Source organism: Rattus norvegicus, chromosome 9, assembly GCF_036323735.1.
Source record: "Rattus norvegicus strain BN/NHsdMcwi chromosome 9, GRCr8, whole genome shotgun sequence".
Lineage (NCBI taxonomy): Eukaryota > Metazoa > Chordata > Mammalia > Rodentia > Muridae > Rattus > Rattus norvegicus.
The window spans coordinates 88,936,934-89,009,022 of NC_086027.1; the positions used below are offsets into that span (position 1 = coordinate 88,936,934).

The following is a 72,089-nucleotide window of genomic DNA, read 5'->3' on the forward strand; positions in this document are numbered from 1 at the left end:
TTGGGACAAGTATTAATTTTTGCATAAATATACATTCAGATAAGGATAAAGAAAGCCACAAAACTTTTACAATAGTCCCTACTCCTCAATGTGAAAGAAGCCTCAGTATTTAATTTTGGTTCATTTTAGGATTATAAGGGGCAAAATTTTTATTTTACTTTTTACATTTAGGCGTGTGTGTGTGTGTGTGTGTGTGTGTGTGTGTGTGTGTGTTAGGATTCTCTAGAGGAAGGAGTTGATAGGGTGACTATAAGTACAAGACTTGTTAAAGTGGTTTTCAGGCTGTGATTCAGCTAGTCTAACAATGGCTGTCTCCTAACGGAAAGTCCAAGAACCCCGAGTTGTTCAGTCTATGAGGTCAGACTCTCAGCTATTCTTCAGTACATGTTCAATCCCGAAGAAGTAGGCTTCTGTGTCACAGAATAGAGATGGAAGGAAAGCAGGCAAAGGCAAGAGCTTCTCTTCCACGTCCTTTGGATAGGCTGCCACAAGAGGGTGTGACCCAGATTAATGCTTGTCTTCCCACCTCAAATGTCCCAGATTTAACTTGTTGCTTCCAGCCTCAAGTTGTCTGATGTAAGGTGGGTCTTCTGAGGTCAAATGACCCAGTTAACTAAGAATCCCTCCCAGCTGTGCCCAGGGACTTGAACACCTAGTTAAGGACAGATGCGGTCAAGTTGACAATCAAAAACAGCCGTCAGAGTCTAGGATTGCATACAAAGTGATATCAAAGCACAGCTTACAGGATCTGATAGTCTCTCTCCACCATGTAGATCCTGGAAAACAGGCAATCAACCTGTTTGTCAGCTTAACAGGAAATGCCTCCATCCTCTGAGCCGTCTTGCCAGCTGGGCTTTTATTTTTTTAAGCATCATACAGGAGACATGGAATGTATAGTTTTGATCCATACACCTAAGGCTGAGATTTTTCTGGCCTAAGGAAAAAAGTATAGCCTTTGGAAAAGGGAAATCAACCACCATCAGAAGTATAGGGATCGAGTTTCTAACGCCGGGCATCAAAAAGAAATGTTTTTATGTCTTTTTTGGTCACTTTTCCTAAAACTTTAACAAGAATGGCTATATAAAACTAATAATAATAGTAGTAACCCAATGTTTGCTGAAAGACAGACACAGGCTGACTGGTCAAACTCAAAGAGTGAGTGTTAGCAAGAGTGACTCCTACTACTGGTGACCCCAGCGGCTCCAGGAAGGCCTGGTTCGGCACCAGGTCTGTGGTGGTTAACTGTGTGGCTATAGATGGTTTGCCCCTGCACATCTGTGTTCTTACCCAGAGCCACAGGGATAAAAATGGTCCTGCCAGAGCAGTGGTTCTCAACTTGTGGATCAAGACCCCTTTGAGGGTTGGATGACCCTTTCACAGGGGTCACCTAAGACCATCAGAGAATGGTATTTACATAACAATTCATAATCATCAAAATTATAGTTATGAAGTAGCAACAAAAATAATTTTATGGTTGGGGGTCACCACACCATGATGAACTGTCTTAAAGGGTCCCCCCATTAGAAAGGTTGTGAACGACTGGCCCAGAGCTATCATTTCAGGTAGTCAACATAATACATATGAGAACTATCCAGCAGTATGTCTAAGCATGCAGTCCATACTTAGGAAGTTGATGCTACCCTCACGATAGTGCAAACATTTAATTTAGTAAGAAAACAGAGGGATGAAGTCATCACATGGACGTGAAGTCCTGACTCTAATCGGATGACTCCCGCGCTGGCCAACAAGCCGTAAGAACAATTGTACCAACTTGGGAAAATGACCTCAGAAAAATTTTCCCAATCCTATTAGTGTCCCAGGGACAAAGCAAGCCATCACCTTCCCTTATCAGAAGGTTGAACGAGTGACTCAGGGCGGAAAGAAGCCAAGAAGCCCCTTCCTGCATGAATTACACAGAAGTCACGGTTGGCAAGAAATGGGTCTCTCATATCCATAAAATACATAATTAGTCAACTCAGTTACTTAAAGCCATAAGAAGGCTGTACCAGGCATGCAAACCGAGTGAAGAATATGCAAATCATGCAGCACTTGCCAAACCTTTCTCTGAATGACGGGGGCAGGGCGGGTGGTGGATACCAAGGTGCTTCAACAAGAAGGGAAGGGAGCTGTAACCTTTATCCGTTACACAAATTATTCGGGTGTATTTTGTTGGCAATGAAAACAGATGAGGACAGCTGCAGTCCCTGCCCTTTGAAACATGAATTTTGGGGGTCCGTTTATTTTTGTTTTGTGAGGTTGTTGGAGTGTAGACTGCCCAGAATCAGTGGCAGGGTTTTTGGTTGGTGTTTTTGTTTCCTGTTAGCTATGTCTGATCATCACTGTGCCCTCTGCTCGAAGATGAACCCCAACCACAGTGGTTATTCAAGATGCAGAATAAGGTAGAACCTTTCGGCTTTAAAATAAAGAAAAAGAACAGAGTCTGTCTGTGGTGTTTCGTTTCCTAGAATGGGTTTTAAGTCAAAGATTATAGGAAGTGCCTGCATTTTGGCATATTCTAGCAATGCAGGTCACCTGTCAAAGCGGCCTTTGAGTACTTTATCTAAACAGGTGAGTGAAGTGTAGGGGTTTCGGTGGAACTCAGTAAAGGGTGTGATTGTCAGTGAACTTTCAGCAGCGCTCAACTGTACCAGCGGTTCTCTGAGGTGTTGACACATACCTATGAACCCCGCTTCTCAGGAGAAGCCCTCTCAGGAAAGCTGATACTTGTTCCTAATTTCTCAGCCGTCCCTCATTTTCACCTTCTCGGTGAGAAAACACCACTCACTGTTTTCTATCCTTCCTCCGTCTCTCAGTCTTTATCCTTTTCTGTTTTTTCTCACCTCAAAAGCAGGAGTGATGTTTACCGTTTCAGATTAAGGAAGGGTCATAGAGAGGACTCTCTTAATTGGGGACAGTGGGTCTTCAAATCTACTCTACTATGTATAGAAAGTCCACATAGAAGGAGAGTTTATAGACAACCCAGGTTCCTTTGTGAACCCTGCCTCCGGTAGATTCAGTTTCCTGTGAAGGTCACACAGGAACCTACAAGAACCATCTCATCTAGCCCTTGAGAGCATCCGAGTGTCACTTTGAGAGTGATCGACTAGCGCTCATGATGAAGGGACGGTTGACATCCACACCTCTTCCATGCATTTCCTAAACCGCAAGCTCGGAATTTGACAATACCTCCGACCCATCTCTCTAGTGTGCCGATAAGCACTCCACTTTGCACACTGTTTCCAAGTCTACAGAGAGTTTCAGCTGCCTGAGGCTATGATGTAAGGGCCTTTAGAGTAGAAACCAAATCCCTTTAAAGAAAGTCACAGCCTGGGAGAGCCCGGTCCTCTCACATCCACATATGTAAACAAGGAAATGGTAATACAGAATGTTAAAGCAGTGCCAATGAATTCTGGTTCAGAAACTCCCATAAGATTTCTATTTGGAACCTACAAGTTGCAGTACAGATGCGAGTTCAGGTGGGTATAGTCAGTGTACAAAGTGGGACAGGGGAAAGGGGAGTGCGCCTACACACAAAAGCTCCTAAACTCATTACAAGGCCATTAAAACCACTTAAAGACAAACCCCTATGGATGTTGGAGAAGCTAGCTATGTAACCCACCCTCAGTTTAAAAAAAAAAAAAAAACTCCATAAAGAAGGAGTCTGACATTTTCCTGAAATACTTCTTGGTTCTCCAGACACTTCTTGACTCTTCACAGACTTGTAGTCTAAGGGAGGATGAGGTCACCTCACAGCCTGGAGACCACACAAGAGCTGTTCCCTAATGCCTATCCTGCCACACAGAGTACTGCAAAAGCTCTCTGTATGCTGCTTTCCTGGCAGGTTCTTTTCCTTTTCACTTTAGGAGAATAGAAGGGAATGAGAGCCTTAACGTGGCCATCTTCAACTCTCTCAGAAGCAATTAACAACTCATAGCTGCACCTGCAAAATCCTAGCCAAGAGAAATAATAACATAACTAAAAATAAAATAAAATAAAATAAAATAATCAATCGTGTGCTTACCACACGCTAGCTCTCAGGCACAGTTGAGTTCCACATTCCCACTGGTGTTTCCTGTGATTCTATCGATTCAATTGGGGGTCTCCTGAGAGACTTGGCTGGTCTCTCACTTGCCTAGGCACACATCCATCTCCTCAAGGGTGGAGACAGGGAAGGGAGATGTTACCTGCTCTAGTCTAAGCCTCGATCTACCTGGTTCTCAAGCTGGTACAACCACTCTGGAAATCAGTCTGGAGGTTCCTCAGAAAATTGGACATCGTGCTGCCTGTGGACCCAGCTATACCTCTCCTGGGCATATACCCAAAAGGTGCCCCAACATATAACAAAGACACATGCTCCACTATGTTCATAGCAGCCTTATTTATAATAGCCAGAAGCTGGAAAGGACCCAGATGCCCTTCAACAGAGGAATGGATACAGAAAATGTGGTACATCTACACAATGGAGTACTACTCAGCTATCAAAAACAATGACTCCATGAAATTCATAGGCAAATGGATGGGGCTAGAATATATCATCCTGAGTGAGGCAACCCAATCACAGAAAAACACACATGGTATGCACTCAATGATAAGTGGATATTAGCCCAAAAGCTCAGAATATCCAAGATAAAATTCACAAACCACATGAAGCTCAAGAAGAAGGAAAACCGATGTTTTAGTCCTTCTTAGACGAGAGAACAAAAATACTCATGGAAGGAAATGCAGGGGAAAAGGGTGGAGCAGGAACTGAAGAAAAGCTCATCCGGAGACTGCCGGACCTGGGGATCCATCCCATATGCAGCCATCAAACCCAGTCACTGATGCCAAGAAGTGCTTGTAGACAGGAGCCAGATATGGACGTCTCCTGAGAGGCTCTGCCAGAGTCTTACTGATACAGATGAGGATGCTTGCAGCTAACCATTGGACAGAGCATTGGGACCCCAATGGGGGAGTTAGAGAAAGGACTGAAGGAGCTGAGGGGGTTTTCAATCACATAGGAAGAACAACAATGTTAACCAACCAGACCCCACCAGAGCTCCCAGGGACTAAACCACCAACCAACGAGTACACATGGAGGGACCCGTGACTCCAGCTGCATATGTAGCAGAGGATGGCATTGTCTGGCATCAATAGGAGGAGAAGCCCTTGGTCATGTGAAGGCCCATTTCCCCAGTGTACGGTAATGCCAGGGCAGTGAGGTGGAGTGGATGAGTAGGACTGGGATCATCCTCATAGAAGCAGGGGGAGGGGAGAGGGAGAAAAGGTCATAACATTTGAAATATAAATACATAAAATGTCCAAGAAAAATAAAATTTAAAAAAGACACAGCTGACATGCCCCTATTTGCTTTTAGTCCATGGCTCTGCAGGTCCAGCAGCTATAACACACCTTAGGAGGCCAGACCGTGGCCTCAGTACTCAATGGCAGAAAGAGAGAGACCAAAGTTTTTCTGGACCGCCACAGCCTGAGCTAACTTGGGGACATAAACTGGGCCAGCTGGCACGGACGCTCAGCAAGTGAGAGGTGTTTGGTGCCAGACCTGATGAGCTGAGCTCTGTCGCTGGGACCATGGCTTCCACAAGTCATCTTCTGGCCTGCACACACACACACACACACACACACACACACACACACACACACACACTGTGGTACAGACGCACACGCACACCCGCAGGTCAATAAATGTCATTTAAAAATAAAGTGTGGGGCACTGAATGATGCTCCCTCGTCCATCACAGCTGGAATCTGATCCAGAGAGCTTTCTAGGTTTTGTTGTTGTTGTTCTCGTTTTGCTCTTAAGTTTTTTTTTTTTGGTTCTTTTTTTCGGAGCTGGGGACCGAACCCAGGACCTTGCGCTTCCTAGGTAAACGCTCTACCACTGAGCTAAATCCCCAGCCCCTGCTCTTAAGTTTTAAAGAGTTGCTTATGTATTATTTTTATGTGTGAGGACGTTTTGCTTGAGTCTAGGTGCGTGCACCCTGTGCAAGCCTGGTGCCTGCTGTGGCCAGGAGAGGGCATCCAATTCCATAAAACTGGAGTCATAATTAAGTTTGGCATCATATGGGTACTAAGAATCACACCCGAATCCTCTGGATGAGTAGCCAGTACTCTTGATGGCTAAGTCATCTCTCCACCCTGATTCAGTTTTAGCTGTAATACCCCAGAATATACCAGACCTTCCAAAAATATCTTTACTCCTGGGAGTCAGGATGAGATTGATTGATTGATTGATTGAGTTTACTTCTCAACTACAGTTTCCCTCCTCCTCTCCTCCTGGTCCCTACCTCCAACCTTTCCTTTTCCGTACCTCCCACCCCGTCTACACCTCCTATGTTTCTCTTCAGAAGAAATAGTAGGTCTCCCGTGGATATCAACCAGCCTTGGCATATCAAGTTGCAGTAAGACTAGGCACCCCATCTCTTATAAAGGCTAGGTGAGGTCCCCCAGTAGGAGGAAAGGGCAGGACATGTATTTTTAAGAAAATGTATCCTCCCATTCTGACTTCAGAAGCTCAATGGATTGAGCTCAGGTTTGGTCCAGGAGCACTTGATGCAACATTAGGCTTAACATAGTGTCCTCGACACAGTGAACCGAGCTTTCTCAGTCTTCACACACTCCTAAGCTGGCATCTTGAACTCATATTGTCAAATGTGCCAGGGCTTCAGTTCCCTTAGTTCTGTACTAGGCAAGAGATCACTTGAGATCGCTGTGAGGTACGGTTTCTAGGTTAGTGTGGTACATTGACCAGAAGAGACAAGGGTGTGAGGACTCACTATAGCTTACAAAGATAATTAGGGCTCCAGATAGCTTGGTCCTGTGAACACACAAACACACATGTGTGCACACACACCACCCAAGATAGACCTCGGGCTGATTCTACAAAGAACTTCCTGCTGGTTACCAGGGATGGCTGTGTGTTTCAAGCTGACTTTTGATTGCCATACAGAAAGGATAATTTCAGGAAACAGGTTCTCCTGTTCCTGCCCATTCTCCACTGTCACACCAGCATATTTTTATAATCAAATAAACCCTTGTGAAATGAAGAAGGGGATAAAACTGTGAGAGATAGTTGACAGAGTCTGTTCATGAGTATTCTGTGCTTCAAGTCCCTCCTGGACCAGCAAAACTCTCATTTTTGCCTGACTTGGTGGCTTATACCTCTAATCTCAGCACGTGGAAGAAAGAGGCAGGCCAATCTCTGTGAGTTCAAGGACAGCCTTTTCTACATAGCCGGGGCTAACCAGCGATGCACAGTAAGATCCTGTCTCTAAACACTTATATTTTTCAAATAAGTTCTCAAACATTCTCAGAAGTGTCCCCCTGACATCTCTTTAGCTTTGGCCTGCTAAGAAACTGTATGAGCGGCCTCCCTTTCTTCCTTGATCTTAAGGCTCAGGAGATCCAGCCATGAGTGGCCTTTGAAAAGCTTCTTCCAAAGACATTTATTTGACCTCTCTTTGAGGATGGTGACATGGCTATAAATGGTCCAATTATCTTATTTTTCTCCTTCCACAGTCTCTCCCTCCAGGAGAGCTCTCAAATTTTTTGAGAACTACTTCTGCTGTCTTTTAAATTTACCCTAAAACCACAAGTCAAATGCAAACCTGGGACACACAAGAAGGTGAGGGAAAATCTCAAGGGTTTAGTACACGAGAAACACCACAAACTCCATCAGGGGTTCAGTATCTTGAACTCTTTACATTACTAAGTCAGAGGAAGGCTCCATGAGTTGGCACCCAGGCCTGTGCCTTGCTCTGAATGTTGCTGCCATGTCTAGAGGACTTGACCATGAGGTGTATTTTCTCCTGGGCCCCTTCAGCTTTGTGCTACATAATAAAGCACCTTTATCAGACCTCTGTCTCCACCATTCTTCAAAATAACTAAGGAATGTTGTGTTCTCTGCTTTCTTCCTTGCTGTGACAAACGCTTAACAAAGCAACCTAAGGAAGGAAGGTTTATTTTAGCCTGACATTCAAGGGATACAGTTCATCATACATTTGGTAGGAGTGGCAGCAGGGATGTGAGGCCGTTGGTAATGTACACCCACAGTCAGAAGGCAGAGGGTGAGGCCATTGTCTCCATTTTATTAAGTTTGAGCCCCAAGCCCTGAGGTGGTACCCTTAGAATGTGTTAGTACTCTATTAATGTAATCTAGATAATGCCTCACAGACATTCTCAGAGGACGGTTTCCATGGTAACTGTGAATCATGCCAAGTTGACAATCAGTGTTAACCTTCACAAATAAACACCTATTGTTTGGTGGTGAGGAACTATCTCAGTTTATTGGTAGTTACCTCAGTTAGGCTTCTATTGTTGTGATTTGTGATGGTTTGTATATGCTTGGCCCAAGGAGTGGCTCTATTTGGAAGTGTGGCCTTGGAGTAGGTAGTCACTGTGGGCATAGGCTTAAAACCTAGCTGCCCGGAAGTCAGTCTTCCACTAGCAGCCAGCAGATGATGATGTAGAACTCTCTGCTCTGCCTGCACCATGACTGCCTGGATGCTGCCATGCTCCCACCTTGAAGATGATGGGCTGAACCTCTGAGCCAGTAAGTCACTCCAATTAAATGTTGTCCTTTATAAGACTTGCCTTGGTCATGGTGTCTATTCACAGCCTTAAAACCCTAACTAAGACATGATGAAACACCATGACCAAAAAAAACTCGGGGCAGCAAAGGTTTTATTTCATCTTATAGATTCATATCACAGCCTATCACTGAACAAAAATAGGGTAGAAACTCTAACAGGGCTGGAACTTGGAAGGCAATGGTGAGTACAGAGGCCATGGAGGGGTGCTGCTTACTGGCTTGCTCCCCATGGCTTTCTCAGCTTGCTTTCTTATAGAATCCAGGACCACCAGTCCAGAGATGACATCACCCACATGGGCTGGGCCCTCTTCCATCAACTACTGATTAAGAAGATGCCCAATAGACTTTCTAACAGCCCTGTCTTAGTGAGGCACTTTCTGAATCGAGGTTCCCTCCTCTCTGATGCCTCTAGCATGTATCGAGTTAACATAAAACTAACCATCAGAGCAGTTTAAGGCTTCATTCAGTCATTCACCTTCAGGCATTATGTCTGGGCTGAAGGAACATTGGGAGGATGGAGAATCAAGCTCACCGTCTTTCCAGGACTTCCCTTACCTCAGCAATCTCAAAAGCTTCCCTTATTTCCAGTCATGATTTGCATGCTTTTCAGCTTGGGTCAATGTCTCTGGCATTCATCACTGTGTGCAGCCAGAGAATCTTAAGTGAATACAAGGTATTCTGGGATTTCAGGAAAAAAAAAAACCCAATGAGGCTGTTTAATTTGACTTAGTTGTGGTCGTTCAAACATCAGAACACCATCTGTCTTCTCTGTCCTCTTTAACTTCCTCCTTAGTGATGAAGTCTGGGATTGAAAAACTTAAACGACACAATGTGAGAGCAGAGGAGGACTGTCTTAATTAGGGTTTCACTGCTGTGAAGAGACACCATGACCATGCTACTCTCATAAAGGCAAACATTTGATTGGGGCTGGCTTACAGTTTCAGAGGTTCAGTCCATTATCATCATGGCAGGAAGCATGGTGATATGCAGTCAACCATGGTGCTGGAGAAGGAGCTGAGAGTTCTACATCTGGATTGGCAGGCAGCAGGAAAAGAGAGTGACACTGGGCCTGGCCTGAACTTCAGAAACCTCAGAGACCACCCCCAGTGACACACATCCTCCAACAAGGCCACACCTACTCCAATAAGACCACACCTCTCAATAGTGCCCCTCTCTGTGAGCCCACAGAGGCCATTTCATTCAAACCACAAGTATAGACATATTTCGTAAGTCCTGAAGAATTTACCAACTGGACCACAGCTCTGCTTTGTGAAAAAGAGGCAAGACACCAGCGTTTCAATCCAGGCACCTTACAGACTGAGATTAAAACAACCCAACAGCAAAGCTTTGGGCACCAGAAATGCGATGCTATTTCATGTATTCTCATCTTCAAAACATTTAAATATTATGGGAAGTCCCCTTGATGTGCATCCGAAACTACTGTGTTTGGAATATCCATTTGATTTAAAGTGGTAGGGCTATTCCAGTAAAATGTGAGTGACAGTCACAAGTCTCGTCACATATATCTTAATTATGCATAATTAGTCATAACATAGATAATTATTGTAGGTTACATAATTGATAATTAAAAGCAGACACTGGTGTCATATTAAAAAAAATAAAGATTTTTTTCCTCTATTAATTTAGAAATTCTAGACTGTGATTGCTTTCAGTGCTCAAGCCACAATCTTCATTGGGAGGGCAACTCAATTGGTTGTATTTAGAAATGGGACTACAGAAACAATAAAGTAAACTGACAAAGTCAATACAGCCTCGGCTGCTAGCTGCGTGTGGCCAGGCTGTCCTCATGGAGCTATGATCACGTAGTAAGGGTAGAATAAACACAGGCCATGTTGGAGCAGCCTGTGAGAGACCATTCATCAGGTCAGGTGTCCATCCATTACAGGAAAACTGTCCCACCTATAAGGTGCACATGGCCAGGCAAGGCATCTTCTGGATGGACTGGTGAATTGCTGTCCATTTTTCCAGGAAACAGGCTGAGGGTGTTTTGTTTTTAACCACACTGCAAGGAATCCCTGTGAGAGCCAACAGCACAGCCCATGAGTGGGTGAGGCCTACCATCTCTGCTGAACTCACGATCTTCAAGCCCTTAGAGCTGTACAATGAGAGAATACACACACTTTGGATGACAACAGAAGAGCAGGTGACCTGCTACACAAGCCTGAGTCAGAAGCCAAGAGGCATCTGCTAGGACATGTTCAGATTCTTTTTCCCTGTGAATATCTAGAGGATGGTATCAGTGATGTAGGACAGAAGGTAAGGCTGAATAGTGGCCCTCAAGGCCCTTCCTTTCCCTGGAGACCCACTTCCTGTAGCAAGACCCCATCTTCCAACATCTCCACAACCTCCCCAAACAGTGAAGCCACCAACCATCACTGTCGTCTTCTCAGCACTCCCTGTGTACATCATCAACCCAAGCTTGTTCAATTACGATACAAAGAAAACCTGACTATTGACACTTGTATAGAATATCAAGGCCTCAGCAAACCCATTTGCTGATCAATGTTTCCAAGGAGGAGAGATTAAGCTAGTAAAATCCCCTGATTGTCACCACATCATCAAAGAGTTAGTGACTTCAAGTTCCTTTCTGAAGGGAGAGAGAGATCTCCATCATTAGCTTAAATTAATAATAGCTTCTCACTGACAAACAGTACCGAGAGTTATGACTCATAATGAAGATACATTTCACTGACATAAATCACATCTTTAGCCTTGTAATGGCAGTGTGTGAAAGTGAGATCAAAAGACTTTGAATACAATTTCGATAATTTTACAACTTCTAAGAACACGTTAGGATCCACTTTATTTGTTCAAGTCCATATAATCATACTTAATGATCAGTGAGGTTTTTTTTATCATGATCTCCCTTTATATAATATGTAATATAATGAGAGAAGAGGAAAATCTTTCAGAAGATTTTCTTCTGTTCTCACATCACCAGTCAAAAGCAGACAGGATATATCACAAGGAAAGACTGCTTTTAATAGAATGGTCACTACTGCCTCCGAGTGGTGGGTTATTTTCAGAGTTTAAATTTCATTTCAAGAGTTAAGTTCCAGCTTAACAGGAGAGAATTCTAACACAGGGTACACGTCATTTTAAGTTTTTGTTTTGACCTAAGACTATAGCTTAGGAGTATGAAGAATACATTTTATTTAGAGAAAATTTAAGATCTCTAAAATAAATCAATGTCACAGGGTGACAGTGGCCAGGGTGATGGCTAATTTTGATTGGATAGTCATCTTGGAGAATGTGTATGAGGTCGCTTCCAGGGAAGATGAACAGAGACTATAAAACTCTCTGTTGGTGAGGGTCAGTTCCTAGGCTGACATTTCTGACTGAACAAAAGGGGGAAAGGAGCCCAGCTAAACACCAGCCTTCGTCTCTCTTCTGATTCCTCCCTACGGATGTGATGTAACCAGCCACCTCTGGCTCCACCCTCCCACGCCCACCCTGTCACACCTCCCCTGCCACGATGACGAACTGCATCCCTCTCAAACTCTAAGCCAGGAGAAATCCTTTGTTTCTTCAGTTGATTATCATGAGGCCTTTGGTCAAGGGGTGAGGAAAGTAACCCATATGCCCATCTGTGTCCTCAGCCATCTGTGCCCTGTGAACAAACAGATCGCTCCAAGTGCTCAGGGTCTTTCCCCAGGACGTGCTCCTGGACCCCCATGCTATGCTCTCTTGGCAGCAATGCCATCTTCAATCCCTGAAAAGGCAGGAGGACCGCCGGGCTCTTAAGACGCCTCCTTGTTTATAAAATAACTCTGTAAAAAGAAATGTGTTATTGTCAAGCAGAGCACATCTCCCGCACTTAGTGGTTTGTTTTCTTTTTTTGTTTTTTTTTCCTCATAATGGTGGATTCACACTTGAGTTGGTCAAAAAAATAAAGATGTGGCTACAGTTAAGAAGGGGTGAACTTAAGCAAATTGTACACTCATGCAGATTGACAGCTAGCAACATAATTGGAGTAGATCTGACCTAACCCAACGATTAGCATGGTTTTGGAATTTTTACTAACTGAACCATTATAGTGCCTTGGCTCTTTCTTAGCCTTGAAGTAGGCTGAGTAAACTAAGAAAATGGGGGAAAATGACAACGTGGTCTTTGAGGAAAAGAATGGATAGTAACATCCAAATCGTGGGCACCTCCAGGAGAGCCGACAAGGCACGCACAAACTGAGGAAGCCTCTACAGGCCAGCAGGCCAGGCTAGGACCCTGGTGCATGGGAAGCCACTCAGCATGTACAGGAGGGCAGGCTGCAGAGGCCTGTGGATCCCGCCTAACACCATGTGTGGCTGAGAGAATCCTGGAAGAGCAGGTAAAGCGTGCCAACCAGGGGAAGGAACCGGGGAAAATAAGAAGAGTAAAGATGACTCTGGATAAAGACAGAACCCACAACACACAAGAGCTTCTTCTCAAAAACTACAAACCTCTCATTTTAAAAGTATAAACTCTGTGGGCTTTCTTTACCCCGTTGCACTACCAGGGGGCATTTCAGACATCAAATGTCACACACCCACACATACACACATATTATAATAGTGTTTTGTGGAGAGCTTTTGGGGCCACCTGGCAGGAATTTGGACCAGGACAAGGAAGTTAGCTCAGGCAGGAATCTGATTTTGGACTAAAACAAAGAAGTAGGCTTCAGGCAAGAGTATGACTTTGGACTAGGACAGGAAGTAGACTCAAGTATCTTGGTCAACCTGATAAGCCCTTAAAAACAGTGATCATGGGACTTTGTTTATTGCCTTGCTTGTTCCTTTACCTAGAACTGACCTTATGACTTGTATGTAATTAAAATGGTATAAAAGAAGACTAGAAAAAAATAAACCCTCCTCAGCCTCAGAACTGGCTGCGGTCATGCTATGATGTTGTCTAATTGTATTTTCCTTTTAGTCCTTGCTTCTGCACTGGAGAACCTGTTGACTGACTGAGCTGGCTTGGTCAGTGTTTATCTATTAGGAAGGATAAAACCAGGTCCTTTGCTAGAGAATGAATGGAACTGAATTAAGCCAGACTCAAAAGAGACAAAATCACATTTATCTCCTATGTTGAATATAAACTTTTTATAAAGTACATTAAATGGTTGAAGAACTGTAGAAGGGACAGGAGGTGACAGGAGAGGGTGTAGTCTATCAAGTATGTTCAAAGCACCTTAGATACTTGTATGAAATCGTGCAATAAAACCCACTATTCTGCACAGCTAATATACACTAATTCTAAAAGGGAAGGTGTTATAGGTGTTAAAGATGAAAGGGATGGAGACAAAAAGGTCAATCTGGGGATGGCAAAAGACCCAGAATATTATTAGGACAACCTATTAGCAAAACATTGTCATGGAAGCCCACAGGCAGCCATTAAAGGCTCGTTGTCATTACAGAGGCGATGTCACAACTAGTGACAGAAACCAATGAGGGGCTGGAGAGAAGGGTCGGTGATTAAGAGCCCCTGATGCTCACAAAGGACCCAGATAGCATCTCAGAACCCAAGATCATCTGCTCATAACTGCCTGTGACTCCCGCACCAGAGGATCTGTCGCCCTCTTCTGGTCGATGTAAATATTGCATCTGCATGCATGTACGGACACAGACACATACCCATAACTTAAAATATAATACTAAACTTAAAAATTGAAAACTTGAGTGAGAGTTGCATAGAGGTTAGTAAACCTTACAATCTAGGACTTTCCTATTTTGGAAATCAAAGCTTCTTTATGGCGAAAAGAAAACGTGGAAATGTACTCCAAGAATATTACGCATTTGCATGAAAACAGCTGTATATATAATAAAATTAATCTTTAAAATGAAAAGTTTTAAAATGTTTACACTCGTTTAGATCAATGAAAGTCTAGGGCTTTTTTTTTAAATAAGTCTTTGTTTGTATTTTCAGTAGGCAGCCCGATTGTATAATGATCTCTTCGGCCCTGTCCCAAATACTCTGCCTCAAAATTAGAAGTGCCCATGCTGTCTTCCTGACAGTTAACACAGAGGAATTTAAAATATTTGTCTGGGAAACAATGTCTTAAACAGCTTGAGTTCTTCCTAGTCCATCTAGCCTGGCTTGATCTAAGCTACTGAATTTGGTCCACCCGAGAATAGATGTGGGCTGCAGGAACCTCAGCTTTTAATGGCGTTGGGTGCCCCCCCTTTTTTTTGCCCTTTGGAAATTAAATTTGTGTTTCGTAATTTACAAAAATTATTATAAATATGCGTAGAGAAGCAAAGCACGCCATAAAAGAACGTATCCAAAGCAAACAAAGAGGAATCCATTGTTAAAAGAATTCCGTCCACTCTCAGGATGAAAACACTTCCATTTCTTCCCATAAGGTGGCGATAGGACCCCGCTCACTTACTGCAGATGCTGCTCACGGCTCTCCAGGAACCCGTGATTATGGAATGAAAAATTTTTAAAAAACCGAGAATGTGTCCTGCTGACTTTAACACCTTTTCCCTGTAAAGGTCAAGACATTTTTCAACGAAGACGAATTCGTTGAATTAGTATTTTCTGAACACTGCTGTACAGAAAGTCCATGGATTCTTGATTTTATTTTAAAAATTAATTTAATCTAATTCTAATTACATCAGTTCCTCGCCCCCTCCAACACCTCAAACTGATGGCCTGCTTTTCTTTTATTATTACTAATACATATATGCTTGGATATATGAATGCCACCTGCTGAGTCCAGTTAGAACTCCTTGTGTTTATGATTTCTATGATAATTTTGTACTGGATAACCAGGGACCTCACCCTGTTGAAGACCAGCCATCCATCTCTGTAGTTGACTGTAGTTGTTTGACCCCCACGAGATTCCCTCCTTCCATGAAATCATTGTCCAGGTCTTCTGTCAGCAGCCATCATTGACGTACCAAGAGTGTAGCTTTCCTGTCACTTCTCGACACAACATAGACAAACAAAAGCCCCTGTACTGAATGTGAGGAACTTCTGTTTGAGTTGTTGGTTAGGACAGTCCAAGTGACTCCCAAAGCAATATAGGCTGCGTCTCTTGCCCTTGGCTGCCTCTCAGAGGTTGAAGGTACGTCCCTGTTGCGAAGACACCACACACCAGACACAGGACTCTGAATATTTTAGCTGGAACTAACCTGAAACCCCCTTCCTACAGTTTAATGCTCACAATACCAGCAGGTGCTATGCAAGCTGACAATGGGCCTATCCAGCTGTGATGCTCATGAACCACAACAATGGGAACCACAGTATGGGAAGACCTGCCTTAAGGTTCAATAGTGGCTCGCAGATCTCGGTAGCAACCAACACCTGTGTAAGCCACTAGGAAGCCAATAGGAAGGAAATCTTGACTGGTACTAGAAATCTAGTCAACTCCTTTGTGTTAGCAAGACCTTGGATCTTAGAAGAGGACCTGCTTCTACCATTTTACAAGATTGTGTGGGGGGGGGGGGTGTGTGTGTGGGTGTGTGTGTGTGGGTGTGTGTTCCAGGATAATAATCTTGGTACTTAGTTACTTAGTTCAGGCATCTAGAACTGGACCGACTCCTGGGTGGGTCACTGTCCTGATCTCAGTCTATGTTGGCTTGGACAACCCCAATAAGTCATGATCTTGGGATTTCCCTCCAGAAGTGATTAGTCTGGCATTGGCTTCTTTGTAACAAGGGACTTCACATAAATGGGGTTGTGATGACCTGCTACAGTGGCCTTGTCCCCCTCTCATCCATGCTTGGGACTAAGCAACCAACATATGGGGCTGCAGGGGACTTATATTAAAACCACAGCAGAGAAGGATACAAGTCTCAAAACAATAATCTCTGTGGTCTTGTCACCACTTTAAAGAGTCAAATGCATATTCAACATTAATGCAGTCTATTACAGGAGAGACTGTGGTTGGTACAGAAGGTCTGAGAAGAGTCAATTTGAGGAAGAATTCCCCTTACTACTATGGATACCTAACAGTTATTTTTCCCTCATTTTTCCTATGTTTCTCTACCATCTACAACTAAGTGTTTCAATATTCACTTCAGTGTTTGCAAAGACTTGAAAATTGTTCTTTTCGAAGTAATTAACACTTTCTTCATTAACTTAGGCAAGCCGTTTACCACTTGAGAAGACATCGCTGCTGGGACAGAATCAGTGAGTGTTGGCTGCCCACAGCCTGCTGAGAGAGAAATGGTGATGTTTATGCTTGTAAACTACCATCACATCTGTAGCACTTGTGTCTGGTTGCCACCTAACCTGGTCCTGCAGTCGCATAATGTTTGCCAGATGTACAGCCCAGCTCACAGTGGAAATTAACCAAAGTCCTCGGGGATTTTTCTTATCCTTCTATTATGTAATTTGACTGCCTCCGTGGACTGCTATTTCTCCCACTTAAGAGGGAATTCGTGATGAATAAAAAGAATATATTAACGTTAATTTTCTACCAGATACCAATCTTGCCGGGATTCTCTTACTAGTTTGACGTGCACGGAATTCTCTAATGGTTTGCTGTGCACTGACAGGCGTGTTCCCGTTCAATTTCCCATCTTCTGTTCTTTCTTTCTTAGCTGTTCCAGGCAGGTAGGCGTTCGTCTATGTGGCAGGAACAATGCTGGTTTCCAGCAGCAAGCATGCTGGCTCCCTCCCATGCATGTAATTGTTTTCGGATAAGGCAGTAGGTAAGTTCGATAGCTTCTTCAGGTAAACGCAAATTTACCTCACTGAGGCCTTGGGATTGTGTCTGATGAACGGTCGTCATTGGAGACCAAGTGAGACTTTTAAACTGATTTTCATCCCTGCTGTGTCTCAGGTGTAACCCACTCACCTAAACTTTCTGCCAAACACATTGGTGTAAATGGGAAAAAATAAAGAAGTAAACCACAAAAATTGCCTGCATATACCTCATATTTTACTGTTGGAAGCCTTATACACACTCGATTTCACATTGGTCTTTGTGGTTTAGAGACTCGAATGAAATTTATTTTCTCGGCAAAGATCAAATTGAGTAAGCATTCGCAAACTACTTCACCTCCATTTGTGTGTGCCGTATGGATGTGACTCCAATGAGTGTGTGTGTGTGTGTGTGTGTGTGTGTGTGTGTGTGTGTGTGTGTGTGTGTGTGCTTGCGTGCTAGAGTTTAATGCTGGGCATCTTCCCCTACCATTCTCCACCTTACTTTTTGAGGCAAGGTCTCTCACAGAACCCAGACCTCACCATTTCATCTAGCCTAGCTAGCCAAAACCCTTCAGAAATCCTCCTGTCTCAACCTCGATCCTCAAAGACTTTGAGCTTGCCGAATCCTGTTTGTTCTCTAATGAAGGGCATTTGGAAGGCAAGCATGTTGTAGTGTGTGTAGTGTCCGAGGGAGAACTAATTGAACTTTGGCAGATGTAGTGTTTTGGATATGCTTGGTCCAGGGAGTGGCACTGTTAGGAGGTGTAGCCTTGTTGGAGTAGGTGTGGGCTTTAAGACCCTCATCCTAGCTTCCTGTTAGCCAGTCTTCTCCTAGTGGCCTTCAGATGAGGAGGTAGAACTCTCAGCTCCTCCTGCACCATGCCTGCCTGGATACTGCCATTCTCCCACCTTGTTGATGATGGACTGAACCTCTGAACCTGTAAGCCGGCCCCAGTTAAATGTTGTCGTTGTAAGAGTTGTCTTGGTCATGGTGTCTGTTCACAGCAGTAAAACCCTATCTAGGGCAGCAGGGGTAATTGTACTTTGCATCTGCATTTCACCTTAGCTATCATCAAAATGCTCCAGACACACATGAACTTGGAGAACACTGTGACGTACAGATGCTGTGCACGAAAGCCGTCCATTTCAAAACTGCTCACTTCTTGGCTAATCCATGTTGTTAACTTCCTCTAGAAACATAGCTCTACCTCAAATAACACCGTTCCAGTTGTGGTGGTCTAATTGAGAATGGTCCCCATAGGTTCATACATTTCAATGCTCGGTCATCAGGGAATGGCTATGCAAGTGAGGGTTTGGGAGGTGTGGCTTTCTTGCAGTGGGTGTGGCCTTGTTGGAGGAAGTGTGTCACTGGGAGATAAACTTTGAAGTTTCAAGGGCCCTCTCTTTCAGTGGCTCTCTCTTTCTCTGCCTGCATAGTAAGATGTAGTTCTCAATTACTGCTCCAGGGCCTGCCTGCATGCCGCCGTGCTTCCTGCCATGATGATCCTGGACTAGCCCTCTGAAACCATAACCAAGGCCCCAGTTAAATGATTTCTCTTATAACAGTCATCATGGTCATGATGTCTCTTCACAGCAATAGAACACTGACCTCTCGGTCAGTTATCCTGTTCACATAAAACAGCATACATCTCCAGTGTACAACAAAAGTATCTCTCCCCCAGAATTCCACCTGCTGTGACTCTTACACAGGTCCCCCCACCCCCTTTGTTTTTGACTCACAGTGGGAATGGCTGCTTGAAGGATTCCAGTTTGGGGATTTAATCTTTCAATGATTTGGTGTGTATAGGGGTGGGGATAGTCTTCAAGGACTTTAGCCATTCAGGAATTCAACACTCATAGTTAATGACAGTAGGCACTATGTCTTTAAAGACTATAATCAGCGCCTCAGATTCTTACTTAGTGCCCAAGACATACTGTGTGTTTATCATGCTTATCTGTATCTTACCAGGGGACTGGGCATCCCACTGCAGACAAACACTGACACACAAGCCTCCTCTTACCTTAGTTCCAGGTCTGTTGCCTATGTAGGTCCCCTCAAGGCAGCACCCCCCCAACTAAGCTGCACAGTGAAGGCAGGGGAGGACCCTGATTCTGCTCTTGTCATGATAAACAAAGATGTTATTGCATGGCCATTGACAAGCAGGGAAAGCTTGAGTTGACTCCTTTCCCACCCTTTCTCAGGTGACTGATTCTGTGCTGGATCCTTCTTGCTCTGGCTTTTCCTTATCTGCAGAGTAAAATCACCAACGAGAGACATTCCCAGTTGTTCTTCTCATGAGATGGAATGGTACCCTGTCATTCCCAGCTCCAGAGCAATCCACACCGCAACAGGCTAGCAATCTCACTGGCCTTCCCATATCTATGTAGTGCAGGACCTCCTGAGTCCCTCCTCACTCCATGAGAGGGTGACGATGGACCTAATCTTGTGCAGATTTGCCATGGCTTCAGAAAGCTCAAGAAGAAATGCTGTGTAGTGAAAGGAGCATTTCTTACCTGTTTGTGTGACACTGAGGGCCCCAAACAATGCTCATGATGAGCTTTAAGGTATCCATCCCTGGAGACTCTTCCTAGCTCTTCTTCTTTTCAGTTAAAGTAGTCACAGTATTGTATGACAACTGAGGGCACATTGGTTCATTCCGTTATTGCTTTTCTCTCTCTTTTCTTAGCCAGGGTCTCCTGTATACAATCTTGGCCTATAACTCAAAATTTAGTCAAATATTGTTGTATTTATAAAAGAATAAAGAGAGGGGGGTATCATGTTCTATGGGGGTCTGGGAAAGGGGGTGCACCAACAGCCCCACGCTGAGACATCCCTTCCCCCGAGGGACCAGACACACAAAGGTATAGTATAGAATAGAGTTTATTCGGGGCATGGGGTGGGGAGTTAGGGTAGTAGGGCAGAGTGTGTGTGTGTGTGTGTGTGTGTGTGTGTGTGTGTGTGTGTGTGTGTGTGACAGAGAGAGAGAGAGAGAGAGAGAGAGAGAGGAGTAGAAGAGCAGAGGAGTAGAGGCCAGCCATGGGCATGTGGAGAGAAGTGGGTAGGGAAATAGAGAGGAGACAAAGGGAGAAAAGGCTAAGAGTACGAGGGAAAGAGGGTTAGAGAGTGAGGAGGGGGCAAACAGCCCCTTTTAGAGTGTCAGGCACACCTGGCTGCTGCTAGGCAACTGTGGGGTGGAGCACACCAGGCTGTCGCCAGGTAACTGTGGGGGTGGAGCTTAGACAGAATGCTAACACAAGTAACTTTGAATTTCTGGTCTGCCTGCTTCCACTTCCTCCTCCAAAGTACCAGAATTACAGGTATGTGCCGCCATAGCCAGTTTAGGCAGCAATAGAGATGGAATTCAGGGCTTTTGCCTGTTGGGGGAGCACTCTATCAATTAGACTGGTTAATCAACCCCCAGCCCTCAATACATGCCTTTCTGTTTTCATTCACTCCCAGCATTTCCTGCAGAAGTGTCTCTACAGCGCCTCTGGATCTCAGAACTTGCCATCTTTACTTGATGGGGGAAGGCGTTGCATCCACACATGAGGGAATGGTGCCAATGCTCACCAAGACACTATTCCACACCTAATAATGGCTACCCAGAACCCAGTTACCCTTTAACCACGTTCCTAAATAATGTTCACAACAAAACAGGGGGAAAAATGCTTAGGATGCAGCCTTAACCGCCTCATCCCTTTTCTTAAGCAAACCAAAAGTCCCCGCTGTGGTAAGTGACTCGGCTCACCCGGATTCCGAGGGTGTGCCTGAGAGCAGAAGCGATGGCCTCCTGACAAGCTGAGTCATCTACAGAGGTGTTCAGTGAGTCTCTTGGGACACTGATCCCAGCCTGGTTTCCATTCCTCAGGCTTTCCTTCCAACAGTAGGTTGGGGTTTCTTGTTGGTTCGTTTTGTAGGGCAAACTTGATAAAAATATTTGTATTTTTCACTTTTGCAAAGGGTATTTGTGGGTCTCACTTTAAGCTTGCTCAGGGAGCACTACCATATTCAATCTGCTTCTCTGGGTAGACCAACTAACTACCTCCTTTCCTATATATATGATAGCATATAGATAGATAGATAGATAGATAGATAGATACATACATACATACATACATACATACATACATACATACATACATAGATGAGAAATGTCCAATGAAAAGCTGGAAGAATAAACTCAAATCCCCAAGACCAGAACCAGACAAACCCAGAGGTACTGTTTGGTCGGCAAGCTTAGAAAAGCTTAGAGCTTAGAGAGGCTGGAGCGCCTGCGGTGTGGACCAACAAAGATCTTCAGCGTGGATTATTGGTGCTGTGTCCCGATTGTCTTTGTGGCTACCAAGTGTAGAAAGCACTACAGTCTCCCCCGTGGGTGTGTAGGGCTGGTAGGGCCATCACCTAGGTGATGGTGGATAAGTATCCAGGTTATTTTAATATCAACCAAGAGCAACTAGAAACAGCTAGGGGACCCAGTCCAGGGGCACCTGAAAATTCCCCTCCATGACTCAACTGTCAATGGCCAAATTGAGAAAATAAAAACTGGGGGAAAGGACTGGTTTGATAAGGAGAGCTAGACATCAAAAAAGGTTCTGGCCACATGTGAACCAAGGCTTGCCGTGCTTCAATATGAGAAAAAGATCGGCAGCTGAGGAGACGCCCCAGGCACTTCTTAAGACAAAACCAAGCCACACCGTTATGCTGGTCTTCATTATTAATTCCTAGGGTAGCATCTAGCAAAATCCAGAAGCTTTATTGTTCTTATTTACATGGCAGAAATGATGTCTAATAGATGGGAACCAGCCTCTGGGAGCTCACAGGAAAACCATGATACTCTCACCCTCCACAGTGATCGACTTATTAAAAGGAGCGGTGCCTTTGAGGAGAAAGTGCTAGGGGGTGTGTTCCAAGGAGATCCACTCCGCAGTTCCGTCTTCCAGGTAGGCTCTTCCTCCCACCATCTCCTGAACCCCAAACCAGCCTTTAAATATTAGTATAATATCTACTGTGTCTCCTCTTGATGGAACCATGGTGGGGCTGGGGAAATTTACCCACCTCCCAGCAACACAAAAATTTAGAGCATGCCACCACAGTACCTTCTGGTCACAAGCTCAGAATAAAGTAAAAAATTTAAAAACTCCTAAAAATCCTGCTGAAATTGTCATGTTTAATTTTATTGGTTAATTGGATCATTGCATAAAGCAAGAGAAAATTCCAAATTCCAAAGTGCCACCATAGCAAGGGTTTGGGGGGTGGGGGGTGAATGGAAGAAAAGAGAGACAGAAAGGAGAGAGAGAGAGAGAGAGAGAGAGAGAGAGAGAGAGAGAGAGAGAGCGCAGAGACAGAATCATGACATATAAAGATGTTAGGTTCATTCCACACAGGAATTCCAAAAAGCTCCTTGAATGAGTCCCAGTGTGATGGAACCTTTGGAAGTCATCAGGTCTTGGGGAGGACCCTGATGCTGCAATTACTAACCTCAAAGAAGAACCTCCAGATAGTTCTGTCCCTTTCTACACTGTGTTTGAGGCCAACCTGAGCTACACAATGAGTCAGACCTCCATCGCCTTCAGATCCCACCCCTGTGGGTCCCCAAAACCAAACATACAGACTGTGGAGTGGAAAATAAATGAAGAACACATTGTATCCAAGTCACATGGGAGAGGAAGGGACAGGGAAGGAAGGGAGGGGTGAATAGAAGGAAGAGAGGAATGGCAAGAGAGAAGGAAGAAAGAGAAGGAGAGCCCATACAGGGGCTTTGAGAACATACCAGAAAGGCAGACAGCTGTGAGCTTTTCTGGAACCTCTAATGATGGTCTGCACCATGGTAATGAAATCCACAGGCTTCTAATGAACAGGAAACTCTCTGTGAGCCATGGCTCTGTCCCTTTCCAAAGTATTGGGATTATAGGAAACACCGCCATCCTCAGATCATGACTCATGCTGTCGTATATGATCTATTGGACTTTATGATGTGTTTTGTTATTTACTATACACCATCTTCCTGTGAGGTAAAGCAATGTTTTTTTTTAAGTTTTAAAAAGAAAATCTTAGGTAAATTTGTCTTTTTTTTTTTATTATCTCATTGATTTTACTAAAACTTGTCTTATAACATTTTTAAACCGTGGGCCCGAAGGACCAATTACATCAATATTACAATATATAGAAAATTATAAAATATGATACAATAATAAAAATCTTCTGTGCTTACAGCACGTAATAACATCCGAATTTTTTCACATATATTACCTAGGCTCTCTCTAACAACCTCTGTTACAGTAGATATGACACCGGAGGATCATAGTGTCACCGTGTTCAAGGTCACATAGAGAGAGAATTTTAAAACCCAACCCACTTCACTGACATTTCCATCCCGTAATGTAAATTGGATTTTTACATTGAATAGGAGAGAGTGGGTGACATTTTAAGAGTCCATTATTTTACAAGTCAATTTTGCAGGGCACATATCTGAACTTCTCAACATTCTTTATGATTCCCGAAGACTCATATCCTCACCCATGTTTTATGATAAAGAAATTGAGATAACATTAAAAAAGTTCAAGGAAAATTTAAAACTTCTCCCTGCTGCGCTTTTATAGGCAACTCAATTGTTCAACTGAAATTAGTTTCAAAAAAAAACCTTTGTTATAAAAAGGCATATGAGCATTCCGTCCCTCATTCGATTTTCTAAGATCAAAGTTTAATCTGTGAGGTAGAGAGAAAAATACAATGAGAATGTGTGATGTTTAATGGACAGGAAAAAAAATCAATTTAGCATTCCTGTCATAATCCATCTATAATTCTCGTCTCTCTGAGTGTTCTCAGCAGAACACACAGCTTCAGACTGCAAGTTTCCACAAGACCCATCTAGGCTCTCTCTCCGGTTGTATGTAAGTGTTCAAGTCTTGACAGACCTCACTGAGGGCTGGGAGTGGAGCACCCGGAAAATTGCTTACCTCATAAGCATCCTTGAGGCTTTCAGTTCTGTCCCTAACAGGAGGGAAGGAGGGAAGGAAGGGAGGAAAGAAGGAAGGGAGGGAGGGAGGGAGGAAGGGAGGAAAGAAGGAAGGGAGGGAGGGAGGGAGGAAGGGAATGGAAGGAAAAGAAGAAAGGGAAGGGGAGGAAAGAAAGGAAAACGTTGCATCTAAACAAGCATGCATATTCTTATATTACACCCATCCCAGAGAACAGTCACGGAGTCAAACATCTTTAAAAATATCTACTTTTTATTTTATGTGTATGTGAGTCTGTTTGGATATAACCACATGCATGTTTGCATCTGGAAACAAGAAGAAGGAATCAGAGCCCACAGAGACAGGGTTACAGTCAGTTGTAGGCTCCCCGGTGCGGGGGCTGGAAACCAAACATGAGTTCCCTGGAAGAGCAACACGCTGTTAGCCACTGGGCCATCTCTCCAGACTCCATTTATTTTTAATCTTTTAAATCCCCTAACTCTAGCATTTGGGCAACAGAGAATTTGTCTCTGGTGATTGTGATTAAAACTGAAAATCTCAATTGATAATATTCACAGTTCCCACTTACAGGGGCCAGTTAATGTTGTCAGCTTGATAGGGTTAGAATTCCTAGGAAAGCCTCCAGGCCTGCCTGTGAGGGGGTATCTTGTAGATTAATTGAGATGGACGGGTGAGCATAAAAATGGCTGACTGGGAGCCTAGATCTCTCTCAGAAAGCCAGTTAAGCAGCCCACCTGTGCTGTTTCCTGACCTCAGATGAAAAGTGCCCAGGGACCTGACGACGTCGCAATCAGGAGTTTCCTATCATGACAACCTCTTACCTGGAACTGCCAGCCGAAATAATCCCTCCCGACCTTAGCTTGCTTTTGCTGTTAAGTGCAAAGACAGGTTAGTGCATCTTTCCGTGGTAAATGTGGGCCTGGATTGCGGATTGAGTTTGAACCTCAAAGACCGTTTTAAGAGTTGGTGCAGTGGAGAATCACAGTTGCAAAGCCATGAATACTTTTTGAATTCGATGGCCAAATGTTTAAGTATTGTATTCATGAATACGTACTTCCTACAAAAAATGTTTATTAAGCCCCAGGAACCTCCAACATACAGCTAGAACGCAAGTCCTGTCCTAGCAACTCAGTAGCACAACCTTTCTGCATGCTCAGTGGAGATACGGAATTTTCTAGTCCTCCCTGTCTTCCTTGTTTTTTTCTTTTGGTTTTTTTGTTTGTTTGTTTGTTTGTTTTGTTTTGTTTTTTTGTTTTTTTAACAAGAACTGCTGACCCCTTCCAAGTAGGACATGAACAGATGAGAGACAGAAGAGTGGGCACATCTCTGAGTCTAGCGCCCATTTTGAACCTAGCTTTCTGGCTTCTGGTACTGTTACTAATTAAACAGGGAGGGGGGATGGTATTTATAATTTTAAAACATTTTTGCATTCCTCACTCGTTTCAGATGCAAAGGACTTTAAAGGCAAAAACCACAAGAGGGTGTATAGTAAACAGGGCCTACTTACCAAAGGAGGTCACATAAAATTAAACAGCACTAAAGAATAAATAGTTCATACAGTCCAGGGGGGATAAGCTATGCAACCACAAGTAAAAATTAAAACCATATTCCACACAGTAATCGGATTTGTATAGCACATCTGATTCATTCCCACTCAGTGCCAATGCCCCGCTAGGTGCTGAACCAACACGTGTAGCTGGGCTGTGCCATCGAGTAGCTCCGACCCTGGGCTGTCTCCCTCCCCCTTCCAGCTGACCAGCACACTGTTAGCTCCCCCTGGACTTCCAACACCAGAAGTGAAAGCAATATGAGCTGGTGCATTGAGAACCTAGATCTCTCTCAAATGAGCAAGAAACTAAAAGTTCGTAGATCGGATCTTCACTATGGTACTGGCTGGTTTTGTGTGTCAACCTGACAGAAGCTGGAGTTATCACAGAGAAGGGAGCCTCCCTTGAGGAAAGGCCTCCATGAGACCCAGCTGTAAGGCATTTTCTCAATTAGTGATAAAGAAGGGAGGACCCAGCCCATAGTGGGCGGTGCCGTCCCTGGGCTGGTGGTCCTGGGTTCTATAAGCTGAGCAAGCCAGGGGAAACAAGCCAGTAAGTAACATCCCTCCATGGCCTCTGCATCAGCTCCTGCTTCCTGACCCGCTTGAGTTCCAGGACTGACTTCTTTGGTGATGAACAGCCATGTGGAAGTGTAAGGTGAGTAAACCATTTCCTCCCCAACTTGCTTCTTGGCCATGATGTTTGCGCAAGAATAGAAACCCTGACTAAGACAACTGTCAACTTAACTGGATTCAGACTCCCCTTGGAAACCCACCTCTGGGTGTATCTAGAAGGGTGTTTCCGGAACGATCTGACTGAGGAAGGAACACCCACCCTAAAAATGGGCAATGCCTTCCGGTGGGCTGGAGTTTCCTGGGGAAAAAAAAAAAATCCACCCCCTTCTACCTGGCTGTAGAAATGACCTAACCAGATGCTTCACACTCTTGCTTCTGTGACTTCCATGAGTGCACCGTACGCTCAAACCTTCCCTTGCTTTTGTAGGCCACTTCTCATTTCAACTCGAAAGGCAACTGACACAATGCTTGTTTTCTGTAACGTTCTCTTGTGTCTTAGAAAAACACATTTGTTTTATTCTATATGAAGAATTCTTCTTTCTCTTCACCCTGGACTGGCAGATGATGGGGACATTTTGAGATGGCCTTCTTCGCACCGAAGTCCCTTTGACCAGGAAGTGACAGCGGGCGGGGTCTATCCTTCAAGACTCCTTGGTTTGGGAAAGTAGTTACCTCTAAGGAAGAGCCTGACAAACAGCGAGGTGGCTGGCTGCTCCGAAAACCCCTGGGAAATCTGCTGAGAAAAGATCGCCTGGGCTCGGAATTGATGATGGTGAAGCCAGTGTCAACGTTTGTCTCCGCCTCGAGCTTCTCAAAGCCTCTCTCCGTAAGAGCATTCATTCCCATCTCGGGTTCAACAGGGATCGACAGTCGGCGCTGCTGCATGCCTGAAGAGGAGCTGTCGGCCAGGGTGGACCAGCCAGACCTTCTCCACAAAGGATCCCTAGCGTTTTCCCATGTCCCACTGGGCTGTGGAAGCTCCAGTGACTGCACTTTGAACCTCCGGCTCCTGCTCCTCCTCCGGCTCCTTGGCTCCAAGGTTCTCTGTGTGGAGATGGAGCTCAACCTGGAGTCCTGCGGATGCGTGTCACCTCCCAAGCAGCCATTCAGGAAGGAATGCTCACCATTTTTAATGCCAAGTCCTGGCTTCGGCTGGACCTGTGGGACAGGAAAGGAAGGAGCAATGAAATAGGGTTTTTCACTGACTCACTTCCAGAAGCACCATGTATTTTGTCCACCCTCTGCTGTGCCACACCACAGCAGACTTTTCTGTCGAGCCATTTGAGCTGAGGTGAGGCATCAGTCTTATTCTAAAGATCAGTCCTGGCTCCAAACAGCTCACTCTCATTCTCAAACTTACTAAGTTCTTGACAATGCTAAGACTTTAGGAATGAAATGACCACTAGGCACTTCTGGTAGATCTAGTTGCTTGAACGCTCGCAGAAGTTCGCAGGTGTTGCACAATGACATCACCAGATAAGTTAAGCGATGTTTTACACCAGACAATAATCAAAGCCTGTGGCCACAGTGAAAATAAGGACGAGAACGGTAACTCAGCCTCTTGACGCTGTGGTACCGCTACTAGGTTATGCTAATAAAGATATCCCTCTTAGATGTGCCTAAAACACTTGGGCACCCGGGACAGGCTAATAGGCTAGTACCTTTTAAAACAAATATTCCTTATTTTCTTGAGGTGCCATTTATACATGACAGAGCTTACATTGTCTGAGAAAACAGGAAAAAAACAAAGGCTACTCGCATGTATGCCTTAGCATTTTAAAATCACACATATCACATTGTGGTTCCAATCATGCTGGTAAGTCAGCAAGAACCCTGTTCCACAGGAAGCTGCCCTCCCCTTCCACAGGATGGAGTTCATCGAAACACCTTCTGTCCTTATATTGCTGGGAGGTTCGCATCCCAACTCTATCACAGCACTCTCCCAAAATGATTTCTGGAAGTGACAATTTTCACCATAGGATTTGATATCTAGTAGTACCTCTCTGTAAGTTATTGTTCAAAGAGTCCTCACAGGCACCTACAATAACACGGGTTATTGCCATTGCTCTTGCTTGCCCATCAGAACTAGACAGTAAGACCCTATTGCTAATAGCAATACAGTTTGTGCTGCTGTCTGTAGGACATAGAGAAACCAACTGACTAGGAAACCTGCTGCCTGCTGGATAGTGCTGAAAAGTGCCACACAGGCCAGTGGGGGAGAAATGACATCAGTGGTCTTCTCCAGTGTTCGACCCTGTATGCTACAATACCAATTCTAGGTGAAATATACCCCCTTGTTCAATGGGAGAGTGTTGAGAAATGCTGTATTAGGAACACGGCATGAGCCTTGCACTCAAAAACCCACACCAACTATGGTTACCTGCACAAATCATGCCAGTCAAAATTCCAGCACAGCTTGGGGCGTGGCACATGACCCACCCACCCCCGCCTAAAGAGCTTTCAAAGAGGTTGGTAGCAGAGAAATTCATGTGTCCGTGAGGTTCAGGGTGAACTCTCTGTGCTTTATGTGCTGACTTCGATGTGAACTACCACCACCCTAAAAATAGTCTTTGAAGAGGAAAAGAGAGAACTGGACTTTTGTCTTCCAAAACAAGAGGGCAGAAGTTGGGGGGTGGGGAAAGGGGGGGACAGAAAAGCAGGTCTACAATGAGTCCGTCATTGAATGCACACACAAAGTAGTTCTTTCTTTTCTTTTTTTCTTTCTTTTCTTTTTTTGCAAACGACGGGCATACATACTCTCTTCTAAATTTTCTCTGTGATAGAAATAGAGAAACTGCAAAATCAATCCCCTAAAATAACAGGAACATCTTTTCTTCTTTTAGAAGTTTCAAATACGTCCCGTGACAGGGTCATGTAGTGACTGTCTCGACGTGTAGATAGCGGCCCAGATACTTGGCTCAGCAGAGCTGCCAGAGAAGAGCCACAAATAAACAGTGTGGCTGTGTTTCAATGCGTTTCTATTTGTGGAATGTGAATTCTGTGTCATTTTCATGTTTCATATTTCTTTTCCAATCATTTAAAAATGGAAAGCTATTCTTAGTTCCTGGCCTGTAATTGTCCAATCTTTCCTGTCTCTAGAACAATGAATCAATGATTCTCATTCATTCTCTCTGTGTCTCTCTCTCTCTGTCTCTCTGTCTGTCTCTGTCTCTCTCTCCCTCCCTCCTTCCCTCTGACAAAGTCTTCATTCTAAAATTCTTTACCTGGAAGCCCAAAATGTGGAGCATCTTACTGAAGAAGCTTAGAGGCTATAACACAGGGTTGACCCTTGACTGCTGGACCTTCCTCAGTTCTAACTCCCACTTCCAAATCTATCGGCTTTTTTAAATTATAGATTAAAACCCACAACTCTGGAATGTTTATATGCCACCCATTGGCCAAGCCAATTTACTAAAGACCTGTACACATCTAGATGCCCAACCCCAACCCACCAATGAGATTCCAAGATAGAGTTCACCTGAGACCATTTCTCTTGCCTGTATCAGTCACTGCCAGCATGGAGGAGCCTTGATGGATGGATATTGGCTGCACCTTAATGTGTGCCCTTTGATAAACCCATGAGAGACCCTTCTATCCCCAAACATCACTCCACACTCCAATCACCTGGGAATCATTTAAAAAACTTTAACACCTCAGCTCTGAAAGTCAGGTGCATCCGGATAAGGATGTAACATGAGTACTTAAAATGTTCACATGTCCCTAGTGTGTCTTCAAACACATAAGCAAATCTGGAAGCCACTTCCACAGAAGAACTGTGTCTGGGGAGTTGTGTGTGGACAACTGACACCCCACCACACCTGCTGGTCACTGCATCCCTGAAGCTCTCTCTTCATTCCGTTCTCCCTCCCTCCTCTCTGTTCCTCTTCTCTCCCTTCTCCTCCCCCTCCCTTTCTGTCTTTCTCCTCCATCGACTTGTTTTCTAGAAAAATATCTTATTACAGGTTGGATATCTCTTATTCAAAATGCTGGAACCAGAAATGTTTCTATTCTTGTTTTTTTTTTTTCATTTTTTAGGCTTTTTGAATGCACATGATATCTTAAGGATGGGTCCAAAATCTGAAGGCAAAACTTACTTGTGTTTTACTTATATCTTGTACAACATGACCGTAAAGTAATTTTACACATTGTTGATCTAACTGTCTTGTCATACATGACATCACACTGAAGGTCAAAATTTTCAGACTGGGGAGTGTTTCCTTCAGAATTTAATATTAGGAGTACTCAACCTGAATAAAAGTAGTAAAATTAATTCTATAAAATGTATAAAATATAGAAATGATGTAATTATAGAAGTGTATAAAATAAAATGTAAGGTCTCCTACCTTACCACAATCTTAAAATAATCCAAATTCCCACTCTTTAAAGAAAACTATTCTGCTTCTCCTTTCAAAAATTTAAGGCAAATCCACTGGAGAATTCCCCGGAGCCTGCAAAGAGCCCGGCTCCCATCTCTTCCTCTTGCAGGATCTTTGAACATTATATTATAACTGCATATTTGACCTAAACGACATCCTTTTCTTCTAGGAATTGGCATGGTTTTATTCCTGCTCAGAAATCATTGGGGAATAATGTGGGAATACCCAGTCTGGAGAAACAAATGCTTACTTTTGACTCTGCAGCCCCATTTCACTTTCTAGCAACTGCCATCAGAAAGAGAAGTGGCTTGTGTGTTAGCTTAGGATTCTTCTGATACACATCCCAGAGTGTGTCACAGACGCATACTTGGAAGTCTGTGTCTGTTGCAGCATTTACACAACACCCATTCTGTTGTTGTTGTTTTTGTTTGTTTGTTGTCTTTTTATTTTTGTTTTTTGAAACAGGGTTTCTCTGTGTAGGCCCAGCTGTCCTGGGACTCATTCTAATAGACCAGGCTGGCTTTGAACTCAGAGTTCTACCTGCCTCTGCCTCCCAAGGGCTAGAATTAAAGGTGTGGGCTATCACCACCAGCTCACAACAGCCAATTTACAGGATCGACCTGTACCTATTAGATGAATGGATACAGAAAATGTGACACACATGCTCGCAATGGAGTTCTCATCAGCTGTTTGCAGAAAATGAACACAATTGGGGATTATCATGTCAAGCAAAATAAGTCAGATTCAAAGAGAGATATATCATGCATTTACTCATTTGTGGATCCCTACATTAATATATACATGTGTGTATGTATAATTGGAGATTATCATATCAAACACATCAAGTCAAACTCAAAGATATATATCATGCACTCTTTCATTTGTGAATTCTCCTTACATTTATGTATATATCAGATATTATAATTTTATTGTTATATATTCACCTTAGATAGTAGGTATCTATGACATATGCATTAGATAATATATTATATATTATAATATCATACATTATAATATAGATTTGATACCATGTTATAGTATCATTTCTGTTGCTGTGATCAAATACCTTGACAGAAAGCAGCTTATGGAAGAAAGGATTTATCTAACTTAAAATTCCAGGTGACTGAACAAAACACCAATGGCTTATGCTCTAAGATCAAGAATCGACAAATGGGATCTCATAAAACTGCAAAGCTTCTGTAAGGCAAAGGACACTGTGGTTAGGACAAAACGGCAACCAACAGATTGGGAAAAGATCTTTACCAATCCTACAACAGATAGAGGCCTTATATCCAAAATATACAAAGAACTCAAGAAGTTAGACCGCAGGGAAACAAATAACCCTACTAAAAAATGGGGTTCAGAGCTAAACAAAGAATTCACAGCTGAGGAATGCCGAATGGCTGAGAAACACCTAAAGAAATGTTCAACATCTTTAGTCATAAGGGAAATGCAAATCAAAACAACCCTGAGATTTCACCTCACACCAGTGAGAATGGCTAAGATCAAAAACTCAGGTGACAGCAGATGCTGGCGAGGATGCGGAGAAAGAGGAACACTCCTCCATTGTTGGTGGGATTGCAGACTGGTACAACCATTCTGGAAATCAGTCTGGAGGTTCCTCAGAAAATTGGACATCGAACTGCCTGAGGATCCAGTTATACCTCTCTTGGGCATATACCCAAAAGATGCCCCAACATATAAAAAAGACACGTGCTCCACTATGTTCATTGCAGCCTTATTTATAATAGCCAGAAGCTGGAAAGAACCCAGATGCCCTTCAACAGAGGAATGGATACAGAAAATGTGGTACATCTACACAATGGAATATTACTCAGCTATCAAAAACAATGACTTTATGAAATTCGTCGGCAAATGGTTGGAACTGGAAAATATCATCCTGAGTGAGGTAACCCAATCACAGAAAAACACACATGGTATGCACTCATTGATAAGTGGCTATTAGCCCAAATGCTTGAATTACCCTAGATGCCTAGAACAAATGAAACTCAAGACGGATGATCAAAATGTGAATGCTTCACTCCTTCTTTAAAAGGGGAACAAGAGGGGTTGGGGATTTAGCTCAGTGGTAGAGCGCTTGCCTAGGGAGCGCAAGGCCCTGGGTTCGGTCCCCAGCACCGGAAAAAAAAAAAAAAAAAAAAAGGAAGAATAAAAGGGGAACAAGAATACCCTTGGCAGGGAATAGAGAGGCAAAGATTAAAACAGACACAGAAGGAACACCCATTCAGAGCCTGCCCCACATGTGGCCCATACATATACAGCCACCCAATTAGACAAGATGGATGAAGCAAAGAAGTGCAGGCCGACAGGAGCCGGATGTAGATCTCTCCTGAGAGACACAGCCAGAATACAGCAAACACAGAGGCGAATGCCAGCAGCAAACCACTGAACTGAGAATAGGACCCCCGTTGAAAGAATCAGAGAAAGAACTGGAAGAGCTCGAAGGGGCTCGAGACCCCTTATGAACAACAATGCCAAGCAACCAGAGCTTCCAGGGACTAAGCCACTACCTAAAGACTATACATGGACTGACCCTGGACTCTGACCTCATAGGTAGCAATGAATATCCTAGTAAGAGCACCAGTGGAAGGGGAAGCCCTGGGTCCTGCTAAGACTGAACCCCCAGTGAACTAGATTGTTGGGGGGAGGGCAGCAATGGGGGGAGGATGGGGAGGGGAACACCCATTAAAAAGGGGAGGGGGAGGGATTAGGGGGATGTTTGCCCGGAAACCGGGAAAGGGAATAACACTCGAAATGTAAATAAGAAATACTCAAGTTAATAAAAAAAAAAAAAAATCCAGGTGACGACTCATCATTCAGGGAAGTCAAGTCAGGAATTTGAGTAGCTAATCACATCATATCCACAGTCACATGCATAATGAAATGAATGCCCTCAACCCTATCTTCTTAACTGCTTGCTAAGTTCTCAGCTAGCTTTCTTCTCTTTCGTCTCAGACCCCATGCCTAGGGAATGGTACCACCCACAATGGACTAGGTCTTCCTATATCAATGAACAATCAAGACAAGGCCACAGATACGTCCACAGGTTATTGTGATGTAGATAAGGCCTCATCAAGAATCTCGGGCTGGGGATTTAGCTCAGTGGTAGAGCGCTTACCTAGGAAGCGCAAGGCCCTGGGTTCGGTCCCCAGCTCCGGAAAAAAAAAAAAAAAAAAAAAAGAACAAGAATCTCATCCTAGGGCTGGAGAGATGGCTCAGCGGTTAAGAGCACCCGACTACTCTTCCAGAGGTCCTGAGTTCAATTCCCAGCAACCACATGGTGACTCACAACCATCTTTAAAGAGATCCGATGCCCTCTTCTGGTGTATCTGAAGACAGCTGCAGTGTACTTATATATAATAAATGAATAAAAAAAAAAAAGAATCTCATCCTAGGTAGTTGTAGGTTATACCGACAGTGAAAATGAACCAGCACATTGTATAAGTAAATATGATATGAAAATACAAGTGAGATTGTATGGGGGTATTAATGGGAACTAGTGGGAATGGCAAGCATATGGAGATAGGAGAGGATGGGTATGATCAAAGTACATATATACTTGTATGACTGTGTCTTTATGAAACTCATCACCACGCGTAATGAATATGCACGTAGAAAATGTATATGGAATAGAGAGACAAACAAAGAACAAAAGCCAGTGAGGTGACTCGGTGGGTAAAGGCAATTCCTGGTAAGTTAGATGCTTCTGAATTTGATACCCAGAACCCAGGAAGGAAGAAAATGACTCCCTGAAATTATTCCCTGATCTCTACATATCCATAATAATGGCATATATGCATGTGTGTGAGCACACCCACTCTCCCTCCCTCCCTCTTCCTTTCTCTGTCTATGAATCTAATATGATAAATGAGTAATAAGTAAATAAAGCTTTGAAAATTAAAAAAGAGAATTCTACTTCCCCTTGCCACATAGATTAATTTCAAATTCCAATGAGATTCATCTTGAAGCCCAGCTATGTCTATGCCAGCAATCTCCCGGGCCTCCAGATTCATTGGGTCCTTCCGAACCAGCCCAATATGCTCTCCACTCGGTTCTGCTTGCCTGGCTCCTTGGCCACTCCAGTGGATTTCCTCTCCTATAAAATGCTCTGTCTTTAAAACACCAAATTTTTGACACCAACACCATCTCCAGATTTCTGCCTCTTAGTCTTCTGTCTTTCTGCAGCCAATTTAAGGCCAAAGACTTATTGCTTTACCCATTTCCCTGCCACACTGGTCTCCCACATCACTTCCATTCTGCCATTCTCCCACCAAATACTTCCAGCCCTAGATTGAAGTCACACATCCATGTTTCTTTTTTTTTTTTTCTTTTTTTTTTTTTCTTTTTTTTTTTTTCAGAGCTGGGGACCGAACCCAGGGCCTTGCGCTTCCTAGGCAATCGATCTACCACTGAGCTAAATCCCCAACCCCCACATCCACGTTTCTTAACATGGGCTCAAGGTATATAGAAAAGCACATGGCTATGAACCCTGGTGCTAAGAGTTGGCTGTGGCTTCCAGCTTTAGACAGGCTGCACTCCCATCCTCCTGTTTCCTTGGTCACCTCTCTCTGGTTTGTACCCGTTAAACTATCCTGGAAGCTTTAGAGACACAACCTCCCTTTACTGTCCACTGCTGTCTCCTCCAAAGGGCTCACTGTCTTTGTGACAGAGAAACAAATACCATCCTTAATTACAGCTTGCAACTTTCTGACATCAAACTTACTATGACTCCATACATCCTGCCCATGGGGAAGTGCTCTGGGCTGAGAACTCCATTATCCTCTGTCTTCCCCGTCCCTATCAACTGATAGACACCCCAGTCTTCAACCATTTTTTCTCTTCACTCCCTCTCCTTTCCCCTCTCTCTCCTGCTCCTCACTCCTTTGGGATAGTAATAGGGTTTCTTGTGTCTTCTCTCTCTCCCTCTAGCTTGTTCTCTACTGCTCTTCAAACATTTGTTTCTAAAATTTGTTGTCTACCTGTACTTCTTCTATCGATCCCCCTCTTACGACCTCTGCCTATTCCCACCATGCCAAACTGCCTGTTACCATGGGCATCTGGAATCAGCTTTGTTGTTCGCTCCTAGAAGGACTTTCCCCTGTATCCCTACAGTGTTCTCTTTAAGTTTCTAGACCAACATACTCCTTTGCATTTCTCTCTTTCCCTCTCTGCCTTTTTCAACTCGCACAAAGATGGCTCTGTCTCAGATGATTCATGTAATATCACCATGGTCCACGGATGACCAGAGCCCTCTTTTTAAAAGAATTTGTATTTCATATGTATGTGTGACTTGAGGACATGTATGTCTGTGAACCATTTGTAGGCCTCTTGCCTGTGGAGATGAGAGAGACCAGATACTCCAGAACTGGAGTTACAGATGGTTGTGAGCTGCCATGTGGATGCTGGCAATTGAATCTGTGGCCTCTAAAAGAGCAACCACTGCTCTTAACAACTGAGCCATCTCGCCGGCTCCTCTGAGCCTTCTTATTCTAGAGCTGTGGTTCTCAATCTTCCCAGTGCTGCAGCCCTTTACTACAGTTCCTCATGACATGGTGCCCCCCAACCATAAAGACATCCTCATTTCTACTTTATACTTGTAATTTTGCCATGGTTACAAATCATAATGTAAATATTTTTTGGAGACATAAGTTTGCTAAAGGGGTTGTGACACACAGGTTGAGAAATACTGGTCTATACACCTATATACCTTGACCTAGACCAACCTCAGATATCTATGACTTAAATCATCAAGCTAATGAGGCTCACAAAAGCATAGCTATCATGCTAATCTGTGTCTTAAGCTTCATATCTACCTAGCCAACTCCCTTCCTGATACCAACCACTCAAATCCAGTCTGAAAATCATCTGTGTAGTGTCGTTTGGCCTAATGCTGTTTGGATTCTAATGGTTAATTTTGGTCCCCAAAACTGCTTATGTAGCTTCTGAGAACCTGCCCCCAGTTGGTTCTGATTGGTAAATAAAAATGCCAACAGCCAACAGCTGGTAAGGACAGACAGAGGTGGGGTTTAGAACTTCCCAGACTTGGGACCAGAGGAGAGGAGGAAGGAGGAGAGATCTGCCATGCAGGGAGAGCATGAAGGAGAGGAGAGAAGCCATGCCTGAGAAAGGTGGAGGGCAGGAGACATAGCCAGCATGCAAAGGAGCCTGGGAGAGTGCAGTCCAGAGGGCTGCCCAACTGGGCCCAGGGCAGCCACGGTAAAATATAGAAGTCACTAGTAACTCGGATTATCGGCGGGAGGTAAATTAACCACACAGAGGTAGGCAGTGGCCCAGCTATTGTGCTATTTATTGTGCTATTTAAGGTACATCCAAATAAAAAGGCTGTGTGTGTGTGTTTCATTTGCAAACATAAACCATTGGCGCAGGTAACAGTCAATTGACTCCGGGATTTATTAATTAAATATTTAATTCAACACATCTATATCACTGAATCCATCTTACCCTTCACAGCAACTCTGTTCTTCTGCTCTGTTGCCCTGATGACCACTGTTGCTACCCAAGCAAGAGCTTCCCCTGCCTCTTTTACAAGCTGTGGATATGGCAGTCACTATTGACTCTGCCTCCTGACAGTCCCCTCCTCATCCACTGCCACTAGCCTTAAAGCTTAGTGTGCGTCGTCTGAATTTTCCCCATTTCCCTTTCACCCCCACCAGTCCAGCTCTGCTCCTTGGGGTGCTTTAACCATCCTATAATGTCTTCCTGCTCCTCTCAAGATAAAGCAGAGTCCCGGATTAGCCTGCCTTGCCCTTCATCATCTGCAGTAAGAAGTTACTATAGCTGAGGCTTCATCCCTTTCTCCCTTTGAACTCTTCCGTCCCCTTAAGCACAACTTGCTCCTTTCCCATTGCTTTCATTCATCTATCATCCATGCTGTCTAGAAGGGCTTCCTTAGAGCCCTTTTCCTGGAAACTCTAATCTCTGTCACCTCCAAGTAGAGACATTGACTCTTCATGAAGGTCTTCTCAATGTCACTGTATTTGCATCAGGCAGCCTTACATGCCGACTTTGCCACTGATCAGCTGTGGGACTTTAGACAAATCACTTGATGTGTCTCGGCCTCGGATTGCTCACCTGTGAGAGAAGATAGTGAGTGCTGACATCCCAGGATTGTCATGAAGCTGAAAGGACAGCAGCACCTGGTATATGAGAATGTCACATACATCATGTGTCACCGTCACAAATACTGAGCTTTGCTTTTACAGACCTTGGTACTTGCCAGTTTGTTGTGTGTGTGTTGTATGTCTGCCTTCTCTGCATCTACCCCTGGACTCTGCCAAGGTCTCATAAATATCTTCACCATACATAGTGTCTCTAGAACTTAACACTTTGCCTCCAGCATAGTAAGTTCTTGTACAACCAGAACTTGTTAAACAGGTAAAACTCAGCACTTAACAAAATACAATGGATTTTGTTGCACAGAGAACTGAATGGAAATTAACTTGTATAGAAGCTACCATTTAGTTACCCCATGATGCAGTATTAAAAAAAAATTCAAGCCTGGGGCATGTTACTTAGTGGTTACACAAGCTGAGTATGTTCAAACCCCTAAATTCCTAAATACAGAAAAGAAAACTTGAAGTGAATATCTTTTTCTTTTTTTCCATACAGATGGATATTTCTGCAATCTTTCTAAGCTAGAGGGGGAAGAGAGAGAGAGAGAGAGAGAGAGAGAGAGAGAGAGAGAGAGAGAGACCTTCAATCTTTAGATCATATGGAAGAAAATTCTTGTCAATCTAGAAATGCAATGTGGTTGGTTGAAACAAGTAATTTCCAAAAGAAACATAATTCTGAGTGATGGGGACAAATCCCTGGAGGGAGGAAATAAATCTTCTCTTGCTAAAAAGACAGATGGAAATGCATTTATTGGAAATATGATCACTGGGAGCTCATCTTTCTAAGAAATTGAGCACAAATTTAAAACAATGTTTTCCCAAGTTCGGAAAACATCAGCAGCTGTGATGAACAGGGAGAACATCCCTGACACATTTGCAAGTTTCAACCTGAAAAACATGAGAAAATGCACCAGAGAAAACTCGACCATTGAGGGGCAGGCTTGTACTTGTGAAGGTAAAGAACACCGTGTCTCACTGACAGGTGGCTTTCACAACGGAGAGAATCTCTCCAAGATGGGGAAAATGGGAGTGTAGAGTCAGACGAGATAGAAATGAAGAAACTCTCAAGGAGCACCAGACTTACTGAAGAGTGAAAAGTCGTTTCCAATTAACTGTGTTTTAAAACCTCCTTAATCCACTGACAAACCACCAAAGCTAAACTGCTACTTCAAAGTAGCCAATACCCTGAGCCACACCTGCTAAGCACAGCATAACCCAGGTACCCAGTGAGTGCAGATATGAGAAAATGTGTCGTTGGGGTGAGTCAGGTGTAGGGATGGAGAATGGAAACCCAAGAATAAATACAAAGAAGAAGGGGTAATAAAGTCTGTGAATATGGGTTAGAGATGCAATTTTGAAGAAAGAAAGTCTGCAAATAAATTGCTTATTTCTGGATAAATAATATTGCATACTTCCACTTATATGAAATGCCTTAAAGGAGTGAATTCATGAAGACAGAGCAGAGCACCATTTGCCCAGCACTGGTAGGGAAAAGGAATAATGAACTCAACTTAGTGGGGATAGAGTCTTGGGTTGGGATGATGACAAGAAGTTTTATGGATGATATCACTTAGCAAGAGAGCTAATGGCCTTTTGACGCACTCAGGCAGCAAGCTTCTAGAAGTTTCTACATTACAAAGCACTTGCATGTATGTTCTTACATTTGATTCTCATAATACAAATCATACATGTCGGTGCTGTTCATAGGCTAAATCAGCCTATGAACTAGTTAGAATAGAAACTATTTCTCAGGTATTCACTCATAAAAGAAGGCATGTGCTTCCCACATACTAAGCAGTAGTTTGAATACTACCCTCATAGAAGTGAACTAGAAATGATGACTCCCTTCTTGATGTTAATATCCCATCATGGATCATATTTCTGATGACCTGGCCTCTGTCCATCTGTCCATCCATATGCCATGAGATCTTTCCTTTTACTGAACCTACATGCAGCCTCAGGCAATGTGCTATGTGTCCTGCAAAGAAGTATTGTACTATACTCTGTCTTTTCCATTGAACACACATTTCCTCCCCTTAGTATCTGGCTCCCTTCTGTGTCAGCAGGACTCCTCAACACTTCTCCGTAAGAAAATGTCTCCATGGTCCCCTGGATTTAGCACTAGAGACACTCAGGCCCTTTGCCCTATGGCAGGGTTATCTGTGGAGTGGTTAACTTGTGATTATGATCCTTCCAGTGGTCGCTGTTATCTTAGGTATTCAGCACTTGCCTCTTCCACACTGACCTTCATTGTCACCCCTTTATGACAATTCTGTACATCAGCGTGACTCCACACAGCATCTAAGGCAAAGGTCAGATCTTTGCCTCAGGACCAACTCCATTCATGACATTCCACCCTCTGAGTATAACCATCAATTCAGAGGAGAGAATCTAGTCTACATTGGTCCAACTGGAATCTAGTCCAGAAACTCCATTGGGCCATTTTAAACTGATTATAGAGCCAGGCGCAAGGTAGAAAATCAGAGAACTTGGTAGGCTATGTAAAGGCCAGACCACTTAGTTACAAAAGCCAGAGCATTCATCATCCATCCCTATTGTCCTAACATTGATCCCAAGAAAGTTTACATCCTAAAAGTTTTTACTTCATTCTAAGACGAACAATGGCCATACGGGAGCTATAACATGCCAACTTCTACAGCATAGCATAGTCTAGCCTTTTGTACTCTTTATTCAAACATTTTTAGGACTAGAAATGACAATAGAATTTTCTAGAAAACAATTCCTCATTTTGTCTGCAAAAAAAGTAGAGTGTCATAGATACAAAACAATCAAGAAGTGGTGGAAACCTAGTGTTCTGGAGTAGTGACGATATGCACAAATCCAAGGGAGGCCACAAGAATGAGGGATGTGAGCTGGGTCTCTACCTAACAGGTGTTGAGACTCCTGAATCATCCTGAGGCAACAGAGTTATTTCCATATTCCTTATTGGATTTCCTTTCACCAAAAAACTTCACAGTATTCCCCAAATTTGATTCAACTTCCAAAGTAACTAATTATATAGTAGAGTCTCCCGGTTAAACATCATTTCAGAATAGGAGCAAATAAGGACATGTTTCCTGCTGAATGCCAGAGACACTTATTTTAAGTTCTGGAGATTCACAAGAACCAAACGTGAAAGTTCAGATGTCCTGGAAATTGGGGAGTTGTACGTGAAGCATCTGAAAGAAAGAATGTCTCTCTGTCTGTTCTAAGCATGAAGTAATAAACTAGTCAGTTGCTTAGAGACCAAAATGTGTGTGTGGAGGTCAGAGGACAACTGCGTGGGAGATGCTTCTCACCTTCCACAATGTGAATCCTAGAGTTTGAACTCAGGTCCTCAGGCTTGACACAACCACTTTTACCAGCAGAGACATCTCTCACACTGGGTCAGTTTTTAAATTCTTTTCTCTGTTCAGACAAGGAATCCACAAAAGGAAACTGGATTCCCCAATAATATATCTGACAACGGGTTTTGGGGGTCCCTTCCCAGCTTTCTGAAGCTTTCCCTTTTGTGCACTAAATATGCCCTGCATTTTACTCAAAGGAAAAAGAGAAGAATTTAGGAATTATTTGTGATGGAATACATATAATTCATGTTTTATTAACTTAAGTCACAATTGCAACCTATTGTTATTGTGTATACTAGGCATTAGGGGAATAGGTTCTGATCACTTCCTAAGGACAGACACCATGAGATATTTGCTTTGACCACAATTCACCTCCTTCGCATTTATGACCCCACAGACTGCCACCACCCTACCCATCCCCTATGTCCCACCTTTGGGCGCCATCATTTGTCAGACAGACCTTAAGAGATAATAGACAAATCCTAGCTGTGTCTTGGACAAACAACTGTGCCTCGATCTTCTCATCTGTTAACAGGGGTGATAGTGACTCCAGGACTTGTTATAAAGATTAAATAATATTAGTGGTTTGAAAATCATAGTACAGTGCATAATATATGCAACCGTAGCTAAAATATAACCATGTGCATTTTTAAGTGTTATGTCCTTTCAGGCTGATCAACAACCTTAATACAGGAAGATGCCAGTATCACCTTCATTGCACTAAGGTCACAACAGCTACTAAGTGTGAAAGCTTAGCTGCCACATCATTTGCCAAAAGGGACAGTATATGGCAGCCATCATGGTTGGGTAAACATTTGGCTGTGTTTAGCATTAATAGGATGGCTGTAACGGGTGGTTTTCAGATTTTCTTTAGAAGTCATTCTGGGTGCTGAACTTGATTTGTGCTTAAATTGAACAGTGGTAGAATGTTGGAAAATGAAGCTAAGAGTATTACAAAGCTAACATTCCCAACGCCATTGCACCTGCCCTTTCTTGGGTCTGTAGAAAGAGCTCCTGACACTGTTGCCAGAGCCTCCATCAGTACCCTGTGTGGACCCATGGTACCTCACAAGCCAGCCTGTTCTTAAGTGGAACATTTCCTATTCTTTCTATCTCTTTTCTCAGTGTGCTTTCCACAACACTTTGGGCTTTATTCCATTTCTAAGGCTCCCTCCCAGTCACATGGTGTCACATGGTCTGCATGCAGACCTAACTTAAACAGCATGTTTTTTCTCCTCTATCTTTCTCCTCTGGACAGTTGCTGAGATTTATAGCTTGCCTGGCCTGAGGGGCTGCTGTTGCTTTTGCTGTGGCGGCGGCTTCTTCTTCTTCTTCTTCTTCTTCTTCTTCTTCTTCTTCTTCTTCTTCTTCTTCTTCTTCTTCTTCTTCTTCTTCTTCTCCTCCTCCTCCTCCTCCTCCTCCTCCTCTTCCTTTTTCTTCTCCCCCTCCCCTTCTCCTCCTTCTCCTCCTCTTACTTTTCCTCCTCTTCTTCCTTCTCTCCAAGAAATTTGTCTTTGAGTCTCCATTTGAGTCTGTTCTTAAATTCTTATATTAGCAAGACTAAGAACCACAACAGGAGACCTAAATTACCCCAGTGACATGTTACAATACTGGCAAAATGCTCCAAAATCTCCAATGACAATATTACTAAGTCTGAGTGAACAAGTGTGTATATATAGATGGGTGACATGCATGGTGAAGGTCATTCATGGGAAGGAGTAGCATCAGAGTCTTGGGTTTTTCTACTATAAGTTCACACAAATCAGATATTTCTTATCTGTCACATAAGTGCCTATATATACTCTTAGTTGCAGTATTTGATTAGCTTCTCACAATGAGCTCTATTTTTTTCATCTTTATTAAATTGGGTATTTCTTATTTATATTTCAAATGTTATTCCCTTTCCTGGTTTCCAGGCCAACGTCCCCTAACCCCTCCCCTTCTACATGGGTGTTCCCCTCCCCATCCTCCCGCCCATTACCACCCTCCCCCCAAGAATCCCGTTCACTGGGGGTCCAGCCTTGGCAGGACCAAGGGCTTCCCCTTCCACTGGTGCCCTTACTAGGCTATTCATTGCTACCTATGAGGTTGGAGCCCAGGCTTTGTGTCTCCCCAGACTTGCTGGTCTAATGAACCTGGGGTACTAACTACTTAGCATGGGCAAGTTTAAAACCTCCCTAGTTTCTTAGTATGCTATCAAGTTGAAAAACCTCTGACTAAATCAGCTCTAAGGCCCACTCCCATAATAACATCACACCTTCCCATGTGCTTGAGGGACTGTCCTGACAGGAATGATGCTATTTTAAAGAAATACCTGTGCCCTTCCTTTGGCTCTCAGACTAATGACACAGTGGATTCCAAGAAACTTGAATTTCTTCAGGAATCTCATGCTTCAGAGATGGTAAAGCTGGGACCTGAGGGCAGAGGGCAGTGGGGGTAGGACTGGGACTGGGGCTGGGGCTGGGGGACGGGAGGGAGTGTGGGTAGGAAGCATTTCACTTTCAGAAAGAGATTTTACCCAGCCTTGACAACTTGCCTGACTGTCCCGTAGAGGCTGGAGCTAAAAAAAATAGATGGATGATGTCTGTGACTACACCCTGACCAGGACTGCTTAGTTAGACAGGCTTACTTCTTCCCCTCTACTTAAACTTCATCCCAGGGGAGGGGGCTGTTGGATATCTTTACTTGTTCTCCCAATGTAGCCACTTTCTTTGTCTTCCTCTACCATTTGTCGTTTTAATTGGCCTACTGAAGGTCAAGGATCTGACCCTACCAACTCTGGCAAACCTGGTACATCGCAGAAATGTAAGAAATAACATACCTGCAGTAGAATCTTGTTGCCATCATAGTCCTGAGTCTGCCATCTCGTACTGCTGATGGGAACACACGGATTGGGTAGAAGAGGCACCAGCTGGCCGATCTCTTGAACCCTGAACTGCAGCACAGAAGACTCTTTTGGGTCTACTGACATTCCCAGAGGCAGCTGCTTCAGAGAGAGCTGCAGGCTGAAGCCCTCTGTGGCATAGAGGACAAAGAAACAGAAGTCACTCTTTTGCACAGTGGCGTCTCTCTGTAGGAGCATCTCATAGAGTCTGATGGCATCTTCGTAGTTATCAAAACTGCAGTACAGAGTCACCCTGAGGATATCAGTGCCACCATGCACCGGCCTCATGCCCCACACTGGCATCTGGTTGTGCAGACTGTAGAATTCCTGATTTGCAGGGAGATAAGGACAAGGCCTCCCCTGTGCGTGCTGGGTAGGGAAACCCTGCCAGGGTGAACGCTGTAGGAAGTCCAAGACTCGAAACAACCGTTCCTGTCCCAGGCTTTCCTGAAGAAAGAGCAAAACAGACATCCCTGGGAAGCGGGCCCTCCGCGGGTGGTACTTTTCCTGGTAATTCACTGGTCTGGCCCGTTCAGATACCAGGAAGAGACGCACCTCTGGGCAGATGCAATCCAGGAGTTGGTCCAGAGCCTGCTGCAGAAGCAAGCCGTTCCCAGTGTCGGCAAGAAGATGCACAGTCAAGGCTAGAGGTTCCTGAGTTTCATCCATGGCAAGCCTACCTGAAGATTATAATGAAGGCCACCCGGCAGCACCCTCGGTTCAGCCTTTTGAGAACAAGGCCTCACACGGAGCCCTCAGCCTCTAGAAAAACTTCAGCAACTTCTGAACCAAATTCTTCGCCGGATCACACGTGCTCCTGGTTCCTCCAGTGATCCAGCAGGAGTGTCACAAAGTGTGGAGACCGCTACACACAACAGCGGCCGCTCCACGTCATCCAGTCTGGTCTGCGAAGATGTAACTCTGTGCTTGGCTTTCTCAGGCTTTCCCCTGGGTTTCTGTTTGACCTAAAAACCTATAATGCTGAAACCCACCCCCAGTGGGTGGTTCTTACATTCAACTCAACAGAGGAAATGACCAGGCCGAAAGGAACAGGAGGAGGCTCTGTTGTGCTGATAGCAATCTGAGCTGTTACACTGAAGAGACATCCAGTTGGTGGACCACAATGGGCTCTGACTTCCTACTTAAATATCCTGATGTTTATAGTGGCCTGCCAGGCCACCTGAATAGAATGTCGTCTTTAAAACAACTCCCCAGTCTTATCTGCTTGCCGGCACCCTGTTTCTGATCATTTTATACTAAGTCACAAAGAGAGATATTTTGTCTACACAGTGTTGGGCTCACTGAAAACTGTTTGCCTACCTGAATTTAGAGTCTGGATGCTCTCAAAAGAAATTAAGAAACGAAGTCACCTTGGATTCATGCAAGTGAGTCTTCCTATATCAGCGGTAATTGTGTCTTCCTACTGAGGATCTGTTAGTAATCTGTCATAAAACCTCACATGAATTGATTTAATCAGCCAACAAGCCTACAACGAAGAGAGTAATTATTCCCCAGGTGCTGACAAGAAACTGAGGCATAGGAAAAAAACAAATCAAGTGACTTGCCCAAACTTACACAGTGAAGAGGCTGAGGGATTTGAACCCAAGGTAGGAAGGGCCCACATCCAGTGCAACCTCTCTCAGGCTGAGAAGGCCAGTCACAATTTCTTTTCTCTTGTGGTGAAGAAAAGCTGCCATGTCAACTTCCTCACTCACCTGTGGATACAGGCTGTTGAATCCTAAATAGAAGGATACCACCCCATTGACATCATCACCTAATCTGTTCCTAAATTCTTTAATAGGGCATAGTAGCAAATGTCTGTAATCCCAGGATTCAGGAGGCAGAGACAGGGGGATCATTGTGAGTTCAGGGCTAATTGGGCTGTGTAGAAGGCACCCTAGGCAATATATCGAACCCCTATTGTAACAAACAACAAAGAAAAATGCTATTCTGATAGTTGTGCTGTTGCTGGGTCTGGATAGGCATCGTTTTCTAAATGTGAATATGTTTTAAAGGAAGTATTAATGCTACAGAATTTGCTTTGGATTTCTAATTAGTTCAAAACCAATTTTTAACGACAGGGATGGCTTCCTCTAAGTTTAATATACGTGGGTTCCTTCGGTAGTGGGAGCGTTATGGTCCTGTGCTTTGATAATGGGCTCTGAGTACTCTAATTCTAAAGAGAGACACCTTTGCCCCTCCATAGCTAAGAAAGAAGCAGTGGGGGCAACCCCAGGAAAGGACCAGGAAGGAGTCTCCCAGCCGAGACTAAGTATCTGCTGGTTATACTCATAGTTCTCTACACTGTAAGACCCTCACAGGCGCGGGGGAGGAGAAATAGATTCTCTCTCTCCATGACTTGGCCAAGCTGTCAAACACTTCTCTTTTCTGATTTCTGTTCCCTAATTTTTTGGACTGCAGGGAAGCTGTGGTGGAAGGAGATGGACCTGCCCACTTAGTAATAGTACAATGACCAGATTTAAAGACAAAACTTCAATCCATGAAAAAGAATCATCTCCATCCAGATCTACCCACAATTTTAATCAATCGAATTTTCTAATTCTAAGATTTTTATATTGGAAAATTATAGAAATAAGATTTCTAATGGACAAGTTGATTTTAAATGTCCACATACAACTTAGTAATCAGACTCATTTTGCTTTAACTTTCTGGGAATCGTTAGAGGGTTAAAAAAAAGTTACAGCTCTCAAACTTTACGAGAGAAGCCACCTCTTAATTCATGTCACATGCTGACATTTGAAAACAATAACTCTCTTTCCTCGGTATAAGACCCTTTCCTCTCCCACAACCTGCCTCTTACAGAGCCATCTCTTCTGAGTCACTTCAGACCAAACCCTGGTGTTTGAAAGAACTTTTGAAATTCTTAAAATAGCAGAAAGAACTCTAAACGATTGACTAGAAAATCCTATGCCTGAGTCAAAAAGTTTAACTCATTGATTGACTCACAGCAGTTTGTCTAACGCTGATGCTAAACTTCTTAGGTGGCTACCATTGTTTAGCATTCCTTTTCCCTGTGGGGTTGTCATTGTATATGTATATACAGTGGGGAGGTCTTGGGGAGGAAAGATGCTACTGAAAAGTGAGAGGGGAGGAGATAGGCAGGTGGGGAGATTAGGTTTGGACTTAGGGGAAAGGAGTCTGTTGGAAGTGGCAAGTCTCAAAGCTATGGCCAATTAGAAATGCAGGCAGCTCGCTATAGCAGGAAGGAAGCCAGGGGTCTTGTAAGGAGCAGTTTTGGTTTTATTCTAACATAAACAGAATCATAGAAGGGTTGTCTTGGGCAGTACGGATGTGGAGACAGGCTCTCACTATGTAGCCCAAGGTGGTCTCATACTCACAGTCCCCTTTACTCAGCGTCCGAACTGCTGGGATTACAGTGTATGCTACCCACACCTGCCGTCTGGAAACCCAGGTAAGCGGCTTGTGAGATGGTGGAGAATTGTGCTCTCAGTCTTCCCACAGGGAAGGTGTCAACGGGTGTGTGGGTGAGCCCCAAATAAGAACTAATGTAGAAAAGAAACAACCAGGCCTGAGGACAAGGTACATTGCACGAACATGTTGAGAAGATGTCTAAAAGACTCAGAGTAGAGGTGTCCATGACTGCCTCAGAGTGGAGCGATAAACCATAGTGTACTGAATAAACACTGATCTCTGTGGGACTGGATGTGATCACCTGTGCCTAGACTATTTGATAGGGACGGGACAGAGAGGAAGATGGGCCAGGAGTGCACACCATTTAAGAGGCAAGAGACATGCATGTGGCACCTGGGGACAAATACAGAATGGGATGTGCTGTCTTAACTTGGTGGTGCTTGGGTCTTTGGTCACAAAATTCCAGGACATGGCTTTGGCTGGTAGACACTGTCACTTAGACATTGCCCCATTTGTCAATCATTCCTCATTCTCAGGCAAATCAAAAGCAGTAGCTGTCTCCCTGCAGACCTCAGACCCATGCAAATCTCTGGTTCCTTTGTGCCTAGAAGAACTTCAGTCTACATCTTGGATTCTGCATTGGCACTCCAGGGTGGACCGACCTCCTCTCCGCCCCCTCCCCACCCCACCCTCACAGAAACCGGAGGAAAGGCACTGGGGAGAGATCACATCCCTCACCCCTTTGCCTCCTACTAGTAGCCTCCAACTCCGTGTCTGTAGGATGGGCATGGCAATGTTCTCTTAGACGCAGGACTCTTGGCATCTCCCCCAGAGACCCCACCGGGGGATGAAGGTCATTCTTGGTACCACAAAGCTGGCTGTTGACAATGTCTTGATATCTGGGCTTTAGACCAGAAACTTACACGACAGCTCTGGCTACTCAGGTAAGTCTTGGGACTTCAGGGCACGTTTAAAAAGAAAAGGAGGATACAGGAGTAGGGATTATATTTAGTTTTGACCATGCTCAGTGCTCTAGACCCCTCTAAAGTGCGATTCCCTAACACCTGCACAAGCATGCGCATGCCCTATGGGGCTCAGCTCCTGGCTTCTTGGGAACCGTGGCAAGAACAGCAACACAAAGAAAATGGAAACACCTTCAAGGCTGTACTGTAAGAGGTGTAAATAGTCACTATAAGCACCTCCTTCCATCTCTTGGCTGGATACTGAAAGCCTCCTTCCCTGTTCCCCAAGGAATACTTCCTGATGGGGGCTGGGGGGATGCAAACAATGCTATCAGGATCCTCGTAAAGGACCATCTGTTTCCCACTTCCCTGAAGCCAGCAGTTCAGGAGAGCAGAGAATTGAGCTCCGGTTTTCACAGGTGGGAACAAAGGCGATGTGTTTCCTCCTGGCCCTGTGTTATGCTCCACTGCTGTGATGTCACTTCCGGTGCCCCAGCCAATTGCAGTTCTCAGCTATAAACCAATGAGCTAGACGCCTGGACCCTCCCCCTGCCTCTGCAATTTCAAATCCCTCAGGCTGGTTTCATCATCCACAGAAGAGAAAAGTAACAGTGGTAAGAATCGACCTGACTCAGGGGAGAGTATCTAATGAGTTCTAATAACACAGAAGCCTTGGAGCCTTAGGCTGTCCCAGCCTGTGTTAACTCCAAATAAAACCTACTTAAGCACAGTGGAGAAGGGGCGAATAAGCTGGTATAATTATTTTCACGGACTACTATGAAATAAGTTAGTGTTCATTCTTATCATATGTGACTATGGAGACAAGCATAAACATATTTCTTACTATGTTTCTTAATTTCTTAATATGTATTTCTTAATACAGAAATTACCAGTGACTAGTAAGCCTGGAAATGAAAATAGCTTCCAACCTTTGACTCCCTAAAGAGAATTTCTAGAGCAATCTTTATACATGTGCACAAAAGAAGGCAAGCTCAAAGCTGTCTGTAACTTCACTGATTGTCATAGAGAGAGGTGTGAGAGGAGGCAGACAATAGAGGAATGGGTGCTGCTCACAGATGCCCTCACAAAAGATTCTATGTTGACGGAAATGACTAAAACAGTGCTGTTTCGTTTTTTATTTGTTCCTTGACAATGTTGTACAAGCACATAATCCACGTTTATCACACTCATTTCCACATCCCTCTTAGCCCATTCCCACTCACTCCGGACCCCTTCCTCTCCCTTACAACTAGCTCATGGGAACCTTCCCAGTGGTTTTACCTCTGACATAAAACAACTCCCCCTCTCCCTGAGCCATCAACTGCCAAATCAGTTCCTCAGCTTGCAGTGGTGCCTCTTGGACACCTCCTGATCTGTGCTAAAATTTTGACTGGCTTAGTCTTGTGTAGGTAACTACACAAGGTAACTACAGCTGATTGTTCATTAACGAGTATCAGAGCCACATCAGGGCCAGAGTGTAGCATTTTGCAACTTTCCTCTCCAGCTGTAAGATTCTCTCTGCCTCCTCTGCCGTGATGTTCCCTGAGACTTGGATGACTTGGGTAGGGATGTCCCATTGGGTCTAAGCACTTAGTTTCTCCTTGTCAGCACCTTGACCAGTAATGCACCTCTTCACTGAGTGTGTCTCATTGCAAAAAGAGGTTTCTTTGACCAAGGTTGAAGATATCCCAGGTTCTGGGTCAGATCCATTTCCCAACCCTGAGTCCAGATATGTTTTTAGATTAGCTTTTAGAGTTTCCATAAGGCTTTTGCCAGATCCTAAGCTTTGGTTAGTGTTGTGTTAAGAGCCAAGGTTAGGTTTGATAGAGGCATGGTATAGTGAGGTGGGATGGGTGCCTCAGTGGGCCCATGTTGAGGCATCTTTTTCCTCTGAGGGACCAGCCATATGACAGGTTTAGTATAGAATAGAGTTTATTTAGGGTATGAGAAGGGGAGTTGGGAAGAGAGTAGAGACAGGCAGATAGAGAGACAGAGAGAAAGAAGAGAAGAGGCCAGGAGCATGTGGAGAGAGAATGGGGAAGGGAATGGGGAGAGAAGGAGAAAGGGGTCACAGGGAGAAGAGAATCAGAGAGAATGTCTTAGTTAGGGTTTTACTGCTGTCAACAGACACTATGGTCAAGGCCACTCTTATAAGGACAACATTTAATTGATGCTGGCTTACAGGCTCAGAGGTTCAACCCATTATCATCAAGGCAGGAACATGGCAGCATTCAGGCAGGCATGGTGCAGGAGGAGCTGAGAGTTCTACATCTTCATCTGAAGACTGCCAGCAGAATACTGGCTTCCAGGCTGCTAGAATGAGAGTTTTAAAGCCCACATGCACAGTGCCAAGCCTACTCCAACAAGGCCACACCTTCTAATAGTGCCACTCCCTGGGACAAGCATATGCAAACCATCACAGAGAATAAGAGAGTAAGAGTGAGAGGAAGGGGCAAGCAGTCCCTTTTATAGTAAGCCAGGCATACCTGGCTGTTACCAGGTAACGTGGGGTGGAGCCTAGAAGGATTGTTAACAGTTCTCTTCTTCCTCCTCCAAAGAATTCTTTCCACCCCCAGTATTTCTTCACACACACCATTTCATTTTTTAATGACTCTCCCAAATCACATGTTTAGGGAAAATAGTTTCAGAAAATGCAACACAGAATTTTACCAGGATTAATTTGGGAAATATACCAAGGCATTCTAATGATTATAGATACAAATTTCAGTACTCAAAAATAAAGAGGCTGGAGATATAGCTCCATAGTGGATTGGATGGATAAGATATTATAAAAAAAGATAAAATTATAATCATGAGAATGAGAAACACCAAGCTCAAGGCAGAAGTTAGTTCAGGTGGGTGTGGAGTGTGACAGGCACACTGAAGTTCTTTACTCGTGTTATTCTTTTAGACCTTTGTAAAGTATTGTGTAACCATTTTAATGGTTGTAATTTATTCTTTGTAGGTCTATAATATAATTCTGATATATATATATACATATACACACACACACACACACACACACACACTTATAATACAATTCAGGTTTCCAACAGAAAGTACATACATGCATGTGTATGTGGCATGATTATTAAACAAAAATGTCTTCCAGGGCATAATTCAGTTATATATAAACAGTGGATCCCTCTGGGAATAGGTTCACTTATTTTTATATCTCAGCACTGGTCCTTATAGAAAAAACTATATATGACTTATAATTCAATGATAAGTGATACACGGATTGATTCGAGCAACACACGAATAAAGACTAACCCTCCAATCTATTCAACACGTGTCCTTTAAGTGAGTATCTACAGTGTAATTTAACAACGGAATTTGATAACAGAAATGTTGTGATAAATTATTTTAAAAATAAACTGCCCCGGTCTTAAGAGCTTACATTGTGATGGACAGGCAAATATTAGCCAAACCATCACACAATTAAATATAAAGTAGCAGCTGGCTGTGGTGGTACATGCCTCTGATTCTAGCAGTCAGGAGACAGAGGTAGATGAATCTCTGTGAGCTACACATAGGTATATGGAGAGAGAGAGAGAGAGAGAGAGAGAGAGAGAGAGAGAGAGAGAGAGAGAGAGAGAGAGACTTGGGCTAAATACAAGACACTGGATTTGACCTGTTCCCCATTAAGTCTGAACCACTTCAACACTTAGTCCCCAGCTGCTGAGTGTTTGGGAAAGGATTAGGAGGTATAACTCTGTGGAGAATCTTTGTCCCTAAGGCAGGCTTTGAAGTTTAAAAAGACTCAAGCCACTGAGTGTCCTTTCTCAGCTTCCTGAGTATTGTTTGAGAGGTGGGCACTCAGTTCTTGGTTTCCATCTCTAGCTGCCACACCTTCTGACATCTTCTGCTAGCCAGCCATCATGGACTCTAGAGCCCCAGGAGCCATAAGCCTAAAATAAACCCTTCTTTCTGAAAGGCTTTCTGGAAGATGCCTTGGTCAATTATGTTTTATTATAACAGTAGAAAGTAACTCATACAGTAGGATAGGTGTCTCAGTAGACAAGAGCTTGAACTCTGAACTTTGAAGAGGAGCAGAGGAAATGAGAAGGAAGGACATTCTAGGATGTGGAACTTAGTGCAAAGACCATGCGAGGTAGGGGAACAGTGGAGGAAATCGACTTGTATTCGTTAATAGTGGTACCAAGTGATAAAATGAGAAATGCTTTTCTTCGTTTGGTTGAGTTTGCTTGGCTCTCTCTGCGTCGGTGTTTCTCAACCAGCCTAATGCTTCAGCTCTTTAACACACTTCCTTATATATGGTGACCCCAACCATAAAACTATATTGTTGCTGCCTCATAACTGTAATCTTGCTACTGTTATGAATCATAATGTAAATATCTGATATGTCAGATATCTGATGTGTACTCCTGTGAAAAAAATCATTTGACTCCCCCAAAGGGGTCACCACCCACGGGTTGAGAACTGCTACTCTATGTAGCCCTGGCTGTCATAACCAGGCTGGGCACTGCTATTCTATGTAGTCCTGGCTGTCACAACCAGGCTGGCAGCACACTCAGAAGGATCCACCTGCCTCTGCTTCCCAAGTGTTGGGATTAAAGACATATGCCACCACGCCTAGCAGGCAGGAAACTCTATATGAAGCACACACTTGGCTGGGCTGTGATGGGAAGGATTTTGTCGAACAAGCCTCTGGGAGAATTACATGACTCAGAACGCTCCAGCAAATCTAGACAATTACTAGCCGGGAGATAAGAACTGCTTTGAACACTGACTCGCATTAACTAATCCTTGTAACAGCCTTCAGATGTAGGTGTTCTCATTACCCTCACTGTTACCAAAGAGAAAACTGAGGAACAGACTTGGGGGTGGGGTAGGGACATGGGAACATTGAGATTTAAGTCATATGGTATGTACATGTTAAAAACAAAGTAATGCTATGGAGATGTTCGGTAATGTTATAGAAATACGTAGGTATATTCTGCAAAAGATTGGGGGTTCGTGGAACTGAGGAAAATGGTCATCATTTCTGGGGGCAGGAGCAAGATCGAAGCCGTAAAGAGCCCTTGGCACGGTGTCAGGCAGGCACATTGTAAGTGTATGTTCCAGTGTGAAATCAGTAGATGTGAAGAAGCTTTCCCCTGACACAGATGAGTTCTAATTCTCTTGATTTTGCTTTTTCTTCCTAGTTGTCAAGTTTGAGTTAAAAGTAAACTGTCACCAAAAGCCACCTTCTGTCCTGAGAGATACATGGTAAGAAGCAACTCCTCCAAGAAACACACCAACCAAACGTCCCCCCAGAATTTACCAGAGAAATTGGAAATGCTAGAGCGCTCACCTTGCTTTCTGGCAGCTGTCTTTTTGATGCAATGACTTCACAAACCAACACATCTATACCGGTTAGGATGATGCTTACTAACTTTGAACCATGAAAAATAAAAAGTTGAACATTTTACTAGCATTTAATGGGCACCTTTAAAAATAGTCTAGAAATAGGCAGAGAGTCTAATGCCACACCACATGCTGCCAAAGATGACGACGATCCAACAAAATCTCTGGCTCTAACTACTGTGTAGGTTACAAATAGAGATGGATGGGAGCCTGACAAGAGACCCGGCTTGCTCTGCCAACCTTTAAATCATTAAAGCCTGCTCAGCAGAAAGCCAGAGAGTCAATCAGACCGAAACCAACATGCCTGGGCTAGTTGGTTGGCCCTGCAGAGCCCAGAGCCTTGCCGTGCTTAGCCAGCTGTTCTCCACTAATAGGCCTCCATCCCTATTTTATATTTATATCCCAGCTGCTTCAAAAGACCGGGGCTGTGCCAACCACACAGCAAAAATAGAAGAAAGGGGAAAGAACCTTTCACATTCACACGACTCCATTTCAAAAATGCATAAGCGGGAATCTTGCTCTGTTGAGTTTCGTAAGCGAAGTTTTGTAAGACACGAGTTGAAGTTAAGTCTTCAAGTGTGCATCGATATCAAAAGCTTCCTAAATCCATCAGTTTAATTCTGTAGGCTCACACACAGAGAAATGGAGATGGCTTGCAAGTAAGCCCATGTAGGTATAAACATTAATAGTATTGCTCGAATTGACACATTTAAAAGTTGGGCTGGAACGCTGGGAAGACAGTTGATATAAGACAGCCCAGGTCATGATCCTTGCTGTGTTACACACAAGACTGAGCTGCCTCCTCACTCCCAAATGGGCTACCATACAGCTTTATCCCATGTTGCTGTCCTGGCTCTGGGTCCAAGCCAAACAGTCCAGTTCGTTTATTTATTCTTTTATGGGTTGGTTTTCTTCACAGACACAGCCTAGTCTCACCTTTAACTTGCCATGTAGCTAAAGATGACCTTAATGTCCTGGTCCTCAGCCTCCAGTTCCTGAGAGCTGAGATACAGGCCTGCATTTCTTTTTCTTAATGCAGGCAATCTGTATGTGTTGAATTTCCAATTTCTTTCAATACTACCATATCTACTTGCTTCATATTTTTTTTTGAAAAAAAAAAAAAAAAACAAGTCAGAACTAAGCAATCTTATACCAGCACACATCTGACTGTAACATAAGTGAATATACTCAGATCATTCCTACATGTGGGGAACCTGAAACATATAAACCCAGACATGAAATAACCCACTCATCAAAACTTGATGATTAAGAACAGAAGCCTCCTTACTCATGGCTCCCTCTCCAATCCAGAGGCTCCCAGGACACAGCTTGGTAAGAGCCTGCTGGAAGAGCTTGGTGATGGGGGGTGGGGGAGGGGGTGAGACAACGTGTTGTTACTGTGATCCGTGACCTGAGCTCATCAGCTGGATCTTCTGACTCTGAGTCGAGAACGCAAAGCTAAGAAGGTAGGTGGGGGATCGGGGTCAATGGGAACCGGATACAGTTAAGTAGAAGCAGGAACAACACCCAGTTAGTACCAGTTGACTAGTGGGTGGCATTTTCTCAACAGTTCATGAGAAATTCAAGTTTTGATAGTAGTGTGCTTTCCAAACCCCACCTACAACACCAGAGGCAACTGCCCTAGAGGAATTAGGGTTGATAGAATACTTGTGCAGACGACCATTCTGTAAGTTTCATTTCTATGAGGAAAAAATAGATAAAGGATCAGATATAAGCAAGTGGGGGAGAAATCCCACAAACGTCTTTCCACTCAGCACACGTACAAGAAACACAGTCAAAATCTGACAGGAGGGTCTGGAGAGATTGCTCAGTGGTTAGAGCACTGACTGCTCTCCCAGAGGTCCTCAGTTCAATTCCCAGCAACCACATGGTGACTTACAACCATCTGTAATGAGATCTGATGCCCTCTTCTGGTGTGTCTGAAGAGAGTGACAGAGTACTCACATACATAAAATAAATACATCTTTAGAAGGAAAAAAAAGCTGATAGACGTATCCCTTCAAAAAGTCAACTGACAGGGTTTTTTGGTAAAGCCCACATTAAAATTATCAATATTATCAATTAGAATAAAGGTGTAAAACTTTATTGAGATAGCAGAACTCTTACATCCACCTTTAGTGCATTCTCAGTGAGCGTGTAATAGAACAAGGTCAAGGGTCATAGGACAGCCAGCTGAAGCACTTCAGGTGGGGGCAGGGGGAGAAACTGTTCTAGATGCAAAGAGACCTGAGACAGAATAACTCAGGGCAGGACATGACAGGCTCCTGGCTCAAACAGGTCAACGATACGTGACACTTAGGACAATGGAACAATTTGAAGGAAAAATTAGTCCTAGAGACTTCCAAGTAGTTACTACTCATTTTGTTAAGATGATAATGGTGTTCTAATTAGGTAGGGATGATGTCCTTCCTTTTTAGAGAGATACGGTCAGTAGGTCAAGGAGAAATATCATTATACCTGTGATATTATTAGGACAAATAGTGGGTTAAATGACATATCTATCACTCTCTGCTCTGTTCATCGGCCCAGAGAAATCCTTGCGCTGTCTCTGGGTTGGGAGAGATAACTATTCAGCGGCACCCCTCTAATTCGTTTCTCATGTCCATTCACTTGTACCACTCTAGTTCCAGGCAGAGTTGTGAAAAGAAATGGAATGGTTTACAGATATGTCTTAGGATCTTTTTAAAGTAAAAACTCCTAGGAGCAGCAGAGGTCATCGGCTCTTTGTAAAGTGCTCAATGGCTGCACTAGCCTGATGACCTAAGCTCAGATCCCCACCAGCACCTACATTTACAAAAACAAGCCCTGTGCTAGCAAATGTTTGTAATTCCAGCACTGGGAAGGTGGAGACAAAAGAATCCTGGGGCTCACAGGTCAGCCAGTCTGTGCAGGTTCAATGAGAGATCCTGTCTCAAAACGAAAGTAGAAAACACTAAAGACACCTGACATTAACACGAGCCTTCAAATATCATACACACACACACACACACACACACACACACACACACACACACACACAGACACACACACAGATGCAAATATAGGCAAAGAGATTACTAACTTGATTAACATTTAATTGTATAGTACAATGGCTATGAAGAGGGTTTAGTCAATATAGTACTTGCCTTACAAAAGTCTACATTCAGCCACTAGCACCTCTGTGGAAAAAGAAAAGGTTGGGTACAGAGGCCCATTCTTATCATCCTAATGCTGGGAGGGAGAGACGAATGAATTCCCAGGGCTCACTGGACAAACGGCCTAGCTTACTTGGCCAGTTCCAGGTCAGCGAGAAACCCCGTCTCTAAATTTTATGAAAAGTAGACAGTCTCTGAGTAACAACACACAAGGTTACTCTTTAAATTTCATACATACATCATCCATGCACACGTGTATGGTGCACACATATATACCACACACATGAAAGTCTCGAACAGCCCTTCATTTGGCTATTTGAGGGTTTGTGGGTCTGGAATGAATTATAATCTATAATAATAAGCATGATGGGACAAGACATGGAGAATAAAAGTAGAGGCAAGCTCTCCTAATAAACTAGAAAGGGCATCTGTTAAGTACTCAGGACATGCTCAGAAAAGCATTCGTTAGCCCTCTAGATCAAGCCACCTTTGGGTTTTACATTAGGTGGGCTGGAAGATAGAGAATGGTCAGCCTTGGTTTATACCCGATTGTATCAATGAATGTTTCCTGAGTGCTTGCCAAATGGTGAGAGCTGAGCCACACCCACGGCTGGCTGACTCCTGCCCAGGCTTCCTGCAGCTACTCAGAACACCAGCGCCCCCTCCCTCCCTGTGAGACTGGTCTGGCCTCCTTTCGTCCACCTGAGGCATAGCTGTGACGCTTGGCACTTGTGAGGTAAAGACGGAGCTGGTTCATGAGGCTTGTTTTCAATTCTTTGTGGACCAAAAGCCCCCACACTGCAAGATTGTCATGACAACCTGTCAGGATGGGAGCCACGAGGCAAGTCTGGGGATCTTCTCCCATTAACCCAATTGCTCTCATGACAAACAGCTTTCAGTGTGGGGTAGCTGGTGACAGTCAGCATGGAAGAGGTGACCTATATGTCATTGATGGAGTTGTTTTTCTGATCTTGGGGGATCATGCCCTCATTAGCACCACATTCTCACTAAAAAGGCTCCATGCCATTCTCATTAGCTTTTCGTTCTCAGAAAGAACTCCTACAAATAGTCTAGGCACCATAGCAGGAAACGTGCTTAGAAAAGCGTGAATGTTTTTGGAAATGGCAGTCCACGCATGCCCTCAAAGGGGTGCCCGCCTGACAGCACCTTCACACCATGTGAGCTGTTGGAGCCCTGGAGCAACTGCTGCTTTTAAAGACAGGCACGCTATGCTGGGCTTCCTGCTGGAGATACAAGGACTCCTCATCGGTCACAGAGGCTCTCAGAACTGAGAAGAAACATCCCACCTATGAGGACACACAGGACTGCCTGGCCTGCCAACTATGCAGGGCCATGATAGCACTCCCCGTGTGTACAAACGCATATTAACATGCACACATGACACACCCATACACATGGCATTACATATTGTACAAACACACACCCAGACCAATCATACACTGCAGATTCAACACACATGCACACATATACACACCACATACACACATGCATACAACATGTACATATCACATACACACATACACTACATACACAGCTGATTCTTCCCTGTATTCAGCTAACAAAAAATTTAAATTAAATATTCAAGACATGAATGAATCATGGCTAGAGACACAGTTCAGGTGGAGCACATGAAACCCTGGATTGGGTTCAATCACCGGCAACAGGTAAACATACACACACAGACACTCACACTAAATACATTTCACAGACACACACACATCATAGACTCACATCATACACACACCATACAAAAAATACATGCATGCATGTGGGATGATGTCACAAATGAGGCAGGTACAAGATAGAATGAGGCCTGTCATTAGACGAGAAGGAGGGATGGGCCGGGAGAAAAGTTTGAAGGAAGAGGAGGAGACTGGAACTGAAAGAGGAAGAGGTAGGAAGGACAGAGAGGGCAGTCACGACAAAGAGAAAATGGAAGCTGATGTTAAGATTCCACTCTGTGTATTTACAGGTTGTTATTAATGTTCTTTTTTTTTCTTTTTTCTTTTTTTTCCGGAGCTGGGGACCGAACCCAGGGCCTTGCGCTTGCTAGGCAAGTGCTCTACCACTGAGCTAAATCCCCAACCCCGTTATTAATGTTCTTAAGGGATGGATGTGTACTGGGCTCTGTATGTTTAGGTGGGCAATTATATCTTATCCTTTAGGTCAAAGGTTATTGTGTTGTGTGTGCTTTCGTGTGTAGATTTAAGTGTAATGGAGTGTGGGGCGGCTGGTCTGGGCCACCAAGGAGTTGGGATGTGTGTTTCTGTCATGGAAGCCTGCCTTGGGAACTAGACAGGTAGAGAGATTGCTGCCAGGCTCAGAGAGAGGCCTTCAGCAGTGTGATAGGGGATGGAGCAGAGCAGGTAAGAGGCTTTGCTGACTGAGAATTAAGATATCCAGCAGATACCTTGGGATACTGCGGTGCTGGACCTAGCGGGATAAAAGACAGCATTTTTATTTTTTATATTTTTACAACAACACATGCACATAACCCATACCCACACACATGCATACAGCATACACATACTGCACAATGCATTGACACTAAGCATACATATCGTACATACGGCGCATACATATACTCAAACCAAATACATATACTGCACACAGTCACACAGCACATACATGTCACAGTCCTCATCCCATATACATCAAACATTATACATATGCATACACATACACATATACATAACACTTACTACACACATACTTACATCAAACACAACACAGTCATACAATATATACTACTACATGCATACTTCACATTAATCACACACACACACATGCACACACACACACACATTCTATAGACAGCACAAATTCACACCAAACACATGCCACATATACATACTATACACATTTATTCACACACTATATACTCACATTCCTCACCCACACACTAAACACCCATTCTCACAACATGCACACAACATCCTCATACTGCATATATATATATATATACATATATATCATACACACATGCTGCACACACACACACACACACACACACACACACACAATACATACTGTCTACCTGTTGGCAATCTTCTATATTTCATCATAATCAGGACTGTGACTGGTTCTTACCTGAGTTCAGCTAACAGAAATCTTAAATGAAATAATTAAGACACGGACAGACGAGTCATGACTGGAGACAGGGCTCAGAACACATTAAAACCCTGGCTTGGGTTCAGTCACCAGCAACGTAAACTAAGCATGGTAGCACATATCTGTAATCCCAGCACTGAGCAAGAGGATCAGGAGTTCAAGGCCAACCTTGGCTACATGGTGAGTTGTTCTAGGTTAGTCTGGGCTAGCTACATAACTCTGCTTCAGAAATACGATAGAGGGGAGGGGAAATAAAAGGTGGAATTATCAAATATACCCATTGACACAGGACTCAACTCTTACCTAATTAAGTATAAAAATGACTACCTTCTGGAAAACGTGTCAGCCCCTGAGCATCCAAGCATTCTCTTGGTCTCTGATTTAAACGTTTTTCTTAAGTGTCAGCTCTAGCTTTCAAAGGCATTTACCCAGGTGACAGGACACAGAGCTGTGAAGGTGGAATTCACAAAGTTTGAAATTCTTTCAAGCCACATATGTTCTAGTTCTTTGGGCACTGTCATCTCTTTCAATTGTGCCCCTGGTTCCTGAGGCGCCATGGGACAAGCTGCAACACAGCTACCTATAAAGATCATGTCTTTTTGTAGGTGGGGAAATTTCAACTAACTTAACCTCTATTTTTCTTTCCCACAGAAATCAGAGCCTAATTCTAAAACTTGCCCTAGAAATGAGGAAGAAAAAATATGCAGGAGATGTAGGGTAGCGCTGTCTTTGCGTATCAATGCTTCTAGATCATTAGAAATGCAAGTCCCCTGTAGCCAATCTTGGACCTTCACCCTTAGGAGGAGCCCAGCAAGGGGCCTGACTCAGATATACTTCAGACTGAAGTAAAGTGGATACCAGAGCAGCTCGGAAACACAGCAGGAGCCATATAATCTTGGGATTTTTCTGGATAAACATCAGGACCTGTCCTAATGGGGTGCACAGAAGACACATCACATGAAGCTAATGAAATCCAAGTCATGGAGATGATGAGGCTAAGGACCAGACTCAGCACCCACCATGCTTGGTGGGGCCCAGCACCCAAGTCCACTTGATGGGCCCTGTAGACTGCGTCTCCTCACCTCTGAAGTTCAAACTAGGAAGCCCCCATGCCCAGGGTGGCTACATTTGAAATGAGGCCTCCTCTATGGACAATGAGGCTGGGTTCCTGGGATAATACTGATTCCTGTGATGATACTTGCTGGGATTTAGAATCACCATGGAAATAAGCCCCCTGAAGTCTGTAAGAGATCATCTACATTAAGTTAATTGAGATGAGAAGTTGTACCCTAAATTTGGCTGACACCCCTCCAGGGGCTGGGGTCCTGGATTGGATTAAATGGAGAGAGCAAGTTGAATGCCAGTATTCATCATCCCTGTTGGGTTCCTGGTTGTGGGTAGACATAGCCAGCTGCCGGATGCTCCTGCTTCAGACTGCGAGCCAAAGTCGAACCTTCCTCTCTTAAGTTGCTTCGGTCGCCACAGCAAGGACAAGAGCAACCAATACAGGTACCTTGTGCCCTCTGGGATGTAGAAAGGGCTTGAAAGGACATGCTGGTGGTCATCAAATAAGAACAAGCCTGGATCCTCATCTGGTGACCTCCAAACATATTCCCATTGGCCTGTCCCCTAAACCTTTCTCTGCTGGGCCACAAGAATACACCCTCAGAGTTCACCTTTGTTTATGTAGTTGGTTTTTGCTAACAAGGCTCTTTTTATGATGGGCCGAACACTGTTGTCAATGCTTCTCATGTATCATCAAATCATTGAAGCACCCCTCAGTGTTATGTGACGGTCATGCTTGTGTCACTGTGGTGAGAATAGGGAACCCCAAACATAGGGACTTGTCTCCTGTGCACACAACTGCCCAGCCTTTGCCCACTCACCACCTTATCTAGCTCTGTGCCTCTACTCCAGTCACTACCTTATCTAGCTCTGTGCCTCTACTCCAGGTCTCCTTTGCCTCTTCCCCACCTGCCACAGCTATCACCACATGAGTTACAGGTGCTTAAACCCTCCACCCAAGGCCTTGTCACACACACCTGACAAATTTTCTAGCTGACTTCCAGGCTAGGAAAAGAGCTAGCCTCCAGCTCCATGCATCTGTTTGCAGCGTCCCGATCAAGCTGCATCCCTCCAGCCCTTCACTGGGTACTCCCTTTTTGATGTCCTTGTCTGACCCTCATTCCCCATCTTCCTGTTTGTGCCTGAGGAGCTCAGTTCTCTCTCAGAAAGTCAGTTAAGTATTCCTTCCTCCAAAAATCCATCCCAGATGTCTACAGATCTTGTTGCCATGGCCACACTCACATCACTGCCCTGGGCGTATTGCTACGGCTACCCTAAGATGCCTGCCTCTAGAGGGGGAAGGGCCGTGGGTCTCTGCCTTTTGTTTTCTGAAGCTTTCAAACACCTGGAACATTCTAGTTTTGGAAAATCAGTAAATAAATAAAGAGCGTGAGAAGCCAACACGGGGGAAACCCGAGTAAGCTGCGGATCCTATAGCACCTACTGTACCACAAGCTTTTGTCAGACACAAGAAGACACGGAACTTGGACAGGTGCAGAACATCATTAGTCAGCCCACCTGACTGCAAGAAATACAGAAATACACGCATGTCTGTATTTCTTCTGACCTCACACTTGACTATACAATTCGTGCAAATATTTATCTTACTTTTTAAATAAAAATTACTAATCTTTCTCTTCGGAGTTAAACTTTATCCCACCAAACGCAAACGTCACCGAACTCTAGACCTACTTCTGTAGTTAGGTATGTGGACCTTCGCTTTCCGAGGCTACTGAAAGGCTAGTCAGGGAGTGCATGAGACCCGGTCTGCTTAACTGGAATGGAAGCTCAAAAAAAAAAAAAAAAAAAAAAAAGGATGTGTCCAGATCTACAGACTTATAATCATGGTGAATGACAGGTCATGACCCCATTGTCCAGGGCCTTCCTCTGAGGAAGTTCAGGGAAGCCAGCTAATCTAGACCCACCCCTCAATAAACCCTTACGTCCATTTAAAAAGGCACGTGAAACAAAACTCCTTGAAAGATACTTTCCCGTCCTCTCACCAAAACAAAACAAAACAAAAACCAAACAAACAAAAAAAAATAGGTTTATAAGAAAATCTCTAAGTTCTAGCATTCTTTGAAAATTGATTTGATATCAGCTTTATCAGAAAAAGGAAAGATGTTCTAAAACTACCCAGCAGGCTGTTTCCAGACTCCATTTTGAGCTAAAGTGCTTGACTCAACCACAGCTGCCTTGGACAATAACATTCATAATGCTAACACAGAATGGACGGACATTTGTCTGTAAACTAAAACTCAAATATCTTCTATACCATTGTGACAAAGGCGAAGAGATTAAATTAAGGCATTTTGTATGATCTGCCTAACAAGAGCTAAAATGCTCGAAGCTAAATGTTTTCTTTACCAGAAGAATTTAAGGTTCAGGAGCAAACACTGTTGTGCATTCTGGTGAAGCCAGCTTTCTCGAGGATTCCTCCATATATGGTGTACATCCCACAAAAACGAGGAAGGGCTCCATAAAACGTGGCTAGTTCATCAAATCAATCCAGGCAGAAAATAAATACAGCACTCAGAAAGAAATGTACTCAAGTAAGCAGAGATAAGGATCCTCGACTCTCGGAGCCATGAGCCTTTCTATTTTGTGTGAGGTTGCTCCACACCCAGGGCTTTCTTCACACATCTTTGTGTGTTTTTCTCTGACCTTTACCTAGCAGTTGTGATTGGAATCTGAAATATCTCCCACAGGATTATGTTGCAGAATTTATGTAAAATCCCGGCCCAGGGCTTCTACCCCGCCTTTGGTTATTGAGTTCCTGGATGAAAGACACACTCACAGCCTCTGTATTTTTATAAACCTTAGGCAGCATAAGAGCTGGGCAGCTGCCCACTCTCCATGCTGTTACTTTCCTCTCGATACCCATAAGTTCTCTCTATTTACTACGTTCCATATGGGCGGCTCTTAGCTCCAATTGGGCAGCCCTGGGGGCCATACTCTTTTGACCCTTAACCCATGGTGGCTCTCCTTTCTCCTCTCCTGCACCTTCTCCTCGAGGGCCTTCTCTCCCCCCAAGCCTGATAAAACCTCAATTCCACCTATGTCTCTTCTGCCCAGCTATTGGCAGAATTCTTTATTTACCAATCAGAATTAACTTGGGGGCAGGGTCACAAACTCTAGGTCTCGTTCCCACCCCCACCCCCAGCCCCGCCCCCGCCCCAACTTAGCATTAGAATAGACAGAAAAAGACAAAAGCCTCAACAGGATTATGTCTTTCTTTGATTTTTTTTTTTTTTAATTTTGAGATAGAGCCTCCTGTAGCCCAGGATAGCATTGAACCTCCTATGTAGCAGAGGCTGCCCTCAGACTCATGCTCTCTCTGCCTCTACCTCCCACGAGCTGGGATTACAGTGAGTGTAGCATCATACCCAGGCAGGCTCAATATCTTTTTTTTTCTTTTAAAGACTTATTTCATGAGTACACTGTAGCTGCCTTCAGACACCCCAGAAGAGGGCATCAGATCCCATTACAGAGGGTTGTGAGCCACCATGTGGTTGCTGGGATTTGAACTCAGGACCTCTGGAAGAGCAGTCAGTGCTCTTCACCACTGAGCCATCTCTCCAGCCCAATACTCAGTTCCCAGCTAGCTGTGCTACTTTGGCTGTGGAGACTGAATTGTGGAGCCTGGCTAGTGGAAGCAGGTCAGAAAGGCTGTGGGAACTATAGACAACCTGGTTTTGACCTGAGCTGCTTCTGTCTGCTGCCATGTAAACAAGACACTCCCCAACCCCACCACCACCGTCCCCCCCACACACACCCTCTCCCCTCTCTCCTCTCTCCTGCTACTTTACACCAGACAAAGACTTACAAATGCATTCTCACACAGGTAAGTCACCCACAAGAGCATCACGGACCCTCCCTCACAGATCTCCACTTTAAGAGATGTCCACGTTTGTTTCCCCTTAGAACACAGTCACCATCCATAGGTAAAGAAGGTTAGGATAAACACGAAGGCCATCGCTGATAAGCCGTGGGAGTGCCAGCACCAACGACTGAGAGATGTGCAGCAAGTGGCTGGGAGCTCCTGCCCGAAGAGTTCATTACTAAATAGGGCTCGCATCAGTCTGCTGGCCCAGCACAGAGCCGCTGCAGCTGCAGCCCTGCCTGTTTGCCCTTCTGGGAAATGGAGAGCTAGGGCAGTGGCGTGTCCACAGGCTTCAGGCACAAAGCCCAAGCCCAGCAGCCCCTAAGGCTGTTAAATGTCGAGAGCTGGGAGTTGTGCAGTAGCCAGTAGCCAGAAGCTCGCACAGAACCTGCCTCCAGATGCCCTTCCTAGCAGCAACGTCACCCTGGTCATGTGGGCAACAGCACAGGCTATCTGAGATGAGTCTCGGCAGTTGTCCAATGTTTATGATGCTTCAGAAATCAGAAACCTTGAATGAGTGAATATGAGATCGAGTGGTGGGGAAGACAGAGGAACAGAGCAGCGGGTACATGGTGGAGAGAAACAGAACTAGAGACTCCATGGCAGTGACAGATGTGAGAGAAGTCTGCAATGGACCACGGACATGTCGTCTGTGAGTAGAACCAACAGGGTGATGTCCAGCAGCCTGGAGCTTGTGCTGACTCAGCCCCCAAACATGCTGTCTGTGTGGGCTCATAATCCCCCTGGTTCTAAGCAAACTAGTATGTCCAAGATGAAGGGTTCGTTTTCTGGATTGGACCGCTTCAAAAAAAAAAAAAAAAATTCTGTGGTCCAGTCTATGCTGCCCCTGGAGGCCATGTTGATATCTGAGGCCCCTTGCCCCAGGCTGTGTTGAAGTCCAAGGCTATGTAGATGTCCTTGGTCTGAGCTGCTACTGGAGGCCATGTAGATACAGTGCCCAGTGTAACCACTGAAGGCCATGTGACGTTTGTGGTCTATGCTGCCTGAAGCCAAGTTTGCTGTCTGTGAGCAGTCCTGCCACACAGGGCTAAAGAAATCCAGGATCCCCTTTCCCCAGTACAGATGCCTCAGGCCTTTGAAAAGAGCAGACAAAAGGGAGCCCAACCTTGTGCCAAGTGACAGCACTCTTCCTGGTACAGATGGCTCTGACCTTTGAAGGAGGCAGGAGTTAGTATCCTTGAAGTGATAAAAGCCCACGCTTGAACTATAGGAAAGAGATAACTAAGTATCTGAAGGCAGCTGTTACCACGTTATAAAAACATGCTGGTCTCTGATAGCAGAATAAGTTATTTCTTCCCAGGTCAAAAAGATCTTTCCCCAGCAGTTCCGCCTCCCTGTCTGAACTAATGCTATCTGGTTGAAGGATGGCACTCCCTTTCCCCTACCCAATCATGTAATGCCCCAGTTTATGCATCCTCCTGTATATATCTCAAATCCCTAGATTTGGGGTCACTTTCCTAACCCGTTCAGCAGAAAGGACAGCAAACTGAATCTGGGCTCACATAATAACTCTCTTTGCTTATTACACCAGTATCTCAATCTGGGGGTCTTCTGGGGTTCCTGTAAACTGGGCATAACAGGGCCATGTTGATATGAGTGGCCTGTGCTGCCTCCTGAGGCCATGTTAGGGTCTGTGGTCCTGCTGTAAATGGGGGTCATGTTGATGTCGGACAGTGTTACCACCAAAGGCCATGTGGATGTCTGTGGTCTGTATGCAGCCAAGAGCTATGGTGGCATCCATAGACCATACAGATGCCAGAAACTATGTGGAAGTTCATGACCCACGCCCTCTCTCACTCTAAAGGGCAAGGAAGCTACCTCTTCAGTGGTTTCAATGACTGCAGACTCAGTTGAGAAAGAGGAACATAGAAGGCTTGTGGCAATCCCTTCCTTTGCCCTCCCCGCTCAACCCCAAAAGTAACAGCCTAGACAGAAAATCATTGAAATGAACTTTTTTTAAAACATTTGTTTATTTATTATGTATACATCATACAGCTTTCTGCCTGCATGTATGCCTGCAGGCCAGAAGAGGGCACCACATCTGATTGTAGATGGTTGTGAGCCACCATATGGTGGCTGGGAATTGAACTCAGGACCTCTAGAAGAGCAGACAGTGCTCTTAACCTCTGAGCCATCTTTCCAGCCCTGAAGTGAACTCTTAAGAAGTGTGATAAGGATGCTGATGTGTAGCTTTCCACAACTTATGGCTTCTGGTGGTGGTGAGAGTTTTCTTTAATGGGCCTCGGAACAATAGAAGTTTGATCATGCCCCAGTGAGTGAATAGACAACACAAATTGAACCCCTCTTCCTCCTCTTCCTCGTCTTCTCCTCTTTCTCCTTTTATTGTTGCTTCTCCTCCTCCTCCTCCTCCTCCTCCTCCTCCTCCTCCTCCTCCTCCTCCTTGTTCCTCTTTTTCGGGGGAGGTCATTGGACAAGGGAGACATGTGAAGACTAAGAATGATCAAGATGCATGATGTGACATTCCCAAATAATCAATAAAAGTACTTTTTTGGGGGGAAACATCAATAAATAAATCAAAGGGGCTTTGGGGGTTTAGCTGTTGTTTTTGTCTTTTCTTGTTTTGTCTTTCGTAGCATTGTGACTGTGCCTGGGGCATACTCTGCAATGGACCTCTGCAGAGGGCATTACCATTATAACTGTTGCCTTCCCCTGCCAGTTGTTTTGTTGTCATTTGTGTTGTGGTCCTTGGGATAAACTCAGGGTCTTGAGCATGCTAACACTGAATTTCACCTCTAAACCCAGCTTGGTCAGTTCAAGTGTTAACTCCAGATGGGGGCAGTCTTTCTAAAGAGATGTGAATGGGACACAGAGTGACAGCTGACCCCAGTGACAACCTCACACTCAGAAAGGAGAGAATTCCGTGGGTGGAGCAGCAATGGAGAATTCATTTCCAGGGTTGAGAGCAGAAACAGACACCACATCACCACAAGGGAAGAAAAAAGACGCCTGCTTTACAGACCAGCTGAGATTCTTTCCTGGGATCGGTGAGAAGCAATGAGGTCAACAACTGCCCTAATACCTTTCAATAAAAGATCCCTGCTTTGTATTTGCTGTGTGTTGACCTCACTAAGCCACAGAATGCTGGGGAAATTGGTAAAACATGATTTTGCGGTATGCCCATGCGAGTGTTTCCAGGAAGGAGTATACCAGACAATAAAGGGTTCCTTTCATCGGCTCCTGGTCTCATAGATACCAGAATTTAAAGATGAACTGAGAAGAAAAACTCAAAGACGTTTTTATTGGAGCTTGAGAGTAAAAACAACACAGCAGGAAAGCTAAAGATCTCAGTGGCTCGGGGAAGACAGACTTTGAGTTAGACTCAAAAAAATCCTCCAAAATGAAATGTGCATGCAGCCTCCTGGAGCAAGGAAAGGTCTTCAGAGAGAGTGAGGATCCCTAGCACATCAGGGAAAGCATGCGTTAGCTAGAAGCTAATGTTGGGATAGAAAGAGGGGAAAGAGAAAATGTCATAGAGCAGATAGTTACATTTTCTGGGTCAGAACGCAGCAGACAATCTTATCCGGAACAGTCTTTAAGCAACTGGGTGGTAATGAGAGTAAGAGAAATTTGTGCAGGAAGTGGGAAGTGTAGCAGACAGGGTCTGTGAGCAACTGAGACAAGAGAGGGGCTTCCGGGTCTATACATTCATTACAGGGTAGGCTATTCTTCACACTTTTTCTGCGCATGTGAACTGAGAGCTTGACTAAGAGCACTAGGTGCTCCATTCAGTAGCTGTGCACTTGTACAGGACATCATGGGATGCTACCAGGGGTTATGATGTCTATGCCTTGCAATATGATTCCTATACAGGGAACCATGACATCTACAGTGTGAACCAAGAGTTGAATCGCAGGATTGTAAGAACTCATAGTGGTTATAAATGCATACAATACTTATAAGTCTACTATAGAGTACACTTCTAAGCTACTGGGCCCTGTCTTCTATTTATAAGCTGATGACATCTTTAGGGTGGCAGCTATAATTTGTATCATGAGATGTATACAAATGCAAAAGATGCATACATTGATAGGGTGTATCATGATGCACCCTGTGGTGGTTTGAATAGGTATGGCCTCCACAGACTCATGTGTTTGACTGCTCGGCCCATAGGGAGTGGCACTATTAGGAAGTATGGCCTTGTTTGAGGAAGTGTGTCACTGTGGGGTCAGGCTTTGGTCTCGTGTATGCTCAAGCTACACCAGTGTAGTACACAGTCTCCTGCTATCTGAGGATCAAGTAGAATTCTCAGCTCCTCCTCCAGCACCAGGTCTGCCTTGACACTGCCATGCTTCCCACCATGAAGATATTGGACCAAACCTCTGAAACCATAAGGCAGCCCCAATGAAATGTTTTCCTTTATAAGAGTTGCCTTGGTAATGATGTCTCTTCACAGCAATGAAACCCTAAGACACACCTGAACAAAGGCATAATAGGAGATGAATTGATGGTACCACAATTTCCATATAGGGAACTCTATCTCTGATTCCGATGCACAATCAGCTACACATGGTCATGTGTTAGTCATGTATCACAGATATGGAATTATCTATTCTAGACAAGTGTGCTGTCAATATATGGATGCTCTATAAACTCCCAATGTAGTCTAAGACAGCACCTATACAGAACAATATAGCCTCTAGAGCAGTCAAAAGGAATTATGTACAGCAAAGAATGGCTTATACAGTATGCATTAGGATGATTTATTATGATGCCCATAGGACATCATATATACAATACATGACACATGACATCACACAGAGAAAAATGATGAAGCATAATGGGAACTATGATTACTATAAAATGTGCTATGGAGCACTCTACAAGACATTGTGAGCTCAATAAATTTGCACTATGGTGTTTTCTACTCAGGAATACTATGATCTCCATAAAGGGCATTATGAAGTCTACACAGTGTACTGTCAGCTATAAGTAAGGCAAGACAAGCTCTAAATAGGTCACTGAAGCTAATATACGGAGCATTATGAGTTCCATAAATGGCTTTATGACCTCTATAAAGAACACTATGAGATGAATATAAGTGCAGTGTGAGACCTCTGAGGCCACTGTGAGCTGTTGTCACAACTGCTCTTTGAGTACAGAGGAGACTAAGAGCTCTGTAGTTATAATCATGTACTACTGCATTATAATCATGTACTACTGCATGCGAGTTCTCCCATGAACTGTGAACTCTCTACACGGCTCACTGAGTCCTGACACATGCGCTGTGGGCTCTGTGCGGGGCACTTGGGCTCTATATAGGATCCTATGACACATCATTATATCCTCTGGTTGTGAGCACTGTGAGCCACATAGAGGTGTACTGTGGGCTATACAAAGGGCATTATGAATTATTACATAATGCTCTATAGGCTCAACACAGAGTTCAAAGATGTATTCACAGGGAACCATAAGCCACGGCATTCTGAGCTCTATGTGGGTACACTATGATCTCCATGAGAGTGAAGTAGGAAGTCAAGATCAGGCATTAGGACCTCAATGAAGATGTAATATGAGCTTTAAACATACCTCTTTGGGCCTAATACATGTCACTATGAGCACCCTATAGGTCCACTGTGAGGTCTATAGAGGGCACTATAAGCTCTGTGTAGGGCTATATGACCTCTACATAGTGTGTGTTTTGTGGTTATGAGGGGCTATGAAAGGTGCACCAAGAACTCAATAAATATGTAGTATGATCTCTAAATAGGTGTACTATAAACTCTGTTTAGGTGGGCTATGGCTTACATTCAGGGACCCTGGAGCTCCAGGCGCTCTGTGATATTCAGAACTCTGGGCTTCGCAGCAATACATATACCCTGTATGACATACAAGTGTAACATGGGTTCAGTGCAGGGTTTCAACCCAAGGGAGGTTCTTTGTGGGTTCCAACATACACTATGAGCTCTAAATAGGGTACTTTGGACTTACTAAGATCATTAGGAATATCTCATAAGTGTACTTTGAGTTACATATTTTCAGATATTCATGATGGAGGTGGGTTTGTACCTATTAGAATCGTCATAGTGGTCTTTGGTCTTTGGGTACTTACAAGCTGTTTTAATTTTGTTTCTTCTTATTTGCAATCAATCAACCCTTAGATCATCATGTAGCAATCTAACTCAGTCTCTCTGGGTTCCCTTGATCATCCTGAGACCTAAAAGTTAACACATATGAAGACCTCAAACCCTTCTTTATCTCATTTCAGCTTTAAGAAGTCAATCTGTTCAATAGCTGTGGTGGTTTGATGAGAACGTCCCCTACAGGTCCATATATCTGAATGCTTAGTCCCCTGACAGTGAAACTGTTTGGGAATGACTAGGGGGTGTGGCCTTGTTGGAGGAGGTATGTCACTGGGGGTGGACCTTGAGGTTTCAAAAGCCTATGCTCTTCCCAGTTATCTCTCTCTCTCTCTCTCTCTCTCTCTCTCTCTCTCTCTCTCTCTCTCTCTCTCTCTCTCTCTCTGCTTTGTGGTTATTGTTACAAGATGTCAGCTCTCAGCCACCATGAGAGCTAACTATCTGGATCACTACTATGATAGTCATGGAATCACCCTCTGGAACCATGAGCCCATGGCACTATTGGGAGGTGTGACCTTGGAGTGGGTGTGGTCTTGTTGGAGGAAGTGTGTCATTGTGGAGGCAGACTTTGAAGTTTCCTAGGTTCAATCTATACCCAGTGTGGCACACAATCCCTTCTGCTGCCTGCACATCAAGATGTAGAACTCTCAGCTTCTTCTCCAGCACCATTCCTGCCTGGATGCTGCCATGCTTCCTGCCACAATGATAATGGACTGAACCTCTGAACCTGTAAGCCACCCCCAATTAAATATTTTCCTTTATAAGAGCTGCCTTGGTCATGGTGTCTCTTCACAGCAATGAAAACCTAACTGAGACAGATGGTAATACTTTATATGGATAAAATAAGCCATTTATCAGTCTTTTCATCATGGTTTGTGCTGGACAGTGGTGGTTTAACCAACAAGATACACATTTA

General features: G+C 44.1%; 1 protein-coding gene and 1 long non-coding RNA gene across 4 annotated transcripts; one reads left to right on the plus strand and one right to left on the minus strand.

Moving 5' to 3' along the window:
- Nucleotides 1-24,443: 24,443 nt before the first annotated feature.
- Nucleotides 24,444-45,043, minus strand: Fam124b (family with sequence similarity 124 member B). The gene is made up of 2 exons (NM_001401942.1): nucleotides 44,032-45,043; nucleotides 24,444-27,491 (listed from the first exon to the last, which is right to left on the minus strand). Exons 1-2 carry the CDS (start codon nucleotides 44,761-44,763, stop codon nucleotides 26,853-26,855), a joined length of 1,371 nt encoding a protein of 456 aa, NP_001388871.1. The 5' UTR covers nucleotides 44,764-45,043; the 3' UTR covers nucleotides 24,444-26,852.
- On the plus strand, nucleotides 41,123-53,883 carry LOC134480392 (uncharacterized). 3 transcript variants are annotated; one of them, XR_010054820.1, is made up of 2 exons: nucleotides 41,123-41,249; nucleotides 53,618-53,883. It is a non-coding gene; the product is annotated as an uncharacterized LOC134480392 (long non-coding RNA). The 3 variants fall into 3 exon arrangements; XR_010054818.1 differs by lacking the exon at nucleotides 41,123-41,249 and adding an exon at nucleotides 44,992-45,479; XR_010054819.1 differs by lacking the exon at nucleotides 41,123-41,249 and adding an exon at nucleotides 48,679-49,063.
- The last annotated feature ends 18,206 nt before the right edge of the window (nucleotides 53,884-72,089 follow it).

Bases quoted from the DNA above. Each gene is read 5' to 3' on its own strand.
- Fam124b (NM_001401942.1), bottom strand. From the start codon at position 44,763: ATGGATGAAACTCAGGAACCTCTAGCCTTGACTGTGCATCTTCTTGCC. The intron at 27,492-44,031 runs GTATGTTATTTC...CCTGTCCCACAG, and splicing joins GCAACAAGATTCTACTGCAG to GTCCAGCCGAAGCCAGGACT.